This window comes from Narcine bancroftii, unplaced genomic scaffold (genome assembly GCF_036971445.1).
Source record: "Narcine bancroftii isolate sNarBan1 unplaced genomic scaffold, sNarBan1.hap1 Scaffold_115, whole genome shotgun sequence".
NCBI lineage: Eukaryota > Metazoa > Chordata > Chondrichthyes > Torpediniformes > Narcinidae > Narcine > Narcine bancroftii.
Window position 1 is genome coordinate 713,012 of NW_027211850.1, and position 72,089 is coordinate 785,100.

A 72,089-nucleotide genomic window follows, 5' to 3' on the forward strand; every position below is an offset into this window, starting at 1 on the left:
CTGATTCCCCGACTCTGATTCCCCGCCTCTGATTCCCCACCTCTGATTCCCCGACTCTGATTCCCTGACACTGATTCCCCGACTCAGATTCCCTGTTTCAGAGTCTCTGACTCTTTCCCCGCCTCCCTTTCGCCGCCTCTCTTTTCCCACATCTCTATTCCCCCCTCTGATTCCACGCATCTGATTCCCCGCCTCTCATTCCCCGCCCCTGATTCCCCGCCTCTCTTTCCCTGCCACTAATTTTGTGCCTCTTTCCCTGCCTCTCTTTCCCCACATCTCTTTTCCACCCTCTGATTCCCCGCTTCTGATTCCCCGCCTCCGTTTCTCCGACTCTGTTTCCCTGCCTCCGATTCCCTGCTTCAGAGTCCCTGGCTCTTTCCATGCCTCTCTTTCCCCACATTTCTTTTCCCCCTTCTGATTCTCCCCCTTTCAATCTCAGCCTCTGATTTCCCACCTCAGAATCCCCACCTCAAATTCCCCGCCTCTGATTCCCCGCCTCTGCTTCCCCGCCTCTGCTTCCCCGCCTCTGCTTCCCCGCCTCTGCTTCCCCGCCTCTGATTCCCCGCCTCTGATTCCCCGCCTCTGATTCCCCGCCTCTGATTCCCCGCCTCTGATTCCCCGCCTCTGATTCCCCGCCTCTGATTCCTCGCCTCTGATTCCCCGCCTCTGATTCCCTGCCTCTGATTCCCCGCCTCTGATTCCCTGCCTCTCTTTCCCTGCCACTATTTTCGTGCCTCCTTCTCTGCCTCTCTTTTCCCACATCTCTTTCCCCGCCTCTGATTCCCTGCCTCCGATTCCCCGCCTCAGATAATACGACTCTGATTCCCCGCCTCTGATTCCCCGCCTGTGATTCACCGCCTCTGATTTCCTGCCTCTCTTTCCGTGCCTCTTTCCCGGCCTCTCTTTCCCCACATCTCTTTTCCTGCCTCTGATGCCCCGCCTCGGATTCCACGCCTCTGATTCCCCGCCTCAGATTTTCCACCTCAGATTCCCCACATCTGATACCCCGCCTCTCTTTCCCTACGTCTATTTCCGCGCCTCTTTCCCTGCCTCTCTTTCCCCACATCTCTTTCCCCGCCTCTGATTCCCCGCCTCGGATTCCCCACATCTGATACCCCACCTCTCTTTCCCTGCGTCTATTTCCGCGCCTCTTTCCCCGCCTCTCTTTTCCCACATCTCTTTCCCCGCCTCTGATTCCCCGCCTCTGATTCCCCGCCTCTGATACCATGACTCTGATTCCCCGCCTCTGATTCCCCGCCTCTGATTCCCCGCCTCTGAAACCACGACTCTGATTCCCCGCCTCTGATTCCTCGCCTCTGATTTCCCGCCTCTCTTTCCGTGCCTCTTTCCCGGCCTCTCTTTCCCCACATCTCTTTTCCTGCCTCTGATTCCACGCCTCGGATTCCACGCCTCTGATTCCCCGCCTCAGATTCTCCACCTCAAATTCCCCGCTTCTGATACCACGACTCTGATTCCCCGCCTCTGATTCCCCGCCTCTCATTTCCCACCTCTCTTTCCGTGCCTCTTTCCCCGCCTCTCTTTCCTTGCCTCTTTCCCTGCCTCTCTTTCTCCACATCTCTTTCCCCACCTCTGATTCCCCGCCTCGGATCCCCCACATCTGATACCCTGCCTCTCTTTCCCTGCGTCTATTTCCACGCCTCTTTCTCTGCCTCTCTTTCCCCACATCTCTTTTCCGCCCTCTGATTCCCCGCCTCTGATTCCCCGCCTCTGATTCCCTGCCTCTGATTCCCCGCCTCTGATTCCCCACCTCTGATTTCCCGCCTCTCTTTCCGTGCCTCTTTCCCGGCCTCTCTTTCCCCACATCTCTTTTCCTGCCTCTGATTCCCCGCCTCGGATTCCCCGCATCTGATACCCCTCCTCGCTTTCACAGCGTCTATTTCCACGCCTCTTTCTCTGCCTCTCTTTTCCCACATCTCATTTCCGCCCACTGATTCCCCGCCTCTGATTCCCCGCCTCTGATTCCCCGCCTCTGATTCCCCGCCTCTGATTCCCCGCCTCTGATTCCCTGCCTCTGATTCCCCGCCTCTGATTCCCCGCCTCCATTTCTCCGACTCCGATTCCCTGCTTCAGAGTCTCTGACTCTTTCCCCGCCTCCCTTTCGCCGCCTCTCTTTTCCCACATCTCTATTCCCCCCTCCGATTCCCCGCCTCTGATTCCCCGCCTCTGATTCCCTGCCTATCTTTCCCTGCCACTATTTTCGTGCCTCATTCTCTGCCTCTCTTTTCCCACATCTCTTTCCCCGCCTCTGATTCCCCGCCTCAGATTCCCCACCTCAGATAATACGACTCTGATTCCCCGCCTCTCATTTCCCACCTCTCTTTCCGTGCCTCTTTCCCCGCCTCTCTTTCCTTGCCTCTTTCCCTGCCTCTCTTTCTCCACATCTCTTTCCCCACCTCTGATTCCCCGCCTCGGATCCCCCACATCTGATACCCCGCCTCTCTTTCCCTGCGTCTATTTCCACGCCTCTTTCTCTGCCTCTCTTTCCCCACATCTCTTTTCCGCCCTCTGATTCCCCGCCTCTGATTCCCCGCCTCTGATTCCCTGCCTCTGATTCCCTGCCTCTGATTCCCCGACTCTGATTCCCCGCCTCTGATTCCCCACCTCTGATTCCCCGACTCTGATTCCCTGACACTGATTCCCCGACTCTGATTCCCCGACTCTGATTCCCCGACTCAGATTCCCTGTTTCAGAGTCTCTGACTCTTTCCCCGCCTCCCTTTCGCCGCCTCTCTTTTCCCACATTTCTTTTCCCCCTTCTGATTCTCCCCCTTTCAATCTCAGCCTCTGATTTCCCACCTCAGAATCCCCACCTCAAATTCCCCGCCTCTGCTTCCCCGCGTCTGCTTCCCCGCCTCTGCTTCCCCGCCTCTGCTTCCCCGCCTCTGATTCCCCGCCTCTGATTCCCCGCCTCTGATTCCCCGCCTCTGATTCCCCGCCTCTGATTCCCCGCCTCTGATTCCCCGCCTCTGATTCCCCGCCTCTGATTCCCCGCCTCTGATTCCCTGCCTCTCTTTCCCTGCCACTATTTTCGTGCCTCCTTCTCTGCCTCTCTTTTCCCACATCTCTTTCCACGCCTCTGATTCCCCGCCTGTGATTCACCGCCTCTGATTTCCTGCCTCTCTTTCCGTGCCTCCTTCCCGGCCTCTCTTTCCCCACATCTCTTTTCCTGCCTCTGATGCCCCGCCTCGGATTCCACGCCTCTGATTCCCCGCCTCAGATTTTCCACCTCAGATTCCCCACATCTGATAACCCGCCTCTCTTTCCCTGCGTCTATTTCCGCGCCTCTTTCCCTGCCTCTCTTTCCCCACATCTCTTTCCCCGCCTCTGATTCCCCGCCTCGGATTCCCCACATCTGATACCCCGCCTCTCTTTCCCTGCGTCTATTTCCGCGCCTCTTTCCCCGCCTCTCTTTTCCCACATCTCTTTCCCCGCCTCTGATTCCCCGCCTCTTATTCCCCGCCTCTGATACCATGACTCTGATTCCCCGCCTCTGATTCCCCGCCTCTGAAACCACGACTCTGATTCCCCGCCTCTGATGCCTCGCCTCTGATTTCCCGCCTCTCTTTCCGTGCCTCTTTCCCGGCCTCTCTTTCCCCACATCTCTTTTCCTGCCTCTGATTCCCCGCCTCGGATACCACGACTCTGATTCCCCGCCTCTGATTCCCTGCCTCTCATTTCCCACCTCACTTTCCGTGCCTCTTTCCCCGCCTCTCTTTCCTTGCCTCTTTCCCTGCCTCTCTTTCTCCACATCTCTTTCCCCACCTCTGATTCCCCGCCTCGGATCCCCCACATCTGATACCCTGCCTCTCTTTCCCTGCGTCTATTTCCACGCCTCTTTCTCTGCCTCTCTTTCCCCACATCTCTTTTCCGCCCTCTGATTCCCCGCCTCTGATTCCCCGCCTCTGATTCCCCGCCTCTGATTCCCCGCCTCTGATTCCCCGCCTCTGATTCCCCACCTCTGATTTCCCGCCTCTCTTTCCGTGCCTCTTTCCCGGCCTCTCTTTCCCCACATCTCTTTTCCTGCCTCTGATTCCCCGCCTCGGATTCCCCGCATCTGATACCCCTCCTCGATTTCACTGCGTCTATTTCCACGCCTCTTTCTCTGCCTCTCTTTTCCCACATCTCTTTCCCCGCCTCTGATTCCCCGCTTCTGATTCTCCGCCTCTGATTCCCCGCCTCTGATTCCCCGCCTCTGATTCCCCGCCTCTGATTCCTCGCCTCTGATTCCCCGCCTCTGCTTCCCCGCCTCTGATTCCCCGCCTCTGATTCCCCGCCTCTGATTCCCCGCCTCTGATTCCCCGCCTCTGATTCCCCGCCTCTGATTCCCCGCCTCTGATTCCCCGCCTCTGATTCCCCGCCTCTGATTCCCCGCCTCTGATTCCCTGCCTCTCTTTCCCTGCCACTATTTTCGTGCCTCATTCTCTGCCTCTCTTTTCCCACATCTCTTTCCCCGCCTCTGATTCCCCGCCTCAGATTCCCCACCTCAGATAATACGACTCTGATTCCCCGCCTCTCATTTCCCACCTCTCTTTCCGTGCCTCTTTCCCCGCCTCTCTTTCCTTGCCTCTTTCCCTGCCTCTCTTTCCCCACCTCTGATTCCCCGCCTCGGTTCCCCCACATCTGATACCCCGCCTCTCTTTCACTGCGTCTATTTCCACGCCTCTTTCTCTGCCTCTCTTTCCCCACATCTCTTTTCTGCCCTCTGATTCCCCACCTCTGATTCCACGCCTCCGTTCCTCTTCCTCTGATTCCCCGCCTCTGCTTCCCCGCCTCTGATTCCCCGCCTCTGATTCCCCGCCTCTGATTCCCCGCCTCTGATTCCCCGCCTCTGATTCCCCGCCTCTGATTCCCCGCCTCTGATTCCCCTCCTCTGATTCCCCGACTCTGATTCCCCGCCTCCATTTCTCCGACTCTGATTCCCTTCCTCTGTTTTCCTGCCTCCGATTCCCTGCCTCCGATTCCCTGCTTCAGAGTCCCTGGCTCTTTCCCTGGCTCTTTCCCTGCCCTTCTTTCCCCACATCTCTTTTCCCCCCTCTGGTTCACCCTCTTTTAATTTCAGCCTCTGATTCCCCGCCTCTGGTTCCCCGCCTCTGATTCTCCGCCTCTGATTCCACGCCTCTGATTCCCCGACTCTGATTCCCCGACTCCGATTCCCTGCTTCAGAGTCTCTGACTCTTTCCCCGCCTCCCTTTCGCCGCCTCTCTTTTCCCACATCTCTATTCCCCCCTCTGATTCCACGCCTCTGATTCCCCGACAGACTCCCCACCTCAGATTCCCTGCCTCAGATTCCCTGCCTCTGAATCCCCACCTCTGATTCCCCGCCTCTATTTCCTTGCCTCTTTCCCTGCCTCTCTTTCCCCACATCTCTTTCCCCGCCTTGAATTCCCCACATCTGATACCCCGCCTCTCTTTCCCTGCGTCTATTTCCGCGCCTCTTTCCCTGCCTCTCTTTCCCCACATCTCTTTTCCGCCCTCTGATTCCCCGCTTCTGATTCCCCGCCTCCGTTCTCCGACTCTGTTTCCCTGCCTCCGATTCCCTGCTTCAGAGTCCCTGGCTCTTTCCATGCCTCTCTTTCCCTACATATCTTTTCCCCCTTCTGATTCTCTCCCTTTGAATCTCAGCCTCGGATTCCCCACCTCAGATTCCCTGCCTCAGAATCCCCACCTCAGATTCCCCGCCTCTGATTCCCCGCCTCCATTTCTCCCACTCTGATTCCCTTCCTCTGTTTCCCTGCCTCCGATTCCCTGCTTCAGAGTCCCTGGCTCTTTCCCTGGCTCTTTCCCTGCCCTTCTTTCCCCACATCTCTTTTCCCCCCTCTGATTCACCCCCTTTTAATTTCAGCCTCTGATTCCCCGCCTGTGGTTCCCCGCCTCTGATTCCCCGCCTCTCTTTCCCTGCCACTATTTTCGTGCCTCTTTCTCTGCCTCTCTTTTCCCACATCTCATTTCCGCCCACTGATTCCCCGCCTCTGATTCCCCGCCTCTGATTCTCCGCCTCTGATTCCCTGCCTCTGATTCCCCGACTCTGATTCCCCGCCTCTGATTCCCCACCTCTGATTCCCCGACTCTGATTCCCTGACACTGATTCCCCGACTCTGATTCCCCGACTCTGATTCCCCGACTCCGATTCCCTGTTTCAGAGTCTCTGACTCTTTCCCCGCCTCCCTTTCGCCGCCTCTCTTTTCCCACATCTCTATTCCCCCCTCTGATTCCACGCCTCTGATTCCCCGCCTCAGATTCCCCGCCTCAGATTCCCTGCCTCTGGATCTCCGCCTCTGATTCCCTGCCTCTGATTCCCCACCTCTATTTCCTTGCCTCTTTCCCTGCCTCTCTTTCCCCACATCTCTTTCCCCACATCTCTTTCCCCGCCTCTGATTCCCCGCCTTGAATTCCCCACATCTGATACTCCGCCTCTCTTTCCCTGCGTCTATTTCCGCGCCTCTTTCCCTGCCTCTCTTTCCCCACATCTCTTTTCCACCCTCTGATTCCCCGCTTCTGATTCCCCGCCTCCGTTTCTCCGACTCTGTTTCCCTGCCTCCGATTCCCTGCTTCAGAGTCCCTGGCTCTTTCCATGCCTCTCTTTCCCTACATTTCTTTTCCCCCTTCTGATTCTCCCCCTTTCAATCTCAGCCTCTGATTTCCCACCTCAGAATCCCCACCTCAAATTCCCCGCCTCTGATTCCCCGACTCTGATTCCCCGCCTCTGATTCCCTGCCACTATTTTTGTGCCTCCTTCTCTGCCTCTCTTTTCCCACATCTCTTTCCCCGCCTCTGTTTCCCTGCCTCCGATTCCCCGCCTCAGATAATACGACTCTGATTCCCCACATCTGATACCCCGCCTCTCTTTCCCTGCGTCTATTTCCGCGCCTCTTTCCCTGCCTCTCTTTCCCCACATCTCTTTCCCCGCCTCTGATTTCCCGCCTCGGATTCCCCACATCTGATACCCCGCCTCTCTTTCCCTGCGTCTATTTCCGCGCCTCTTTCCCTGCCTCTCTTTTCCCACATCTCTTTCCCCGCCTCTGATTCCCCGCCTCTGATTCCCCGCCTCTCATTCCCCGCCCCTGATTCCCCGCCTCTCTTTCCCTGCCACTATTTTTGTGCCTCTTTCCCTGCCTCTCTTTTCCCACATCTCTTTCCCCGCCTCTGATTCCCCGCCTCAGATTCCCCGCCTCTGATTCCCTGCCTCTGATTCCCCGCCTCTGATTCCCTGCCTCTGATTCCCCGACTCTGATTCCCCGACTCTGATTCCCCGACTCTGATTCCCCGACTCTGATTCCCCGACTCTGATTCCCCGACTCTGATTCCCCGACTCTGATTCCCCGACTCTGATTCCCCGACTCAGATTCTCTGTTTCAGAGTCTCTGACTCTTTTCCCGCCTCCCTTTCGCCGCCTCTCTTTTCCCACATCTCTATTCCCCCCTCTGATTCCACGCCTCTGATTCCCCGCCTCTGATTCTCCGCCTCTGATTCCCCGACTCTGATTCCCCGCCTCTGATTCCCCACCTCTGATTCCCCGACTCTGATTCCCCGACACTGATTCCCCGACTCTGATTCCCCGACTCTGATTCCCCGACTCCGATTCCCTGCTTCAGAGTCCCTGGCTCTTTCCATGCCTCTCTTTCCCCACATTTCTTTTCCCCCTTCTGATTCTCCCCCTTTCAATCTCAGCCTCTGATTTCCCACCTCAGAATCCCCACCTCAAATTCCCCGCCTCTGATTCCCCGCCTCTGCTTCCCCGCCTCTGCTTCCCCGCCTCTGCTTCCCCGCCTCTGCTTCCCCGCCTCTGGTTGCCCGCCTCTGATTTCCCGCCTCTGATTCCCCGCCTCTGATTCCCCGCCTCTGATTCCCCGCCTCTGATTCCCCGCCTCTGATTCCCTGCCTCTCTTTCCCTGCCACTATTTTCGTGCCTCCTTCTCTGCCTCTCTTTTCCCACATCTCTTTCCCCGCCTCTGATTCCCTGCCTCCGATTCCCCGCCTCAGATAATACGACTCTGATTCCCCGCCTCTGATTCCCCGCCTCTGATTCCCCGCCTGTGATTCACCGCCTCTGATTTCCTGCCTCTCTTTCCGTGCCTCTTTCCCGGCCTCTCTTTCCCCACATCTCTTTTCCTGCCTCTGATGCCCCGCCTCGGATTCCACGCCTCTGATTCCCCGCCTCAGATTTTCCACCTCAGATTCCCCACATCTGATACCCCGCCTCTCTTTCCCTGCGTCTATTTCCGCGCCTCTTTCCCTGCCTCTCTTACCCCACATCTCTTTCCCCGCCTCTGATTCCCCGCCTCGGATTCCCCACATCTGATACCCCGCCTCTCTTTCCCTGCGTCTATTTCCGCGCCTCTTTCCCTGCCTCTCTTTTCCCACATCTCTTTCCCCGCCTCTGATTCCCCGCCTCAGATTCCCCGCCTCTGATACCATGACTCTGATTCCCCGCCTCTGATTCCCCGCCTCTGATTCCACGCCTCTGATTCCCCGCCTCTCATTCCCCGCCCCTGATTCCCCGCCTCTCTTTCCCTGCCACTATTTTTGTGCCTCCTTCTCTGCCTCTCTTTTCCCACTTCTCTTTCCCCGCCTCTGTTTCCCTGCCTCCGATTCCCCGCCTCAGATAATACGACTCTGATTCCCCGCCTCTGATTCCCCGCCTCTGATTCACCGCCTCTGATTTCCTGCCTCTCTTTCCGTGCCTCTTTCCCGGCCTCTCTTTCCCCACATCTCTTTTCCTGCCTCTGATGCCCCGCCTCGGATTCCACGCCTCTGATTCCCCGCCTCAGATTTTCCACTTCAGATTCCCCACATCTGATACCCCGCCTCTCTTTCACTGCGTCTATTTCCGCGCCTCTTTCCCTGCCTCTCTTTCCCCACATCTCTTTTCCACCCTCTGATTCCCCGCTTCTGATTCCCCGCCTCCGTTTCTCCAACTCTGTTTCCCTGCCTCCGATTCCCTGCTTCAGAGTCCCTGGCTCTTTCCATGCCTCTCTTTCCCCACATTTCTTTTCCCCCTTCTGATTCTCCCCCTTTCAATCTCAGCCTCTGATTTCCCACCTCAGAATCCCCACCTCAAATTCCCCGCCTCTGCTTCCCCGCCTCTGCTTCCCCGCCTCTGATTCCCCGCCTCTGATTCCCCGCCTCTGATTTCCCGCCTCTGATTCCCCGCCTCTGATTCCCCGCCTCTGATTCCCCGCCTCTGATTCCCCGCCTCTGATTCCCTGCCTCTCTTTCCCTGCCACTATTTTCGTGCCTCCTTCTCTGCCTCTCTTTTCCCACATCTCTTTCCCCGCCTCTGATTCCCTGCCTCCGATTCCCCGCCTCAGATAATACGACTCTGATTCCCCGCCTCTGATTCCCCGCCTGTGATTCACCGCCTCTGATTTCCTGCCTCTCTTTCCGTGCCTCCTTCCCGGCCTCTCTTTCCCCACATCTCTTTTCCTGCCTCTGATGTCCCGCCTCGGATTCCACGCCTCTGATTCCCCGCCTCAGATTTTCCACCTCAGATTCCCCACATCTGATACCCCGCCTCTCTTTCCCTGCGTCTATTTCCGCGCCTCTTTCCCTGCCTCTCTTTCCCCACATCTCTTTCCCCGCCTCTGATTCCCCGCCTCGGATTCCCCACATCTGATACCCCGCCTCTCTTTCCCTGCGTCTATTTCCGCGCCTCTTTCCCCGCCTCTGATTCCCCGCCTCTGATACCATGACTCTGATTCCCCGCCTCTGATTCCCCGCCTCTGAAACCACGACTCTGATTCCCCGCCTCTGATTCCTCGCCTCTGATTTCCCGCCTCTCTTTCCGTGCCTCTTTCCCGGCCTCTCTTTCCCCACATCTCTTTTCCTGCTTCTGATTCCCCGCCTCGGATTCCACGCCTCTGATTCCCCGCCTCAGATTCTCCACCTCAAATTCCCCGCTTCTGATACCACGACTCTGATTCCCCGCCTCTGGTTCCCCGCCTCTCATTTCCCACCTCTCTTTCCGTGCCTCTTTCCCTGCCTCTCTTTCTCCACATCTCTTTCCCCACCTCTGATTCCCCGCCTCGGATCCCTCACATCTGATACCCTGCCTCTCTTTCCCTGCGTCTATTTCCACGCCCCTTTCTCTGCCTCTCTTTCCCCACATCTCTTTTCCGCCCTCTGATTCCCCGCCTCTGATTCCCCACCTCTGATTACCCGCCTCTCTTTCCGTGCCTCTTTCCCGGCCTCTCTTTCCCCACATCTCTTTTCCTGCCTCTGATTCCCCGCCTCGGATTCCCCGCATCTGATACCCCTCCTCGATTTCACTGCGTCTATTTCCACGCCTCTTTCTCTGCCTCTCTTTTCCCACATCTCTTTCCCCGCCTCTGATTCCCCGCCTCTGATTCTCCGCCTCTGATTCCCCGGCTCTGATTCCCCGCCTCTGATTCCCCGCCTCTGATTCCCCGCCTCTGATTCCCCGCCTCTGCTTCCCCGCCTCTGATTCCCCGCCTCTGATTCCCCGCCTCTGATTCCCTGCCTCTCTTTCCCTGCCACTATTTTCGTGCCTCATTCTCTGCCTCTCTTTTCCCACATCTCTTTCCCCGCCTCTGATTCCCCGCCTCAGATTCCCCACGTCAGATAATACGACTCTGATTCCCCGCCTCTCATTTCCCACCTCTCTTTCCGTGCCTCTTTCCCCGCCTCTCTTTCCTTGCCTCTTTCCCTGCCTCTCTTTCTCCACATCTCTTTCCCCACCTCTGATTCCCCGCCTCGGATCCCCCACATCTGATACCCCGCCTCTCTTTCACTGCGTCTATTTCCACGCCTCTTTCTCTGCCTCTCTTTCCCCACATCTCTTTTCTGGCCTCTGATTCCCCACCTCTGATTCCACGCCTCCGTTCCTCTTCCTCTGATACCCCGCCTCTTATACCCCGCCTCTGATACCCCGCCTCTGATTCCCCGCCTCTGATTCCCCGCCTCTGATTCCCCGCCTCTGATTCCCCGCCTCTGATTCCCCGCCTCTGATTCCCCTCCTCTGATTCCCCGACTCTGATTCCCCGCCTCTGATTCAACGACTCTGATTCCCCGACTCCGATTCCCCACCTTAGATTCCCCGCCTCTGATTCCACGCCTCTGATTCCTTGCCTCGGATTGCACACATCTGATAACCCGCCTCTCTTTCTCTGCCTCTCTTTCGCCACATCTCTTTTCCGTCCTCTGATTCCCCGCTTCTGATTCCCCGCTTCTGATTCCCCTCTTCTGATTCCCCGCCTCCATTTCTCCGACTCTGATTCCCTTCCTCTGTTTTCCTGCCTCCGATTCCCTGCCTCCGATTCCCTGCTTCAGAGTCCCTGGCTATTTCCCTGGCTCTTTCCCTGCCCTTCTTTCCCCACATCTCTTTTCCCCCCTCTGGTTCACCCTCTTTTAATTTCAGCCTCTGATTCCCCGCCTCTGGTTCCCCGCCTCTGATTCTCCGCCTCTGATTCCCTGCCTCTGATTCCCCGCCTCTGATTCCCCGACTCTGATTCCCCGACTCCGATTCCCTGCTTCAGAGTCTCTGACTCTTTCCCCGCCTCCCTTTCGCCGCCTCTCTTTTCCCACATCTCTATTCCCCCCTCTGATTCCACGCCTCTGATTCCCCGACAGACTCCCCACCTCAGATTCCCTGCCTCAGATTCCCTGCCTCTAATTCCCCTCATCTGAATCCCTGCCTCTGAATCCCCACCTCTGATTCCCCGCCTCTATTTCCTTGCCTCTTTCCCTGCCTCTCTTTCCCCACATCTCTTTCCCCGCCTTGAATTCCCCACATCTGATACCCCGCCTCTCTTTCCCTGCGTCTATTTCCGCGCCTCTTTCCCTGCCTCTCTTTCCCCACATCTCTTTTCCGCCCTCTGATTCCCCGCTTCTGATTCCCCGCCTCCGTTCTCCGACTCTGTTTCCCTTCCTCCGATTCCCTGCTTCAGAGTCCCTGGCTCTTTCCATGCCTCTCTTTCCCTACATATCTTTTCCCCCTTCTGATTCTCTCCCTTTGAATCTCATCCTCGGATTCCCCACCTCAGATTCCCCACCTCAGATTCCCCGCCTCTGATTCCCCGCCTCTGATTCCCCGCCTCTGCTTCCCCGCCTTAGATTCCCCGCCTCTGATTCCCCGCCTCCATTTCTCCCACTCTGATTCCCTTCCTCTGTTTCCCTGCCTCCGATTCCCTGCTTCAGAGTCCCTGGCTCTTTCCCTGGCTCTTTCCCTGCCCTTCTTTCCCCACATCTCTTTTCCCCCCTCTGATTCACCCCCTTTTAATTTCAGCCTCTGATTCCCCGCCTGTGGTTCCCCGCCTCTGATTCCCCGCCTCTCTTTCCCTGCCACTATTTTCGTGCCTCTTTCTCTGCCTCTCTTTTCCCACATCTCATTTCCGCCCACTGATTCCCCGCCTCTGATTCCCCGCCTCTGATTCTCCGCCTCTGATTCCCCGCCTCTGATTCCCCGCCTCTGATTCCCTGCCTCTGATTCCCTGCCTCTGATTCCCCGACTCTGATTCCCCGCCTCTGATTCCCCACCTCTGATTCCCCGACTCTGATTCCCTGACACTGATTCCCCGACTCTGATTCCCCGCCTCTGATTCCACGCCTCTGATTCCCCGCCTCAGATTCCCCGCCTCTGATTCCCCGCCTTGAATTCCCCACATCTGATACTCCGCCTCTCTTTCCCTGCGTCTATTTCCGCGCCTCTTTCCCTGCCTCTCTTTCCCCACATCTCTTTTCCACCCTCTGATTCCCCGCTTCTGATTCCCCGCCTCCGTTTCTCCGACTCTGTTTCCCTGCCTCCGATTCCCTGCTTCAGAGTCCCTGGCTCTTTCCATGCCTCTCTTTCCCCACATTTCTTTTCCCCCTTCTGATTCTCCCCCTTTCAATCTCAGCCTCTGATTTCCCACCTCAGAATCCCCACCTCAAATTCCCCGCCTCTGATTCCCCGACTCTGATTCCCCGCCTCTGCTTCCCCGCCTCTGATTCCCCGCCTCTGATTGCCCGCCTCTGATTTCCCGCCTCTGATTCCCCGCCTCTGATTCCCCGCCTCTGATTCCCCGCCTCTGATTCCCCGCCTCTGATTCCCCGCCTCTGATTCCCCGCCTCTGATTCCCCGCCTCTCTTTCCCTGCCACTATTTTCGTGCCTCCTTCTCTGCCTCTCTTTTCCCACATCTCTTTCCCCGCCTCTGTTTCCCTGCCTCTGATTCCCCGCCTCAGATAATACGACTCTGATTCCCCGCCTCTGATTCCCCGCCTGTGATTCACCGCCTCTGATTTCCTGCCTCTATTTCCGTGCCTCTTTCCCGGCCTCTCTTTCCCCACATCTCTTTTCCTGCCTCTGATTCCCCGCCTCAGATTTTCCACTTCAGATTCCCCACATCTGATACCCCGCCTCTCTTTCCCTGCGTCTATTTCCGCGCCTCTTTCCCTGCCTCTCTTTCCCCACATCTCTTTCCCCGCCTCTGATTCCCCGCCTCGGATTCCCCACATCTGATACCCCGCCTCTCTTTCCCTGCGTCTATTTCCGCGCCTCTTTCCCTGCCTCTCTTTTCCCACATCTCTTTCCCCGCCTCTCATTCCCCGCCTCAGATTCCCCGCCTCTGATACCATGACTCTGATTCCCCGCCTCTGATTCCCCGCCTCTGATTCCACGCCTCTGATTCCCCGCCTCTCATTCCCCGCCCCTGATTCCCCGCCTCTGATTCCACGCCTCTGATTCCCTGCCTCTGATTCCCCGACTCTGATTCCCCGCCTCTGATTCCCCGCCTCTGATTCCACGCCTCTGATTCCCTGCCTCTGATTCCCCGACTCTGATTCCCCGCCTCTGATTCCCCACCTCTGATTCCCCGACTCTGATTCCCTGACACTGATTCCCCGACTCAGATTCCCTGTTTCAGAGTCTCTGACTCTTTCCCCGCCTCCCTTTCGCCGCCTCTCTTTTCCCACATCTCTATTCCCCCCTCTGATTCCACGCATCTGATTCCCCGCCTCTCATTCCCCGCCCCTGATTCCCCGCCTCTCTTTCCCTGCCACTAATTTTGTGCCTCTTTCCCTGCCTCTCTTTCCCCACATCTCTTTTCCACCCTCTGATTCCCCGCTTCTGATTCCCCGCCTCCGTTTCTCCGACTCTGTTTCCCTGCCTCCGATTCCCTGCTTCAGAGTCCCTGGCTCTTTCCATGCCTCTCTTTCCCCACATTTCTTTTCCCCCTTCTGATTCTCCCCCTTTCAATCTCAGCCTCTGATTTCCCACCTCAGAATCCCCACCTCAAATTCCCCGCCTCTGATTCCCCGCCTCTGCTTCCCCGCCTCTGCTTCCCCGCCTCTGCTTCCCCGCCTCTGCTTCCCCGCCTCTGATTCCCCGCCTCTGATTCCCCGCCTCTGATTCCCCGCCTCTGATTCCCCGCCTCTGATTCCCCGCCTCTGATTCCCCGCCTCTGATTCCTCGCCTCTGATTCCCCGCCTCTGATTCCCTGCCTCTGATTCCCCGCCTCTGATTCCCTGCCTCTCTTTCCCTGCCACTATTTTCGTGCCTCCTTCTCTGCCTCTCTTTTCCCACATCTCTTTCCCCGCCTCTGATTCCCTGCCTCCGATTCCCCGCCTCAGATAATACGACTCTGATTCCCCGCCTCTGATTCCCCGCCTGAGATTCACCGCCTCTGATTTCCTGCCTCTCTTTCCGTGCCTCTTTCCCGGCCTCTCTTTCCCCACATCTCTTTTCCTGCCTCTGATGCCCCGCCTCGGATTCCACGCCTCTGATTCCCCGCCTCAGATTTTCCACCTCAGATTCCCCACATCTGATACCCCGCCTCTCTTTCCCTACGTCTATTTCCGCGCCTCTTTCCCTGCCTCTCTTTCCCCACATCTCTTTCCCCGCCTCTGATTCCCCGCCTCGGATTCCCCACATCTGATACCCCACCTCTCTTTCCCTGCGTCTATTTCCGCGCCTCTTTCCCCGCCTCTCTTTTCCCACATCTCTTTCCCCGCCTCTGATTCCCCGCCTCTGATTCCCCGCCTCTGATACCATGACTCTGATTCCCCGCCTCTGATTCCCCGCCTCTGATTCCCCGCCTCTGAAACCACGACTCTGATTCCCCGCCTCTGATTCCTCGCCTCTGATTTCCCGCCTCTCTTTCCGTGCCTCTTTCCCGGCCTCTCTTTCCCCACATCTCTTTTCCTGCCTCTGATTCCACGCCTCGGATTCCACGCCTCTGATTCCCCGCCTCAGATTCTCCACCTCAAATTCCCCGCTTCTGATACCACGACTCTGATTCCCCGCCTCTGATTCCCCGCCTCTCATTTCCCACCTCTCTTTCCGTGCCTCTTTCCCCGCCTCTCTTTCCTTGCCTCTTTCCCTGCCTCTCTTTCTCCACATCTCTTTCCCCACCTCTGATTCCCCGCCTCGGATCCCCCACATCTGATACCCTGCCTCTCTTTCCCTGCGTCTATTTCCACGCCTCTTTCTCTGCCTCTCTTTCCCCACATCTCTTTTCCGCCCTCTGATTCCCCGCCTCTGATTCCCCGCCTCTGATTCCCTGCCTCTGATTCCCCGCCTCTGATTCCCCACCTCTGATTTCCCGCCTCTCTTTCCGTGCCTCTTTCCCGGCCTCTCTTTCCCCACATCTCTTTTCCTGCCTCTGATTCCCCGCCTCGGATTCCCCGCATCTGATACCCCTCCTCGCTTTCACAGCGTCTATTTCCACGCCTCTTTCTCTGCCTCTCTTTTCCCACATCTCATTTCCGCCCACTGATTCCCCGCCTCTGATTCCCCGCCTCTGATTCCCCGCCTCTGATTCCCCGCCTCTGATTCCCCGCCTCTGATTCCCCGCCTCTGATTCCCCGCCTCTGATTCCCCGCCTCCATTTCTCCGACTCCGATTCCCTGCTTCAGAGTCTCTGACTCTTTCCCCGCCTCCCTTTCGCCGCCTCTCTTTTCCCACATCTCTATTCCCCCCTCTGATTCCCCGCCTCTGATTCCCCGCCTCTGATTCCCTGCCTATCTTTCCCTGCCACTATTTTCGTGCCTCATTCTCTGCCTCTCTTTTCCCACATCTCTTTCCCCGCCTCTGATTCCCCGCCTCAGATTCCCCACCTCAGATAATACGACTCTGATTCCCCGCCTCTCATTTCCCACCTCTCTTTCCGTGCCTCTTTCCCCGCCTCTCTTTCCTTGCCTCTTTCCCTGCCTCTCTTTCTCCACATCTCTTTCCCCACCTCTGATTCCCCGCCTCGGATCCCCCACATCTGATACCCCGCCTCTCTTTCCCTGCGTCTATTTCCACGCCTCTTTCTCTGCCTCTCTTTCCCCACATCTCTTTTCCGCCCTCTGATTCCCCGCCTCTGATTCCCCGCCTCTGATTCCCTGCCTCTGATTCCCTGCCTCTGATTCCCCGACTCTGATTCCCCGCCTCTGATTCCCCACCTCTGATTCCCCGACTCTGATTCCCTGACACTGATTCCCCGACTCTGATTCCCCGACTCTGATTCCCCGACTCAGATTCCCTGTTTCAGAGTCTCTGACTCTTTCCCCGCCTCCCTTTCGCCGCCTCTCTTTTCCCACATTTCTTTTCCCCCTTCTGATTCTCCCCCTTTCAATCTCAGCCTCTGATTTCCCACCTCAGAATCCCCACCTCAAATTCCCCGCCTCTGCTTCCCCGCGTCTGCTTCCCCGCCTCTGCTTCCCCGCCTCTGCTTCCCCGCCTCTGATTCCCCGCCTCTGATTCCCCGCCTCTGATTCCCCGCCTCTGATTCCCCGCCTCTGATTCCCCGCCTCTGATTCCCCGCCTCTGATTCCCCGCCTCTGATTCCCTGCCTCTCTTTCCCTGCCACTATTTTCGTGCCTCCTTCTCTGCCTCTCTTTTCCCACATCTCTTTCCACGCCTCTGATTCCCCGCCTGTGATTCACCGCCTCTGATTTCCTGCCTCTCTTTCCGTGCCTCCTTCCCGGCCTCTCTTTCCCCACATCTCTTTTCCTGCCTCTGATGCCCCGCCTCGGATTCCACGCCTCTGATTCCCCGCCTCAGATTTTCCACCTCAGATTCCCCACATCTGATAACCCGCCTCTCTTTCCCTGCGTCTATTTCCGCGCCTCTTTCCCTGCCTCTCTTTCCCCACATCTCTTTCCCCGCCTCTGATTCCCCGCCTCGGATTCCCCACATCTGATACCCCGCCTCTCTTTCCCTGCGTCTATTTCCGCGCCTCTTTCCCCGCCTCTCTTTTCCCACATCTCTTTCCCCGCCTCTGATTCCCCGCCTCTGATTCCCCGCCTCTGAAACCACGACTCTGATTCCCCGCCTCTGATGCCTCGCCTCTGATTTCCCGCCTCTCTTTCCGTGCCTCTTTCCCGGCCTCTCTTTCCCCACATCTCTTTTCCTGCCTCTGATTCCCCGCCTCGGATACCACGACTCTGATTCCCCGCCTCTGATTCCCTGCCTCTCATTTCCCACCTCACTTTCCGTGCCTCTTTCCCCGCCTCTCTTTCCTTGCCTCTTTCCCTGCCTCTCTTTCTCCACATCTCTTTCCCCACCTCTGATTCCCCGCCTCGGATCCCCCACATCTGATACCCTGCCTCTCTTTCCCTGCGTCTATTTCCACGCCTCTTTCTCTGCCTCTCTTTCCCCACATCTCTTTTCCGCCCTCTGATTCCCCGCCTCTGATTCCCCGCCTCTGATTCCCCGCCTCTGATTCCCCGCCTCTGATTCCCCGCCTCTGATTCCCCACCTCTGATTTCCCGCCTCTCTTTCCGTGCCTCTTTCCCGGCCTCTCTTTCCCCACATCTCTTTTCCTGCCTCTGATTCCCCGCCTCGGATTCCCCGCATCTGATACCCCTCCTCGATTTCACTGCGTCTATTTCCACGCCTCTTTCTCTGCCTCTCTTTTCCCACATCTCTTTCCCCGCCTCTGATTCCCCGCTTCTGATTCTCCGCCTCTGATTCCCCGCCTCTGATTCCCCGCCTCTGATTCCCCGCCTCTGATTCCCCGCCTCTGCTTCCCCGCCTCTGCTTCCCCGCCTCTGATTCCCCGCCTCTGATTCCCCGCCTCTGATTCCCCGCCTCTGATTCCCCGCCTCTGATTCCCCGCCTCTGATTCCCCGCCTCTGATTCCCCGCCTCTGATTCCCCGCCTCTGATTCCCCGCCTCTGATTCCCCGCCTCTGATTCCCTGCCTCTCTTTCCCTGCCACTATTTTCGTGCCTCATTCTCTGCCTCTCTTTTCCCACATCTCTTTCCCCGCCTCTGATTCCCCGCCTCAGATTCCCCACCTCAGATAATACGACTCTGATTCCCCGCCTCTCATTTCCCACCTCTCTTTCCGTGCCTCTTTCCCCGCCTCTCTTTCCTTGCCTCTTTCCCTGCCTCTCTTTCCCCACCTCTGATTCCCCGCCTCGGTTCCCCCACATCTGATACCCCGCCTCTCTTTCACTGCGTCTATTTCCACGCCTCTTTCTCTGCCTCTCTTTCCCCACATCTCTTTTCTGCCCTCTGATTCCCCACCTCTGATTCCACGCCTCCGTTCCTCTTCCTCTGATTCCCCGCCTCTGCTTCCCCGCCTCTGATTCCCCGCCTCTGATTCCCCGCCTCTGATTCCCCGCCTCTGATTCCCCGCCTCTGATTCCCCGCCTCTGATTCCCCGCCTCTGATTCCCCTCCTCTGATTCCCCGACTCTGATTCCCCGCCTCCATTTCTCCGACTCTGATTCCCTTCCTCTGTTTTCCTGCCTCCGATTCCCTGCCTCCGATTCCCTGCTTCAGAGTCCCTGGCTCTTTCCCTGGCTCTTTCCCTGCCCTTCTTTCCCCACATCTCTTTTCCCCCCTCTGGTTCACCCTCTTTTAATTTCAGCCTCTGATTCCCCGCCTCTGGTTCCCCGCCTCTGATTCTCCGCCTCTGATTCCACGCCTCTGATTCCCCGACTCTGATTCCCCGACTCCGATTCCCTGCTTCAGAGTCTCTGACTCTTTCCCCGCCTCCCTTTCGCCGCCTCTCTTTTCCCACATCTCTATTCCCCCCTCTGATTCCACGCCTCTGATTCCCCGACAGACTCCCCACCTCAGATTCCCTGCCTCAGATTCCCTGCCTCTGAATCCCCACCTCTGATTCCCCGCCTCTATTTCCTTGCCTCTTTCCCTGCCTCTCTTTCCCCACATCTCTTTCCCCGCCTTGAATTCCCCACATCTGATACCCCGCCTCTCTTTCCCTGCGTCTATTTCCGCGCCTCTTTCCCTGCCTCTCTTTCCCCACATCTCTTTTCCGCCCTCTGATTCCCCGCTTCTGATTCCCCGCCTCCGTTCTCCGACTCTGTTTCCCTGCCTCCGATTCCCTGCTTCAGAGTCCCTGGCTCTTTCCATGCCTCTCTTTCCCTACATATCTTTTCCCCCTTCTGATTCTCTCCCTTTGAATCTCAGCCTCGGATTCCCCACCTCAGATTCCCTGCCTCAGAATCCCCACCTCAGATTCCCCGCCTCTGATTCCCCGCCTCCATTTCTCCCACTCTGATTCCCTTCCTCTGTTTCCCTGCCTCCGATTCCCTGCTTCAGAGTCCCTGGCTCTTTCCCTGGCTCTTTCCCTGCCCTTCTTTCCCCACATCTCTTTTCCCCCCTCTGATTCACCCCCTTTTAATTTCAGCCTCTGATTCCCCGCCTGTGGTTCCCCGCCTCTGATTCCCCGCCTCTCTTTCCCTGCCACTATTTTCGTGCCTCTTTCTCTGCCTCTCTTTTCCCACATCTCATTTCCGCCCACTGATTCCCCGCCTCTGATTCCCCGCCTCTGATTCCCCGCCTCTGATTCTCTGCCTCTGATTCCCCGCCTCTGATTCCCCGCCTCTGATTCCCCGCCTCTGATTCCCCGCCTCTGATTCCCCGCCTCTCATTCCCCGCCCCTGATTCCCCGCCTCTCTTTCCCTGCCACTATTTTTGTGCCTCTTTCCCTGCCTCTCTTTTCCCACATCTCTTTCCCCGCCTCTGATTCCCCGCCTCAGATTCCCCGCCTCTGATTCCCTGCCTCTGATTCCCCGCCTCTGATTCCCTGCCTCTGATTCCCCGACTCTGATTCCCCGACTCTGATTCCCCGACTCTGATTCCCCGACTCTGATTCCCCGACTCTGATTCCCCGACTCTGATTCCCCCCCTCTGAATCCCCGCCTCTCTTTCCCTGCGTCTATTTCCACGCCTCTTTCTCTGCCTCTCTTTCCCCACATCTCTTTTCCGCCCTCTGATTCCCCGCCTCTGATTTCCCGCCTCTGATTCCCCGCCTCTGATTCCCTGCCCCTCTTTCCCTGCCACTATTTTCGTGCCTCCTTCTCTGCCACTCTTTTCCCACATCTCATTTCCGCCCTCTGATTCCCCACCTCTGATTCCACGCCGCCTTTTCTCCGCCTCTGATACACCTCCTCTGAGTCCAAGCCTCTGATTCCCCGCCTCTGATTCCCCGCCTCTGATTCCCCACCTCTGATTTCCCACCTCTCTTTCCGTGCCTCTTTCCCGGCCTCTCTTTCCCCACATCTCTTTTCCTGCCTCTGATTCCCCGCCTCGGATTCCCCGCATCTGATACCCCTCCTCTCTTTCACTGCGTCTATTTCCACGCCTCTTTCTCTGCCTCTCTTTCCCCACATCTCTTTTCTGCCCTCTGATTCCCCGCCTCTGATTCCCCGCCTCTGATTCCCCGCCTCTGATTCCCCGCCTCTGATTCCCCTCCTCTGATTCCCCTCCTCTGATTCCCCGCCTCTGATTCTCCTCCTCTGATTCTCCTCCTCTGATTCCCCGCCTCTGATTCCCCGCCTCGGATTCCCCGCATCTGATACCCCTCCTCTCTTTCACTGCGTCTATTTCCACGCCTCTTTCTCTGCCTCTCTTTCCCCACATCTCTTTTCCGTCCTCTGATTTCCCGCTTCTGATTCCCCGCTTCTGATTCCCCGCCTCCATTTCTCCGACTCTGATTCCCTTCCTCTGTTTCCCTGCCACCGATTCCCTGCCTCCGATTCCCTGCTTCAGAGTCCCTGGCTCTTTCCCTGGCTCTTTCCCTGCCCTTCTTTCCCCACATCTCTTTTCCCCCCTCTGATTCACCCTCTTTTAATTTCAGCCTCTGATTCCCCGCCTCTGGTTCCCCGCCTGTGATTCCCCGCCTGTGATTCCCCGCCTCTGATTCCCCGCCTCTGATTCCCCGCCTCTGATTCCCCGCCTCTGATTCCCTGCCTCTCTTTCCCTGCCACTATTTTCGTGCCTCCTTCTCTGCCTCTCTTTTCCCACATCTCATTTCCGCCCTCTGATTCCCCGCCTCGGATTCCCCGCATCTGATTCCCCGCCTCTGATTCCCCACCTCTGATTTCCCGCCTCTCTTTCCGTGCCTCTCTCCCGGACTCTCTTTCCCCACATCTCTTTTCCTGCCTCTGATTCCCCGCCTCGGATTCACCGCATCTGATACCCCTCCTCTCTTTCACTGCGTCTATTTCCACGCCTCTTTCTCTGCCTCTCTTTCCCCACATCTCTTTTCTGCCCTCTGATTCCCCACCTCTGATTCCACGCCTCCGTTCCTCTGCCTCTGATACCCCGCCTCTGATTCCCCGCCTCTGATACCCCGCCTCTGATACCCCGCCTCTGATTCCCCGCCTCTGATTCCCCGCCTCTGATTCCCCGCCTCTGATTCCCCGCCTCTGATTCCCCGCCTCTGATTCCCCGCCTCTGATTCCACGACTCTGATTCCCCGCCTCCATTTCTCCGACTCTGATTCCCTTCCTCTGTTTTCCTGCCTCCGATTCCCTGCTTCAGAGTCCCTGGCTCTTTTCCTGGCTCTTTCCCTGCCCTTCTTTCCCCACATCTCTTTTCCCCCCTCTGGTTCACCCTCTTTTAATTTCAGCCTCTGATTCCCCGCCTCTGATTCCCCGACTCTGATTCCCCGACTCCGATTCCCTGCTTCAGAGTCTCTGACTCTTTCCCCGCCTCCCTTTCGCCGCCTCTCTTTTCCCACATCTCTATTCCCCCCTCTGATTCCACGCCTCTGATTCCCCGACAGACTCCCCACCTCAGATTCCCTGCCTCAGATTCCCTGCCTCTGATTCCCCCCCTCTGATTCCCTGCCTCTGAATCCCCACCTCTGATTCCCCGCCTCTATTTCCTTGCCTCTTTCCCTGCCTCTCTTTCCCCACATCTCTTTCCCCGCCTTGAATTCCCCACATCTGATACCCCGCCTCTCTCTCCCTGCGTCTATTTCCGCGCCTCTTTCCCTGCCTCTCTTTCCCCACATCTCTTTTCCGCCCTCTGATTCCCCGCTTCTGATTCCCCGCCTCCGTTCTCCGACTCTGTTTCCCTGCCTCCGATTCCCTGCTTCAGAGTCCCTGGCTCTTTCCATGCCTCTCTTTCCCTACATATCTTTTCCCCCTTCTGATTCTCTCCCTTTGAATCTCAGCCTCGGATTCCCCACCTCAGATTCCCCACCTCAGATTCCCTGCCTCAGAATCCCCACCTCAGATTCCCCACCTCTGATTCCCCGCCTCTGATTCCCCGCCTCTGATTCTCCGCCTCTGATTCCCTGCCTCTGATTCCCCGACTCTGATTCCCCGCCTCTGATTCCCTGACACTGATTCCCCGACTCTGATTCCCCGACTCTGATTCCCCGACTCCGATTCCCTGTTTCAGAGTCTCTGACTCTTTCCCCGCCTCCCTTTCGCCGCCTCTCTTTTCCCACATCTCTATTCCCCCCTCTGATTCCACGCCTCTGATTCCCCGCCTCAGATTCCCCGCCTCAGATTCCCTGCCTCTGGATCTCCGCCTCTGATTCCCTGCCTCTGATTCCCCACCTCTATTTCCTTGCCTCTTTCCCTGCCTCTCTTTCCCCACATCTCTTTCCCCACATCTCTTTCCCCGCCTCTGATTCCCCGCCTTGAATTCCCCACATCTGATACTCCGCCTCTCTTTCCCTGCGTCTATTTCCGCGCCTCTTTCCCTGCCTCTCTTTCCCCACATCTCTTTTCCACCCTCTGATTCCACGCTTCTGATTCCCCGCCTCCGTTTCTCCGACTCTGTTTCCCTGCCTCCGATTCCCTGCTTCAGAGTCCCTGGCTCTTTCCATGCCTCTCTTTCCCCACATTTCTTTTCCCCCTTCTGATTCTCCCCCTTTCAATCTCAGCCTCTGATTTCCCACCTCAGAATCCCCACCTCAAATTCCCCGCCTCTGATTCCCCGCCTCTGCTTCCCCGCCTCTGCTTCCCCGCCTCTGCTTCCCCGCCTCTGCTTCCCCGCCTCTGCTTCCCCGCCTCTGATTGCCCGCCTCTGATTTCCCGCCTCTGATTCCCCGCCTCTGATTCCCCGCCTCTGATTCCCCGCCTCTGATTCCCCGCCTCTCTTTCCCTGCCACTATTTTCGTGCCTCCTTCTCTGCCTCTCTTTTCCCACATCTCTTTCCCCGCCTCTGATTCCCTGCCTCCGATTCCCCGCCTCAGATAATACGACTCTGATTCCCCGCCTCTGATTCCCCGCCTCGGATTCCACGCCTCTGATTCCCCGCCTCAGATTTTCCACCTCAGATTCCCCACATCTGATACCCCGCCTCTCTTTCCCTGCGTCTATTTCCGCGCATCTTTCCCTGCCTCTCTTACCCCACATCTCTTTCCCCGCCTCTGATTCCCCGCCTTGAATTCCCCACATCTGATACTCCGCCTCTCTTTCCCTGCGTCTATTTCCGCGCCTCTTTCCCTGCCTCTCTTTCCCCACATCTCTTTTCCACCCTCTGATTCCCCGCTTCTGATTCCCCGCCTCCGTTTCTCCGACTCTGTTTCCCTGCCTCCGATTCCCTGCTTCAGAGTCCCTGGCTCTTTCCATGCCTCTCTTTCCCCACATTTCTTTTCCCCCTTCTGATTCTCCCCCTTTCAATCTCAGCCTCTGATTTCCCACCTCAGAATCCCCACCTCAAATTCCCCGCCTCTGATTCCCCGCCTCTGCTTCCCCGCCTCTGCTTCCCCGCCTCTGCTTCCCCGCCTCTGCTTCCCCGCCTCTGATTCCCCGCCTCTGATTCCCCGCCTCTGATTCCCCGCCTCTGATTTCCCGCCTCTGATTCCCCGCCTCTGATTCCCCGCCTCTGATTCCCCGCCTCTGATTCCCCCCCTCTGAATCCCCGCCTCTCTTTCCCTGCGTCTATTTCCGCGCCTCTTTCCCTGCCTCTCTTTTCCCACATCTCTTTCCCCGCCTCTGATTCCCCGCCTCAGATTCCCCGCCTCTGATACTATCTCTGATTCCCCGCCTCTGATTCCCCGCCTCTGATTCCCCGCCCCTGATTCCCCGCCTCTCTTTCCCTGCCACTATTTTTGTGCCTCCTTCTCTGCCTCTCTTTTCCCACATGTCTTTCCCAGCCTCAGATTCCCCGCCTCAGATTCCCCGCCTCTGAAACCACGACTCTGATTCCCCGCCTCTGATTCCCCGCCTCTGATTCCCCGACTCTGATTCCCCACCTCTGATTCCCCGACTCTGATTCCCCGACTCTGATTCCCCGACTCTGATTCCCCGACTCCGATTCCCTGCTTCAGAGTCTCTGACTCTTTCCCCGCCTCCCTTTCGCCGCCTCTCTTTTCCCACATCTCTATTCCCCCCTCTGATTCCACGCCTCTGATTCCCCGACTCAGATTCCCCACCTCAGATTCCCTGCCTCAGATTCCCTGCCTCTGATTCCCCCCCTCTGATTCCCTGCCTCTGAATCCCCACCTCTGATTCCCCGCCTCTATTTCCTTGCCTCTTTCCCTGCCTCTCTTTCCCCACATCTCTTTCCCCGCCTTGAATTCCCCACATCTGATACCCCGCCTCTCTTTCCCTGCGTCTATTTCCGCGCCTCTTTCCCTGCCTCTCTTTCCCCACATCTATTTTCCGCCCTCTGATTCCCCGCTTCTGATTCCCCGCCTCCGTTCTCCGACGCTGTTTACCTGCCTCCGATTACCTGCTTCAGAGTCCCTGGCTCCTTCCATGCCTCTCTTTCCCTACATATCTTTTCCCCCTTCTGATTCTCCCCCTTTGAATCTCAGCCTCTGATTCCCCACCTCAGATTCCCTGCCTCAGAATCCCCACCTCAGATTCCCCGCCTCTGATTCCCCGCCTCTGCTTCCCCGCCTCTGCTTCCCCGCCTCTGCTTCCCCGCCTCTGATTTCCCGCCTCTGATTCCCCGCCTCTGATTCCCAGCCTATATTTCTCCGACTCTGATTCCCTTCCTCTGTTTCCCTGCCTCCGATTCCCTGCTTCAGAGTCCCTGGCTCTTTCCCTGGCTCTTTCCCTGCCCTTGTTTCCCCACATCTCTTTTCCCCCCTCTGATTCACCCCCTTTTAATTTCAGCCTCTGATTCCCCGCCTCTCTTTCCCTGCCACTATTTTCGTGCCTCTTTCTCTGCCTCTCTTTTCCCACATCTCATTTCCGCCCACTGATTCCCCGCCTCTGATTCCCCGCCTCTGATTCTCCGCCTCTGATTCCCCACCGCTGATTCCCCGACTCTAATTCCCTGACACTGATTCCCCGACTCTGATTCCCCGACTCTGATTCCCCGACTCCGATTCCCTGCTTCAGAGTCTCTGACACTTTCCCCGCCTCCCTTTCGCTGCCTCTCTTTTCCCACATCTCTATTCCCCCCTCTGATTCCACGCCTCTGATTCCCCGCCTCAGATTCCCTGCCTCTGATTCTCCGCCTCTGATTCCCTGCCTCCGATTCCCTGCTTCAGAGTCCCTGGCTCTTTCCATGCCTCTCTTTCCCCACATTTCTTTTCCCCCTTCTGATTCTCCCCCTTTCAATCTCAGCCTCTGATTTCCCACCTCAGAATCCCCACCTCAAATTCCCCGCCTCTGATTCCCTGCCTCTGATTCCCCGCCTCTGCTTCCCCGCCTCTGCTTCCCCGCCTCTGCTTCCCCGCCTCTGCTTCCCCGCCTCTGATTCCCCACCTCAAATTCCCTGCCTCTGATTCCACGCCTCTGAATCCCCGCCTCTGAATCACCGCCTCTGATTCCCCCTCTCTGAATCCCCGCCTATGATTCCCCCCCTCTGAATCCCCGCCTCTGATTCCCCGCCTCTGATTCCCCGCCTCTGATTCCCCACCTCTGATTCCACGCCTCCGTTCCTCTGCCTCTGATTCCCCGACTCCGATTCCCTGCTTCAGAGTCTCTGACTCTTTCCCCGCCTCCCTTTCGCCGCCTCTCTTTTCCCACATCTCTATTCCCCCCTCTGATTCCACGCCTCTGATTCTCCGCCTCTGATTCCCCGCCTCTGATTCCCCGCCTCTGATTCCCCGCCTCTGATTCCCCGCCTCTGATTCCCCGCCTCTGATTCCCCGCCTCTGATTCCCCACCTCTATTTCCTTGCCTCTTTCCCTGCCTCTCTTTCCCCACATCTCTTTCCCCGCCTCTGATTCCCCGCCTTGAATTCCCCACATCTGATACTCCGCCTCTCTTTCCCTGCGTCTATTTCCGCGCCTCTTTCCCTGCCTCTCTTTCCCCACATCTCTTTTCCGCCCTCTGATTCCCCGCTTCTGATTCCCCGCCTCCGTTTCTCCGACTCTGTTTCCCTGCCTCCGATTCCCTGCTTCAGAGTCCCTGGCTCTTTCCATGCCTCTCTTTCCCCACATTTCTTTTCCCCCTTCTGATTCTCCCCCTTTCAATCTCAGCCTCTGATTTCCCACCTCAGAATCCCTGCCTCAAATTCCCTGCCTCTGATTCCACGCCTCTGAATCCCCGCCTCTGATTCTCCGCCTCTGATTCCCCGCCTCTGATTCCCCGCCTCTGATTCCCCACCTCAAATTCCCTGCCTCTGATTCCACGCCTCTGAATCCCCGCCTCTGAATCACCGCCTCTGATTCCCCCTCTCTGAATCCCCGCCTCTGATTCCCCGCCTCTGATTCCCCGCCTCTGATTCCCCGCCTCTGATTCCCATCCTCTGATTCCCCGCCTCTGATTTGCCACCTCTCATTTCCCGCCTCTCTTTCCGTGCCTCTTTCCCCGCCTCTCTTTCCGTGCCTCTTTCCTGGCCTCTCTTTCCCCACATCTCTTTTCCGCCCTCTGATTCTCCACCTCCGTTTCTCCGCCTCTGATTCCCCGCCTCTGTGTCCCCGCCTCTGATTCCCCACCCCTGATTCACCGCCTCTTTCCCTGCCACTATTTTTGTGCCTCCTTCTCTGCCTCTCTTTTCCCACATCTCTTTTCCCGCCTCTGATTCCCCGCCTCAGATTCCCCGCCTCTGATACCATGACTCTGATTCCCCGCCTCTGATTCCCCGCCTCTGATTTCCCGCCTATGTTTTCCCGTGTCTGATTCCCCACCTCTGATTAACCACCTCTCTTTCCCTCCATCTATTTCCGTGCCTCTTTCTCTGCCTCTCTTTCCCCACATCTCTGTTCCCCCCTCTGATTCCCCGCCTCTAATTTCCTGCCTCTGATTCCCCACGTCTGATACCCTGCCTCTATTTCCCTGCGTTTTTTCCGCACCTCCTTCTCTGCCTCTCATTCCCCACATCTCTTTTCCGTCCTCTGATTCCCCACCTCTGATTCCCCGAATCTGATTCCCCGTCTTTGATTCCCTGCTTCAGAGTCCCTGGCTCTTTCCCCGCCTCTCTTTCCCCGCCTCTCTTTTCCCCCCTCTGAATCCCCGCCTCTGATTCCCCGTCTCTCATTCCCCGTCTCTCTTTCCCTACCTTGATTTCTCCACCACTCTTTCCTCTATTCTTATTCCAACCATCTGTTCCAACGCCTCTGTTTCCCTTCCTGTTTTGCCGCCTCCGTTTCCCCGCCTCTGTTTGTCTCCCTCCGTTTCACCCCCTCCGTTTCCACTTCGATATTTCCATCCCTCTGTTTCCCTACTTTGCTTTCTCCTCCTCTGTTTCCCCACCTGCTGTGGCAGATCTGCATCTGGACGCCTGGAGTGAATGGTGTATGCCTGGCTGTCTGATCTGCAGAGGAGATGTCCCGGTGACTGGAGTGAACCTGGCCTGGAGGTTCCCGAGTCTGTGCCATTGTTGGGACTTTTTTCTTCTCGTTATATAGGTGCATTTTAGTCTTGTGTAGTTTTGATCTTTTATCTGGAGTTGAAATGGCATCTTGTGTTGCCTGATGTGGAATCACAGTTTGCTGGTTAGCATTGTAGTTTCTGGAGGCTGTCATTTCATTTTTAAACTGTGTCCTGGTTTTAAATGACAATACAGGCTACTACTCTTCTTCTATCCATATCTTTTAAATATCCCCACTGTCTCAGTGGACACCCCCTCTGCAAATTCCTCCCTTTCTATAGCTGGGATACTATCCCTGACCAGTAACATTATTCGCCCCCCACCCCACTACCCCTCATTCTATTCCTTTTAAACCCAAACCCTAGGACCTGCATCAGCAAATCCTGCCCTTCCTCCAACCAAGACTCTGTAACAGTCACAACATCATAGTTGTACATACTGATCCATGCTCAAAGTTCATCCCCTTTATTCCTTGCATTGAAATAGACATTTCAAACCCTCTGACTGACTCCATCTGTTTTTTTCCTCTGCCTGTCTTTTTTTTTGACAAACTCAGAACATGTCCCCTCATGCTTTTGAACTTCTGCTCTCATATTGTGGTTCCCGTCCCCCTGCCAAACTGCCATCTGGTATCCAAGGAAAGCATCCTGACTGGTCCCCATCTGTTTCCAACAGGTGTCAATCACACCGGAGCCCAAGAAGAGTGTAATCACCTGCCTGAATGACTATCGACCAGTTGCACTTGCATTAACAGTGAAGAAGTGTTTGGAAAGGCTCCTGTCTGAGTGGTGATGTGGATCCATTCCAGTTCGCCTCTCATAATAACAGCAGATGTTGTCTTACTGGCCCTACACCAATCCCTGGAGCACCTGAACAGTAAAGATGCTCTTTATCAACTACAGCTCGGCATTTAACACCATCATCCCCTCCAAACTGACCAGCAAACTCCAAGACCTGGGAGTTAACACCTCCAGACCACAATCAGTGAAGGTTGGTAAGAATATCCCCTCCACGATCTCCATCAGTACCAGAGCACCACAGGGCTGTGTTCTTAGCCCCCACTCTACTCACTTTACACCCACGACTGTGTGGCTCGGTACATCAACAATATCCCCTCCAAATTTGCTGACGATACCACGGACGTGGGTTGTATAAAGGAAGGGGATGAGTCCACATGCAGGAGGGAGTTTGAAAACCGAGCTGAATGGTGCATCAACAACAACCTCGCACTCAATGTCACCAAAACCAAGGAGTTGATTGTTGAGTTCAGGAATGGAAAGCCAGAGGTTTAAAATCCAGTGATGATTGGGGGATCAGGGGTGGAGAGGGTGAGCGAATTTAGGTTCTTGGGAGTCACCATCTCAAAAATTCTTCCTGGACCCAACACCAATGTCCTCGTGAAGAAAGCATGTCAGCGCCTCTAATTCCTCAGGGGTTTGTGGAGGTTTGGGATGACACCAGAAACCCTGGCAAATTTTGACAGAGATGTGGTGGAAAGTGTGCTGACTGGCTGCATCATGGTCTGGTATGGGGACACCAATACCCCTGAGAATAAAGCCCTCCAAAAGGTCGTGGACACAGCCCAGGACATCACAGACAAAACTCTCCCCACTATTGAGTTTATCGACAGGGAATGGTGCTGTCAGAAAACATCAGCAATCACCAAAGATCCACACTCTCTCTTTCTCTTCTCACTGCTGCCATCAGGAAAGAATTCTCGGTGCCTCAAGACTCACACCCCCAGGTTCAGGAACAGCTGCTCTCCCTCCACCTTCAGACTCCTCAACAACAAACTCAATCAGGAACTCATTTCAGGACTCTTGCAGCACTTTATTGATTTTCTTTGTTTTCAATTCTTTTATCTTTCCAGGTTTCCACTGAACCGTTTATTTTTGCACGACCCATTCGTGGTAATTCGGCCGTGTCCACAGAAAAAAGGGAATCTCAGGGTTGGATGTGATGTCGAGTATGTTCTCTGCCAATCAATGGGAAATCTCCAAATCTTCAATCTTGGTGCAAACCAACCATTACTGTCCAAGCTGCAGATTGCAAGGGCTGTAAAGTGCTGCCACCGCCTGTTCACACTGAGTACTGCATGCATGAAGCAAGGGAGAGAGAGAGATCTAGGTATAATACCACCACCTGGTGTCCGGACTCGCGAACTACAGGGTACATGATTTTTATTTTTCATGGGAGTGTTGGAGAATGAGAGGAGACTTGATTAAGGTTAACAAAATAGAGCAAGATGGATAATATGGAGCTCCAATGCACAGGGAGGTCTCACCTGTGAAGGAGCAAGTGTGAGATCTCCCAGTTCATTCTTGCTCGGGCAGTGGTGGCCAATTGCAAGACAGCTCCAATTAGGGGAAGAGAATATGCTGTTTCAGGTCATGGGTTTGAAACGGTTTCCCCAGTTGTGCCATTCAGACTCAAGAGAGCAGATACTTGCAGACAGGTAGGAAACCTAGTTTTATTGTGGAGAATTGCTTGTTTTTTGGGGTGAAGGTTGTTTGTGGTCTGAGATTCTTAAATACTTTACAATGGAAGCAGCAATTTTCCTTGTGCCTGATTGCTACATAGCAGTTAAAATGTCTCAAATCTATCCCTCAGCCAGTACTTTTGGTCATTGATTTGGAGTGATGGCTTGGCAATATTTATAGCATGGTGAGTCCAAAGCTCTCAAAGTGACAATGTGGAAGGAGTTTGTCTGTTCTTTGTGTTTTCTGCCACCCTTGAGAACTTAAAAAGTGCCGTGAATTGTGGTATTGGTGAGACACAAGCTTGTTTTGCCCTCTTTTTGTTCTGTATGTCTATAAAGTTTCAGTTTAGGGATAAAATGTCCAGATACTGTTCTGTTCAAAAGTCTAGTAACCAAATCTGATTCTCCCGAGTTCTTGTCATGGATATGTATCATGAAGCCTGTTTTGCAGCAGTCGTGTTGCATTAGAGGTGCACATACAATTTTCAAAAATAATGAGTTTGAAACCAGAAAAAGATCAGGTCGTGCCCAAAGGTTCATCTGTGCTGTTGAATTGAATTGATGGCCCCAGGACCAGAATGTGCACTTCCACCCCATGGCCTTGAGCTTCCCAAATCGCCAATGAACTTACGGCCCCCTTGAGCTGTGGAGTGTGGGAGGAAATCCACACAGACACCGAGAGGATGTAGAAACTTCTTGCAGTCAGTGCTGATTTGATCCTGGGGTGACTCGTGCTGGAGAGGTGGGACTACTGTCCTGCCTTCACCTTGTGATGGCTGATTTTTGTCTGTTGGTGGATGGAGGTCTGACATGATATTCCCTTGGCCTTGAGGGAAAGAAGAGTAGAAATTGCAAGGGCTCTGACAGAAATATTTAAAACCTGTTTATCCACGGGTGAGGTGCCAGAGGAATGGATGTAATCTAATGTTCCTTTGTTTAAAAACGGCTTCAAAAGCCAACCAGGTGAGCCTGACAGTGATAGGTTAATTATTGGAGGGTAATCAGAGAGTACCTCGAAAAGTATCTGTTCAAATAGCAGGCCTTAATCAACCATAGCATAGAATACTGGAGTCGGGCAGTGAGGTTGAGACTAGACAAGGTATTGGTGAGGCCCTGTTGAGAGTACTGTGTGCAGTTCTGGTCACCAGATGAGAGGAAAGCTATCAACAAAGTCGAGAGGGTGCAGAGAAGATTTACGTCAATGTTACCTGGATATCAGCAACTAGATTACAAAGAAAGATTGAGCAAATGATGTCTTTATTCTTTGGATTGTAGATGGTTGAGAGGGGATTTGATTGAGGTCTTTAAAATTACTAGGAGGATAGAACGAATTGATGTGGAGAGACTTTTTTCATTGCGGGGAGCAGAGATTGAAACAGGAGGTATTGAGTTAAGAGGCAAAAGTTTGGAAGTAACATGAGGGGGATCTTCTTGACTCAGAGTGGTGGTTCAGTGGAGTGAGCTTCCGGGAGAAATAGTGGCGGCTGGGTCCATTTTGTCATTTCAGGGAAAATTGGAGGGGAGGGGAATGCAGAGAGGTGGTACGAGAGGAGAGTATTTAGTTCAGTGCAGACAAGAAGGGCCAAATGACCTGTTTCTGTGCTGTAATTGTTATAGGGGTAAAATGTGTGGCAGTAACTTGGAAGTCCGATGCGTATTTGGGAATGGGTCGATGGCCACACTGAAATAGCCCGTTGTATCCCACTTGAAATAATTACATCGAATTCACGGAACAAATTTGAATTTCTCTTTTGAAGATTTGGGATGTGTATTTACTAATTGTAGGAATTAAGTTTTAATCACCCAACACGAACTTTCTGACTCCTATTAACCAAGAAAAGCAAGATTTTATTTGAGAGTTTTGCTCAATTTTTATAAATACTATCTAGATGTTTTCTCTCTTTATTGTTTTCTATTGGGCAGCTGTGGGAGGGGTTACTTTTTAAATCACTATGCATTAATTTTATCTTATTTTCAAAGAAGAAATTTAAGTTTTTTAATGCATATGTTAAATTAAATGTAAAAATGTTACAAATAAGATAAATGAAGAATTGTTTCAGGAACTGGCAATCTTCCACGAGTGCCATTAACTCCAGGCAGCAGGAATATGTGAACGAAACACAAAACTGGCCAGAACAACTGAGGAAACACGGCTAAAAGTGCCCAAAAAGGTGCTGATGCCATCTTGATTTTAACGTAGGTGACACCGAGGAATGCGTTGGGGCAGAGATGGTCTATGGACAGCCAATACGGACGCCTTGGGGAACAAAGCCTGCACCATCAGTAGGGATGGACAATGGTGGGTAATGAATAAGCACATATTAGAGACACTGAGAGAGAGACACACACATACCCAGACAGACACACACACACAGACACAGAGAGACAGATACACACACACACGGACACACATGCACACAGAGAGACACACACAGAAACACACACAGACAGAGAGAGAGACACTGACAGCGAGACAGAGAGACAGACAGACACACACAGACAGAGACACACACAGACAGATAGACACACACAGACGGAGAGAGACACACACAGACGGAGAGAGAGACACTGACAGAGAGACAGACAGACACACACAGACAGAGACACAGACAGACAGATAGACACACATAGACGGAGAGAGACACACACAGACGGAGAGAGAGAGACACACAAACAGAGACAGAGAGACACACATAGAGACAGAGAGAGATACACACACGACAGAGAGACAGACACACACACAGACAGAGACAGACACACAGAGAGACAGAGACACACACAGACACAGAGACACGCAGATACAGAGACACACACAGATACACAGACAGAGAGAGAGACACACACACATACAGACACAGAGACACTCATTTAGACAGAGGGAGAGAGACACACAGACAGTGACACACACAGAGACACAGAGAGAGACACACACACAAACAGACAGAGAGACACCGAGAGAGACACACACATACCCAGACAGACAGACACACACACAGACACAGAGAGACAGATACACAGACACACACACACAGAAACACACACAGACAGAGAGAGAGACACTGACAGCGAGAGAGACAGAGAGACACACACAGACAGACACACACAGACAGACACACACAGACAGACACACACAGACAGACACACACAGACAGAGAGACACAGACAGAGAGAGACACAGAAAGAGAGAGAGACACAGACAGAGAGAGAGACACAGACAGAGAGAGACACACAGACAGAGAGACACACAGACAGAGAGACACACAGACAGAGAGACACACAGACAGAGAGAGTCACACACAGTCGTAGTGACACACACACACACACAGACAGAGAGAGAGAGAGACCCCTTGGTTGTGCCCTTCACCTTCGCACTTAACTCCCTCGTCTCTCCTGGCAGGATCTCATCACCTTTCCTACCCTTGGACCATGACATCTGTCTGCTCATCCTCCTTCCTGAGAATGGTGTGAACTCTACCTAGAAACACCACAGCAAAGAAAAGAGACCCTTCAGCCCTTCTCGTCCATGGTGAAATATCATTCTGCCAGTCTCGTCGACCTGCACCCAGTCCCTAACCCTCCTGACTCCCCACATCCATGGATCTCTGCAATTGATTCTTAAAACGTAAGAGTTTGAATGTTAAATGGTACACCATTGAGGAGTGTTGTCAAACAAAGGGATTGAGGAACTGTGGTACAGAACTGCCCGAAAGTGGAGTCCCATGTGGAGATGGGGGGGGGGGTGGTGGGGGGAGTGAAGAAAGCTTCTGGTATTTTGGCCTTCAGAAATGAGAGGATTGAGTGCAGGAGGTGGGAGGCCACGAGGAAGTTGGACGAGGCATGGGTGAGGCCAACTTGGGAACATTGTGTGCCGTTTGGGTGGCTGGAGGAGAGGAAGGATAGGAATGAGACAGCGCGTCGAGGAGAGGGACAAGAAGGTGTTCTGGCTTTCGGGGTTTGAGTTCCAGGGGAAGGTTGGACAGGCTGGGACTTTATTCCCTGGAGCGTAGAAGATTGAGGAAGATTTGAAAATTGTGAGGGGGGACGGATCGTGTCCATGGGGACAGGCTGTTTCCAAGGAGAGTGAGAGAGATTCAAAGAGGAGGACATGGATTGAGATTGAAGGGGGATTTTCTTCCCTCAGAGGGGGGTGGGAGCGTGGAATGAGTTTTGGGCCAAGGTGGTGGAGGTGGGATGGACTGGAATCTTGGGGGGGAATGTGGGGCAGGTCCTGGTGTGGAAATGTGCAGCCTGAAGGGGAGATGGACTGGAGGCCCGAGGCAGCTCTCGGCCCCTTCCCCAGTGGGACTGGGCTGGCAAGAGATCCCGTGGAGGGGTGGCTCAAGCTCTCGCGAGAGCGACCCCTGGGGGCCGCCATGTTGTTGATCTTTCCCGCCTTTGGAGCAGTTGGTCTCGAGCGGGAGAGGTTCGTGTCGGTGCTTCACGGGCGGGAATCGGGGCATTTTGGGAGCGAGACCAGGGAGGAGGGAGTTTCCACGGGTCGCCCTTTGGGTCCGGGGCGGCCGGAGCTCGGAGGGGAACTGGCGGGGAGATGGTTGTGAGGTGGGGCCGGGGAACCGTGAGGGAGTTTGTGGCGGGGTGACATTAGGGTGTGTGGTAGTCGGGGACCCGCGAGGCTGAGGGGGGTCGGGGCCCGAGAGGCTGAAGGGGGGCTCGGGGCCCGCGAGGTTGAGCGGGGTCGGGGTCCGTGAGGCTGAGGGGGGGGTCGGGGCCCGCGAGGCTGAGGGGGGGGTCGGGGCCCGCGAGGCTGAGGGGGGGGGTCGGGGCCCGCGAGGCTGAGGGGGGGGGTCGGGGCCCGCGAGGCTGAGAGGGGGGGGTCGGGTCCGCGAGGCTGAGGGGGGGAGGGGGACCCGCGAGACTGAGGGGGCCCGCGAGTCTGAGGGGAGTCGGGGCCCGCGAGGCTGAGGGGGGTCGGGGGACCCGCGAGGCTGAGGGGGGTCGGGGGACCCGCGAGGCTGAGGGGGGTCGGGGGACCCGCGAGTCTGAGGGGGGTCGGGGGACCCGCGAGGCTGAGGCGGGGTTCGGGGGACCTGCGAGGCTGAGGGGGGTCGGGGGACCCGCGAGGCTGAGGCGGGGGTCGGTGACCCGCGAGGTTGAGAGGGGGGGGTCGGGGACCCGCGAGGCTGAGGGGGGGTGTCGGGGACACGCGAGGCTGAGGGGTGGGTGTCGGGGACCCGCGAGGCTGAGGGGGGCGTCGGGGACCCGCGAGGCTGAGGGGGGCGTCGGGGACCCGCGAGGCTGAGGGGGGGTCAGGGAATCGCGAGGCTGAGGGGGGCAGGGGAATGGTGAGGCTGCTGGGAGAGGGGACAAGGACCCAGAAGGGTGAGGGGGTCCCGCCAGAGGGGTGAGGGTGATCAGGACCCAGAGGGGTGAGGGTGATCAGGACCCAGAAAGGTGAGGGTGATCAGGACCCAGAGGGGTGAGGTTGATCAGGACCCAGAGGGGTGAGGGTGATCAGGACCCAGAGGGGTGAGGGTGATCAGGACCCAGAAGGGTGAGGGTGATCAGGACCCAGAAGGCTGAGGGGGGACGGGGACCCAAAGGCTGAGGGGGGACGGGGACCCAGAAAGCTGAGGGGGGACGGGGACCCAGAAGGCTGAGGGGGGACGGGGACCCAGAAGGCTGAGGGGGGACGGGGACCCAGAAGGCTGAGGGGGGACGGGGACCCAGAAGGCTGAGGGGGTCGGGGACCCAGAAGGCTGAGGGGTGACGGGGACGGGGACCCAGAAGGCTGAGGGGGGACGGGGACGGGGTCCCAGAAGGCTGAGGGGGAACTGGGACGGGGACCCAGAAGGCTGAGGGGGAACTGGGACCCAGAAGGCTGAGGGAGGACGGAGACCCAGAAGGCTGAGCGAGGGCGTGGACCCAGAAGGCTGAGGGGGGACGGGGACCCAGAAGGCTGAGGGGGAACTGGGACCCAGAAGGCTGAGGGGGGACGGAGACCCAGAAGGCTGAGGGGAGAACGTGGACCCACAAGCCTGAGGGGGGACGGGGACCCACAAGCCTGAGTGGGGACGGGGACCCACAAGCCTGAGGGGGTACGGGGACCCACAAGCCTGAGGGGATACGGGGACCCACATGGCTGAGGCGGGACGGGGACCCACAAGGCTGAGGGGGGACGGGGACCCAGAAGGCTGAGGGGGGACGGGGACCCACAAGCCTGAGGGGGTACGGGGACCCACAAGCCTGAGGGGATACGGGGACCCACATGGCTGAGGCGGGACGGGGACCCACAAGGCTGAGGGGGGACGGGGACCCAGAAGGCTGAGGGGGGACGGGGACCCAGAAGGCTGAGGGGGGACGGGGACCCAGAAGGCTGAGGGGGGACGGGGACCCAGAAGGCTGAGGGGGGACGGGGACCCAGAAGGCTGAGGGGGGACGGGGACCCAGAAGGCTGAGGGGGGAGAGGGATCGGGATCCAAAAGGCTGAGGGGGGACGGGGACGGGGTTCCAGAGGGCTGAGGGGGGACGGGGTCCCAGAAGGCTGAGGGGGGATGGGGACCCAGAAGGCTGAGACCCAAAAGGCTGAGGGGGGATGGGGACGGGGATCCAGAGGGCTGAGGGGGGACAGGGACCCAGAAGGCTGTGGGGGGACGGGGACCTAGACGGCTGAGGGGGGACGGGGATCCAGAAAGCTGAGCGGGAGGGCGACCCAGAAGGTTGAGAGGGGACGGGGACCCGGAAGGCTGTGTGGGGACGGGGACCCAGAAGGCTGAGGGGGGACCGGGACCCAGAAGGCTGAGGGGGGACGGGTAGCCAGAAGGCTGAGGGGGGACGGGGATCCAGAGGGCTGAGGGGGGACGCAGACCCAGAAGATTGAGGGTGACTGGGACCCAGAAGGCTGAGGCGGGACGGGGACGGGGACGGGGACCCAGAAGGCTGAGTGGGACGGCGACCCAGAAGGCTGAGAGGGGACGGGGACCCAGAAGGCTGTGTGGGGACGGGGACCCAGAAGGATGAGGGGGGACCGGGACCCAGAAGGCTGAGGGGGGACGGGGACCTAGAAGGCTGAGGGGGGACGGGGACCTAGAAGGCTGAGGGGGGACGGGGACCTAGAAGGCTGAGGGGGGACGAGGACCCAGAAGGCTGAGGGGGGACGGGGACCCAGAAGGCTGAGGGGGGACGGGGACCCAGAAGGCTGAGGGGGGACGGGGACCCTGAAGGCTGAGGGGGGACGGGGACCCTGAAGGCTGAGGGGGGACGGGGACCCACAAGGCTGAGGGGGGACGGGGACCAAGAATGCTGAGGGTGGACGGAGACCCAGAAGGCTGAGGGGGGACGGGACCCAGAAGGCTGAGGGGGGAGAGGGACAGGGATCCAAAAGGCTGAGAGGGACGGGGATCCAAAAGGCTGAGGGGGGACGGGGACGGGGATCCAGAGGGCTGAGGGGGGACGGGGACCCAGAAGGCTGAGGGGGGACGGGGACCCAGAAGGCTGAGATCCAAAAAGCTGAGGGGGGACGGGGACGGGGATCCAGAGGGCTGAGGGGGGACGGGGACCCTGAAGGCTGTGGGGGGACGGGGACCCAGACGGCTGAGGGGGGACGGGGACCCAGAAGGCTGAGAGGGGACGGCGAGCCAGAAGGCTGTGTGGGGACGGGGACCCAGAAGGCTGAGGGGGGACCGGGACCCAGAAGGCTGAGGGGGACGGGGACCCAGAAGGCTGAGGGGGAACGGGGACCCAGAAGGCTGAGGGGGGACGTGGACCCAGAAGGCTGAGGGGGGACGGGGACCCAGAAGGCTGAGGAGGGACCGGTTCCCAGAAGGCTGAGGGGGGACCGGGACCCAGAAGGCTGAGGGGGGACGGGGACGGGGACCCAGAAGGCTGAGGGGGGACGGGGACCGAGAAGGCTGAGGGGGGACGGGGACCCAGAAGGCTGAGGGGGGACGGGGACCCAGAAGGCTGAGGGGCGACGGGGACCCAGAAGGCTGAGGTGGGACGTGGACCCAGAAGGCTGAGGGGGGACGGGGACCCAGAAGGCTGAGGAGGGACGGGGACCCAGAAGGCTGAGGGGGGACGGGGACCCAGAAGGCTGAGGGCGGATGGGGACGGTGACCTAGAAGTCTGAGGGGGAACGGGGACCCAGAAGGCTGAGGGGGGACGGGGACCCCAGAAGGCTGAGGGGGTACGGGGACGGGGACCCAGCAGGCTCAGGGGGGACGGGGACCCAGAAGGCTCAGGGGGGACGGGGACCCAGAAGGCTCGGGGCACGGGGACCCTGAAGGCTGAGGGGGGACGGGGACCCAAAAGGCTGAGGGAGGACGGGTCTGGGACCCAGAAGGCTGAGGGAGGACGGGTCTGGGACCCAGAAGGCTGAGGGGGGACGGGGACGGGGACCCAGAATGCTGAGGGGCGACGGGTACCCAGAAGGCTGACTGGGGACAGGGACCCACAAGGCTGCGGATGCCTGTAGCGCATGGCCGGGCAGGATAGTGGAGTCTGGAATAATAGGGACCTTTAACATTTAGACAGGCACATTGATGCGAGAAAAATAGTGTTTTACGGGTGTGAGGGGGGAAAGGTTCAGTTTGTAGAAGGCTTGAGGTATTGTCTTGGACACCGCCCTGGACATCTCAGGTAAAAACCCTCCACCATTGAGAACATTTGCAGGGAACGCTGCTGTCAGAGAGCAGCAGCAATCAAGGATCCACATCACCCGCTCTGTTCTCACTGCTCCCATCAGGAAAGAGGGAAAGCCATGTTCAGGAACAGCTGCTACCCCTTCACCACGAGACTCAACACACATTCAGGGACTCATTTAAAGACTCTCCCTTTTGCACTTTGAATTTTTTCTCTCTCTATTGCAGTTTGTTTTCATTTCCACATTTTCAGAGATTTCAAGTAGATGAGTCCAGTTGGGGAAACTTGGTTTTGGTCTATATAATGGTTACTTTTAACTCCTTTTATTGTTCATTTATATTAGTGTCTGGGCCCCTATTTGGTCCAGGTACAGCTGACAGACCTTTACCAAACGGTCACGTTTATGTGATTTTTTTTTTCCGTAGGTAACTGCAGTTCATTTCCACAGCCCAGCGTGCTATCGGACATCCAGTTGATCGTGATACATCTCTTCGCGAAGGCCAGTGCTATTTTTATAAATGAGATTCGATATTTGGTCAAGTTGTCGCTTGTTTCAGTGAAGAGATTGCTCCAGGTCTCACGTGGAGGTCACTGCTGTGATCGTGGTTAATTTTTCTGCGCTTTCTTGCCAAAATGGCCTCACTTTCACGCACGGCAACGTAGAAAAGTTTAATGAAGCTCATCATCCCATTGGCCTTCATAACTATCCTATCAACCTGAGCGGCAACCTTGAGGGATGTTTGGATTTGAACCCCAAAGTCCCTCTGTTTATCCTCACTCATGTAACCGACTGGGAACCTTGTACCCAGCCTTCTGGTTTGTCCTTCCAAAATGCATCACCTCACACTTACCTGGATTGAAATCCTTATCCTTCGACAACCTTCAGCTTCATCCACAACTCCTCCAACCTTCACATCATCTGCAGACATACTGACCCATCTTCTGCCTCTTCATCCAGGTCATTTATAAAAATCATCAAGAGCAGGGGTCCCAGAACAGATCCTTGTGGCACTCCACTCCTCTCTGCTTTCTTCCAACAAGACAATTTTTTATCCACAGCCAAAGTTACCCTGATCCTTTGCCAAATTGCTTTCTGATGAGTCTCGTCAAATTCTTGCTAAAATCCATGTAGACCACATCTACCACACGACCCTCATTCATTTCCTTTGTTACCCCACTCAAATAAAACTCATTTAGACTCATGAGGCATGACCTTCCCATCACAAAGCCATGCTGACTGTCATTGAGAAGTCTGTACTTCTGCAAATGCTCATAGATCCTATACTGGTCTATAATTCCCAAGATTCTCCCCATTACCTTTTCTAAACAAGGCGACTGCATTTGATGGTTTGCGCTGGATTTTGGGGGCAGGGGGCTGGGTGTTTGTGGGCAAGGGCTGGGTTTGTGGGCTGTAGGGGACTCAGGGAATTCTCTTTTCCTCTTAACTGCAAGGAACACTATGTCTAACTTCCTGCTGATGTGACTCTGTCTGCTTTATGACTGAATGAAGTGAATTTTGTGTAATATTGCACTTTATACCATGACAATCAATTGAATTTTGATCTTGGCATGTTTGGAAGAATGTTCTTCGTGACAGTAACCCAGTTTCAATCTGTCACCATGTAAGGGGTTTGAGTGTTTTTTTTTTCTCACCCTTGTTGAAGTCGATTTCCTGTCAAGGTACAAAAAGGTACAGTAACAAACCACAAACTCTAAAACACAGTCTTTATTGAGTCATGCCAGTAAGAATGAGGGGTACCAGTGGTGGGTGAACAGACTCACCTCACTATCAATGTTTGAACGGGAGTTAAAGAACACAGTCACATGGTAGAGCTTTTAAGACATTTTCCTGCCAACAAATTGGATAACATTTCTTGGAAGGTATTAGTACAGCTTCTGCTTTACATTTTGCACATCCTCTTCCTCAAGACATAGAAAGGATTTGTTGTTGGCAATTTAATCTCATGTGCCCATTATAATTAAGAACATTCTTCTGGTCTACAAAATTTCAACAGAAATCTGGAAGGGTTGCTCACAGTCCACATTGGTAATCATTCTCTGCCTGTCTGATTTCTGGTTTCCAATTTACACATGTAAATGTCTAATTTCATAGGAATTTTTAATTCTTGAAGTTGACAATGGTGGCTAACAGTTCAAAGCAGAAACTGCCATTCTGGGACTGAGTGGTGCTGAAGGCTTATTGCAGCCTTTGGATCAGGCCTGATGAGCCTCCTTCAGGTGGCCAGAATACCCCCGATGTAAAGTCACATATTCTACCTGAATGCGGCTGTAAGGAGGCCATGTGAAAGAGCCTGATGCGGCTCGGAAGAGTACTTACCAATCTTCCTTCGGGAGGTATGATCTCCGTGTCTGAGCAATTCCCTCGAGGAACCTGAATGCAGCCGCCTGATGATAATCAGTCAGGGACCCAAATCCCCGCGCCTGACAGCCCCCCTCCTCATGCCCGACAACCCACCCTTCCCACGTCCGACAGCCCCATTCACCTCACCCGAGAGCCCCCATCACCGCACCCGACACCACCCATCACTGCTGCCTGACAGCCTCCTCTGCCCCAACATCCTGTGCCAGCCGCACCTGCCCTGATGTCCTGCGCTGACAGGAACTGGAGTGCGCTCTGAGGCGCCTCTCCTGCAGCTGTCCCTTTCAGGCTGCCATCTGAAAGAACATTCCATAGGGCTGTTTCTGCTTCTGCAGACTGATTCTTGACGTAGAATGCAGCTGAAAGTGGCTCCAGCTGTAGTCAATTCGCACTATTGTTTTAGAGATGAGGCAGGCATTAGGATATGAGACTCAGTCGAGGAGTTGAGAATTTATTCCTGTCTGAAATGTCCTTGGTCACTCTCTCTCCTAGCTTCCTGGCAAAATCTGTGTGATGATGTCTTCATCGCAATTATCAGAACAAGATCCAGCTAATATTCGGCACCCTTCATCAAATTGGAAAGTGAATGGGGGGATTTTTGTGGTCAGGGCTTAATATGACACAGAATGATGCAGGTCTATGTGGATTCAGTTGAAATGAGAGGGCAGATAACCTCTAACTGATCCCCCAACAAACCCACGTCTTATTACCCTCAACCTTCAATACCTGACACTCCCCCAATACTAATCCCCCAAATGGCACAAGGTTGAACTGAGTCCTTTCAGGGTGAGAGGCAGAAGAGTGGCCTTTGTTCTGTACAAGGGCCAACAGATGCCAAGGACCGATCACCTCAAGGAGTGAACGAGGATTTAGAATAGGTTTTCCCCAACACAGAATAAAGTAGGAGCAGGAGGCTGTTTCTCCCTGTGAGCCCATTCTGCCTTTAGGTGAAGGACCACCAGAATGAGGAATAAAGAATGAAGCTGGAGGAACTCAGCTGGTTAGGCAGTGTCCATGGAGAGAGATGGTCAGTTAATGATTCAGGTCCGTACACAGACTGAAGCGAGAAGGGGAGCTGGCACAAAATTGGGAGGGCCTAGTGCCTCGGAAGCCACAGAGCATCACAAGACCACCCGACAGGCTGAACCTGTGATGGACACTATGAACTATGTATGTCATAAAGTACAGTATGTGCTCTGTGTCGCCCCATCACCTCGTTGGGTTTTATCTCAAAGAAGTGGTGAAAGGCTTTGATATAGATGTATGGACTGGCCAGTCCATATCTACCTGACCTTCTCCAACCTCTCCCTTAGCTCCACCCTGGATTTCCCGGACTTGCCCCCTCTTGCTTCTGTTCATGGAACCTGGCCCAGTCGTGTATCAGTAATGCTCAGGTTTTTGGTCATTGAAGGTGTTTAATCACTCCATCCTATTTGACGTGATTATTGTGTGCACCACAATGCTGATCCCAAAGGCTTTGGGCAATGTGTACACCTGGTGTAACTGTGCCCAAACTGTCTGGGCTGCACACGTAGATGAGGAATCGAACTCCCACTTTGAGTTGACTCAGAGAATTAATGAAGGACACAGAGTTTCACCAAACCACACACCAACTCTCTTTCGTTCTTATATGCAAGATTCTTTGCACAAAACAGAGAGAGAGTTATTGATCGTATTTACACCAGCTTGACTTCAAGTCACAAGATAGTCTCGCGAGCCATTTACTTGGATGATGGCTCGCGTGGCAGCACCCACTCCTGGCGTCTGTGGGTCACTCTGATTAGGGCGTCCGAGCAATGCCAGCATAAATGTTGCCAATATTTAGGAGAAATGTTGCCAAATTAAGGAATGGTTGTGGTGTTTTGGAGAATTTGTGTACAATGGTTGTTTTGGGAGAAGTGGAGGTTCTAATAAACAAAAACTGAAGGTTGTGTTTTGAAGGAAAGTATGGAGTGTTTTGCTAAAAAGGGACAAAAGTTGTATTTTTCAAACTATGTCCTGTTTTTGGGTCAAAACCGACATCTTTGCTGTGCAAAAATGTGTGCAATTTTCATTTCAAAAGCCAAAACTGATATTTACAAATTGGGGTTGAAAAAAACATCTGTGCTTTGTAAAATATGAGACAATAAGATACAGGAGCAGAAGTAGGCCATTTCGCCCATTGTGTCCATTCCATCATGAACTGATCCATTCTCCCACTCACCTTTAATACCTTGACTATTCAAATATGTCACGGAGTTGTGTTAACCTTTAATATTAATTTAATATTTCTCGTATATAAAAATGTCTTAGTAAATTAAATTACTGAGGTAAAATATTGTACCTGTATTCTTGATGAGTTAGCTTGGATGTTTCCAGGTGTACAGAACCCATACCACTTGGGAACATTAAAGCATAAACTGTGTCTGGGGCTCGAGAAAAATTTTTTCAATTGGTTTGTTTTGCCTCAAGAAATGAAATCAGATCAGGGAAAGAATTTTATGTCAGATGTATTTCAACCGTTAGTTTATAAACAAGGAGCTCAACAAATTGCATTGTCAGGATTTAAATATGGCGGTTCGGAAATTATGTAAAGATAAAATGCCCAGGGTTTCTTAGGAAAAATTGACTTGGAAATATGAGTTGGTGGGGGGGCGGGGTGTGGTTTGTGTCTTCCGCATTTTAAGAATTTTGAAAAGCAGCTCAATTAAGATTTATAAATATATTGTATAATTTAGATGATATTCCAGCTTGGGTTTCTGTTGAATTTAATGCAATAGGGAATACGGATCCCCAAGATTTTATTTACAAATGGAATCCTAAGCTTTATTTGGAAGTGGGGAATCATCTATTTTGAAACATTTGATTGAGTTGATAATGAAATTGGCATGAAAGGTTTAATATTGAAATAGGCATTTTCCTTCTTCAATAGACAACCAATCCTGGAAGATTTGGAGATGGAAGGGTATTAAGAAAATTAGTTTTGAGGATGTGAGATTGAAATCTTTGAAAGAATTATCTTGTTATTACCAAGTTAAAGCTTTTTTATCTGTAAAAATAGGTCTTACTTTGATGTTACCTAATCAAAGTGAATTAGAATTACTGATTTGTTATCCTACTGGAAATAAATTTATTTCAGTAATGTATAACTTGCTTCAATCTAAGGCCCCCAAAACTGGAGTGAATAAATCTAGATGAAGATGGGAAATAGATTTAAATTCTCAAATAAGCGAAAAGGATCGGATGGATTTGTGTAAATAATATGACTATGATATAGGTTGGTTCAATATAATTTTTTACATCAGTTCTATTTGACTCCACAAAAATCAAATAGATTAAATCCTGCCGTATCGGATTAATGTTTTCGATGTGCACCTGAGATTGGAAAATTTTTGCATTCAACTTGGCAATGTCCTAAAGTTAGACAATTTTGGATTGGGGTACGTAATTTTCACAGGCCTTCATGTTATTTTTACCGAGTAATATTAAGCTCACACCAAGACACAAGAGCAACTTGTCCGTGAACTACTCTTTGCAGACGATGCCGCTTTAGTTGCCCATTCAGAGCCAGCTCTTCAGCGCTTGACGTCCTGTTTTGCGGAAACTGCCAAAATGTTTGGCCTGGAAGTCAGCCTGAAGAAAACTGAGGTCCTCCATCAGCCAGCTCCCCACCATGACTACCAGCCCCCCACCATGACTACCAGCCCCCCCACATCTCCATCGGGCACACAAAACTCAAAATGGTCAACCAGTTTACCTATCTCGGCTGCACCATTTCATCGGATGCAAGGATCGACAACGAGATAGACAACAGACTCGCCAAGGCAAATAGCGCCTTTGGAAGACTACACAAAAGAGTTTGGAAAATCAACGAACTGAAAAACCTCACAAAGATTAGCGTATACAGAGCCGTTGTAATACCCACACTCCTGTTTGGCTCCGAATCATGGGTCCTCTACCGGCATCATGCTTCCACCAGCGTTGTCTCTGCTCCATCCTCAACATTCATTGGAGCGACTTCATCTCCAACATCGAAGTACTCGAGATGGCAGAGGCCGACGCTGCTGAAGATCCAACTGTGCTGGGTAGGTCACGTCTCCAGAATGGAGGACCATCGCCTTCCCAAGATGGTGTTATATGGCGAGCTCTCCACTGGCCACCGAGACAGAGGTGCACCAAAGAAGAGGTACAAGGACTGCCTAAAGAAATCTCTTGGTGCCTTCCACATTGACCACCGCCAGTGGGCCGATATCGCCTCAAACCGTGCATCTTGGCGCCTCTCAGTTTGGCCGGCAGCAACCTCCTTTGAAGAAGACCGCAGAGCCCACCTCACTGATAAAAGACAAAGGAGGAAAAACCCAACACCCAACCCCAACCCACCAATTTTCCCTTGCGACCGCTACAACCGTGTCTGCCTGGCCTGCATCGGACTTGTCAGCCACAAACGAGCCTGCAGCTGACGTGGACATTACCCCTCCATAAATCTTCGTCCGCGAAGCCAAGCCAAAGAAAGATTAAGGTTATGAGGCCAAAATTAAATTGAAATATTTATCACATTGAATTTGTGTCAATTGCTTCAGCAGTTGCTCGGAAATGTATAGCTGTAGCGGCACACATCGAGACGCAGTCGAATCGGCTCTGCACTGTTACGGCCGCAGCAGCAGTGTAGCCGTGTCAAGATGGTACTGCTGGGCGCATCTTCTCCCCAGCTCAAACGGGCCATGCAGATGCACTTGGCTGCGTCGTTACATCACCGCCCCTGTGTGGGCGGCACTTACGGGCCACCTGATAAGGTGCAGCATGGGAATTTTCCAATATAAACTGTTGGAAGTGCAAGCGACTAACAGAGTCATCTCCTTATTTCATTTCTCCTTGTAGCTACCGCTACAATTGGTGACCCCGACGAGTCCAGACGATTCTGGACTCCACACCATGGATGCTGCAGCAGTCAACGCAGTGGCTATGAAATTGCCAACCTCTGGACGCTTCGCCCACGCACTTGGTTCAGGCAAGCGGAAGCACGATTTCACCTCCGGCAGATCACGTCTGACTCGACAACGTTCTACCATGTCGTCAGTTCCCTGGACCAAGAGACCGCGGCCAGGGTGGACGACCTGATACACGATCCCCGGAGGAAGGAAATACCCAGCCCTCAACAAACTCCTCTTCTGTTCGCTAATAGTTTAGCTATTATCTTATAATCTGTGTTTAGCAGAGATATTGGTCTATATGACGCTGGTGAGAGTGGATCTTTCCCTTGTTTTAGTATCACTGTAATTATTGCTGTTTTACATGAATCTGGTAAGTTTTGTGTTTCATCAATCTGGTTGATTACATCCAGGAGGGGCGGTATTATTAGGTCTTTAAATGTTTTGTAGAATTCTATTGGGAGTCCATCCTCTCCTGGTGTCTTATTATTTGGTAAATTTTTTATTATCTCTTGTATTTCTACTGTTCCAAATGGTTCTGTTAATTTATTTTGTTCCTCTATTTGTAGTTTTGGTAGTTCAATTTTAGTCAAAAATTCATCTATTTTCCCTTCTTTCCCTTCGTTTTCGGTTCGGTATAATTGTTCATAGAATTCTCTGAAGTTTTCCTTAATTTCTTTTGGATTATATGTAATTTGTTTGTCTTTTTTCCTTGTTGCCAATACCATTTTCTTAGTTTGCTCTGTCTTAAGCTGCCATGCTAGGATTTTGTGTGTTTTTTCCCCTAGTTCATAATATTTCTGTTTTGTCTTCATTATATTCTTCTCCACCTTATATGTTTGTAATGTTTCATATTTTATTTTTTTATCCGCCAATTCTCTTCTTTTGGTTGTATCTTCCTTTATTGCTAATTTTTTTTCTATGTTTATTATTTCCCTTTCCAACTGCTCTGTTTCCTGATTATAGTCCTTCTTCATCTTGGTTGCATAACTTATTATTTGCCCTCTAATGAATGCTTTCATTGCGTCCCATAGTATAAACTTATCTTCCACTGATTCCGTATTTACTTCAAAGTACATTTTTAATTGTTTTTCAATAAATTCTCTAAAATCCTGTCTTTTAAATAGCATGGGGTTTAATCTCCATCTATACATTCTTGGAGGGATGTCTTCTAGCTCTATTGCCAATAACAGGGGTGAGTAGTCCGATAATAGTCTAGCTTTATATTCCGTTTTCCTAACTCTCCCTTGTATGTGGGCTGATATCAGGAATAGGTCTATCCTTGAGTATGTTTTATGTCTAGTCGAGTAGTATGAGTATTCCTTTTCTTTTGGGTTTTGTTTCCTCCATATGTCCACAAGTTTCATTTCTTGCGTTGATTTAATTATAAATTTGGTTACTTTGTTCTTCCTGTTAATTTTTTTCCCCGTTTTATCCATATTTGGATCCAAATTCAGATTGAAATCCCCTCCTATTAGTATGTTCCCTTGCGTATTAGCTACCTTCAAAAAGATATCTTGCATAAACTTTTGATTTTCTTCGTTAGGTGAATATATATTAAGTAGATTCCAAAGCTCTGAATATATCTGACATTTTATCATAACATATCTCCCTGCTGGATCTATTATTTCCTCTTCTATTTTAAATGGCACATTTTTGCTAATTAATATAGCCACTCCTCTTGCTTTTGAATTATACGATGCTGCTGTTACATGTCCTACCCAATCTCTCTTTAATTTCTTGTGCTCCAATTCAGTTAAGTGTGTTTCTTGGACAAATGCTATATCTATTTTTTCCTTTTTCAGTAAATTTAGTAGTTTCTTCCTTTTAATTTGGTTATGTATTCCATTAATATTTAGAGTCATATAGTTCAGCGTAGCCATTTTATATTTTGTTTATCTTCTCTTTCCGTTTTTCCATCATTACCTTTCCTCCTTTTCCATTTCTGTTTTCTTATTTTCAACTCTTTACCAGACAACATTCCTACAACATCCAACATTTTCCTTATTCCCCTATTTCTATCTTCTTTATCCCCAATCTCCCCTTCCCCTCCTGAGTTGCCCTTTATCCCTTGTCGGACAACCACATCTCCCCTCTCCATTTGGATTTGCGAATCCACTCGCAAGCGTCAACTGATTTTGCAGTGACCGCTCTTTTCCCCCACCCAGCCCCCCCCAGAAAAGATTTCGCTTTTTATATGTCACAAAGGTCACTCTTTTAGTTCCCTCCTTATTCTCTCTATTCCATTACCTTCCCTTATTAATTCTTGTCTATACTCTCTATGTTTTCCTCTAATTACAGATACTTTCACATATGCCCATTGTCTCTATTCACTCTTATACCTCTTTACCCGCATACATATCAATCGTGGTCATTTTTACCCTCCTTACCCGTCTTCATCCCTCAGTCTATTTTTGTCTTTACCCACATACATATCAATCGTGATAATTTTTGCTCTCATTACCCGTCTTCCTCCCTCAGTCTATTTTTGTAATTGTTCTGCAAATTTTCGTGCTTCTTCTGGATCCGAGAATAGTCTGTTTTGTTGTCCTGGAATAAATATTTTCAATACCGCAGGATGCTTCAGTGTAAATTTATATCCTTTCTTCCATAAAATCGCTTTTGCTGCATTGAACTCTTTTCTCTTCTTTAGGAGTTCAAAGCTTATATCTGGATAAATGAAGATTTTTTGCCCTTTATACTCCAGTGGTTTGTTGCCCTCTCTTACTTTTTCCATTGTCTTCTCCAGTACCTTTTCTCTTGTAGTATATCTTAGGAATTTTACTACAATAGATCTTGGTTTTTGTTGTGGTTGTGGTTTAGGGGCCAATGCTCTATGTGCCCTTTCTATTTCCATTTCTTGCTGTAGTTCTGGACATCCTAGGGCCTTAGGGATCCATTCTTTTATAAACTCCCTCATATTCTTGCCTTCTACATCTTCCTTAAGGCCCACTATCTTTATGTTATTTCTTCTGTTATAATTTTCCATTATATCTATTTTTTGGGCTAGTAATTCTTGTGTCTCTTTAGTTTTTTTATTAGATTACCGAAAATGGTAAATTTAGACCAAACTGGATTTATCAAAAAAAGACGCACAACAGACAATATTTGTAAATTTATTAACTTAATTCATGCAGTAGAAGGAAATAAAGCACCGGCAGTAGCAGTTGCTTTAGACGCAGAGAAGGCCTTCGACAGAGTAAAATGGAATTACTTGTTCAAAGTATTGCAAAAATTCAGTTTACCGGAGAAGTATATTAATTGGATTAAAGCATTATATAAGGGACCGTTAGCGAAAGTGACAGTAAATGGACATGTATCAAAGCAATTTAACTTAAGCAGGTCAACGCGGCAGGGATGCCCACTATCACCATTATTGTTTGCGCTAGCTATAGAACCACTAGCAGAATCGATAAGAAGAGATAATAATATAAAAGGAATAAAAATAAAAGACAGGGAATATAAAATCAGTCTGTTTGCGGATGATGTGATAGTGTACTTAACAGAACCAGAACTATCAATAAAAGAACTATATAAGAAATTGAAGGAATATGGAGAAGTGTCGGGATACAAGATAAACGTAAATAAAAGTGAAGCAATGCCTATGAATAACGCGGATTTCTCAAAATTTAAGGAGGAATCCCCATTCAGATGGCAAACGCAGGCAATAAGATACCTAGGTGTGCAAATAAACAAAAATCTAGGCCAATTATATAAACTCAATTACAATCCACTAATGAAAAAATTACAGGACGATTTAGAGCATTGGAAAGAGCTACCACTAACACTGATAGGAAGGATAAACTGTATTAAAATGAACATTTTTCCAAGGATACTATACTTATTTCAGGCATTGCCAATACAACTGACAGAAAAATTCTTCAAAGAGTTAAAGAAAATAATAAGGAGATTTTTATGGAGAGGGGGGAAACCGAGGATAGCACTAGACAAATTAACAGAATGGTATAAACAAGGAGGCTTACAACTGCCAAACTTCAAAAATTATTATAGAGCCGCACAATTAAGGTACCTATCAGATTTTTATCAAACAAGGGAAAAACCAGACTGGACGAGACTAGAATTAGATAAAATAGGGGAAAAGATACCTGAACACATATTATATAAATGGGACGAAAAATTGGTACAACATAGAACTTCTCCAGTATTACACCATCTCCTCAATATATGGAAGAAGATTCATGTAGAAAGAAATAAAATAAATTACCAAATACCAAAACTAATATTGACGCAAAATAAGCTACTCCCTTTTACAATAGACAACCTTGCCTTTAGAAAATGGGAAAAAAAAGGGATTAAAAGAATAGAAAATTGTTTTTCAGGAAGTAGATTCTTATCCCTTGAACAAATGAGAGATAAGTACAATATAACGGGAGATACAGCGCTGGCATATTACCAACTGAGATCCTACTTGAAAGATAAATTAGGAAGCAACTTGAGTTTACCAGAGGGAAGTAACCTTGAATATGTGATTACAGATACAATGTTAATCAAAAGATTTATAAAAAATATGTATATTAAACTGCAAGAAAAGGAAAATGAGGAAACAAATGGTAAAACTAAACAAAAATGGGAACAAGATTTAAATATAAAGATAAAAAAGGAAACATGGGAGAAGTTATGCTCTGGAACGATGAGAAATACAATAAATACGAGGCTGCGTATGATACAATATAATTGGTTACACAGACTATACATTACACCGCAAAAGTTAAATAAATGGGACCCAACAGTATCTGATAGATGTTTTCGATGTAAAAAAGAAAGGGGAACAACAATTCATGCAATCTGGACATGTGAGAGAGTAGAAAAATTTTGGGATGATCTCAATCAGATATTAAATAAAATAACAGAAAACAATATACCAAAGAATCCAGAGATCTTTCTCCTAAGTAACATAAAAAATAAAGAATTTGGAATTGACTTGGAGGATGCACAAAAAAGATTTGTTAAGATAGCCCTAGCCGTAGCAAAAAAATGTATTATGTCAACCTGGAAATTGGAAGATAATTTGAAAATACAACAATGGTATATAGAAATGAATAAATGTATTCCATTAGAAAAAATAACATATAGTTTAAGAAATAATATTGAAATATTCGAACAAGTATGGGAGCCTTACATTAAATACAATAGCGAAAACCTACCGGGAACAAACATTACCTAAGTTGATGGAAGGAGAAGAAAAGAAAAGAATGGACTCAGTAGAATTTCTGGTGTATTTTTGTTGAATGACAACATTGTCTAACTGAATTAATGCAACCTAGATTGTATAACTAAAATGGATGAGAGGGGGGGGGATGGGGGGGTGGCTTGGGAGGAGGGAGGGGGGAGGGAGAAAAAGTCACTGTAAATGTGTGGAAAAGAAAAAGTGTATATCATGGCTATTGTGATTTATGGTGTGGAAAAAAAAAATTAAAAAAAAAAAAAAACAAACTCCTCTTGAGGGCTTTCGGCCTGTTCAGACGACAGTGCGCTGCCAGGCTGATGCACCTGCACAGCTAAGGAGACAGAACACCATGTGCCCTGACGGATGAGATGGTCGCACGAGCAGAGGGCCACAAGTCATGCCGCATGTCTGAGTAGGCTTTCTTGGAACAGATGCCAGATGACATACAACTGCCGTTGACGGACGAAAATTTCTCAGACCCACGTAAGGTCACGGCCAGAGCTGATGCGCTGTGGCACATGAAACAGGAAAATGAGTCCGCCATGAACCAATTGACTCATCCTCATGTGGGGCAGCAGAACTGATCCCACCCGAACCGAGCACAACCGCCCCCCACCAAATTAGCAGAGGCACTGAACGTTAGCTGGTGTCTTTATCAGCAACACCGATGGGCTCGAGCGTGAAGATGCAGCCAGCCCTGCTCATTTTCAGAAAATGCCCAGGCCAGCCGCCGCTCATGGACAAGGTGGCTGACCTCACCAATAGCCTCTTGAACATTACTGACAAGGCTAGTGGCCGGCACGGGTGCTGAACTCAGTGTCATCCCACCAATCGCCCTGAAGAGACGAACATACCCACAAGGTCCCACCCTCTGGGCGACAAAAAAGACTGCCATCAAGACCTTTGACACGCACAATGTCCAAAAACAACTCGGCAGAGAAAATTTCTAGTGGAATTTCATTCGAGCCACTGTGGACACATCACTTCCCGGCGCAGACTTTCGACGAGCACACAGCCTGCCTTTGGACGTGAAGGCCAAACGCTTGGTCCATTCCCAGACATCCCAATAGATATTTCTCCAGGAATGCTTTATGTTCTTGGCATTCTCCAGTTTATTTCTTTTTTTAAGGAGTGGGGGGGATGTTGGGAAGGTGGGTTGAGGGGGATGGGAGGATAATACCACATGTTTAATTTTTAAAAATAATTTACAGTTGAATGTAATACAATTATTATTTTGGTGAAAAATTGAGAAATAAAGTATTAAAAAAACCAAATTGCATTGTCTGCAAATCACCCAGAATGTGTGATGTGTGGCGGCTCACCACCAGGCAGGCGAACCATCCCCGCTTGTAAGCCACGCGGTGGGACAGCCGGCCAAAATGGCGCCATTGGGTGTGTTCCCTTCCTCCCAGCACGGGGCTCAGAAGCCCCGAGCTGGGGGACCACGTGATGCCCAGGTGACGTCAGCGCCCTCCAGCATGGTTTTCAGCCAGGTCCAGGATGGGAGTATAAGTACAGCTTAGCAGCCTGCAATAAACTAGTCTGCTCACTGAGCTCAAACTGTCTGGTTGTGTGTGTTCTTTCAGGAACAGTATAGCTGATGCTACAATTGGTGACCCTGATTGGATCAAACGTCTTTGAACCCATCATGAGTGAGCCTGGGGTGATCAGCGATTAAGCCGCGAAACTCCATGAATTCTGGGTTCAGGAGCTGGAGACTTGCGTCAGCCACGTGGAGGCTCAGTTTCGCCTCTGCCAGATTTCGTCCGACACAACCAAATTCTATCATGTGGTCGCTGCCCTGGACCTGGCCATCGGCAGACACGTGCTGCACCTTGCTCAGCACCCACCCGCCGAAGACAAATACGAGACCGTCAAGCAAGTGCTTACTGGATCCTTCGGACGATCCAGAACACCAGCATGCCGCTCAGATGCTACACCTCGGTGCCCTGAGGGACAGGTCCCCAATGGAGCTGATGGACGAGATGCTCACGCTCATGGGTGAACACACCAACTCCCCACTCTTCGAGTGCATTTTCCTCGACCATATGCCCGGGGACGTCCAGCTGCTGCTGGTCCAGGAGAGCTTCACTGACCTGAGGAAGGTCCGTCAGAAGGCCCAGGAGCTATGGCTCGCACGATTCCCAGAGGGCTCAGTGGTCCAGTAGGTCACGAGGCACAGACATGACCACGCCAAGCCTGCCCCGAGCACTGCAGTAGAGCATTTGGCTCCTGCAGGGGTGCCCAAGAGCATAACCAAGGCCACAGCATCCGCTCCAGGCCTCTGCTTCTACCACCAGCGCTGGGGAGCCAAGGCTCGGAAGTGTCATCAGTCTGGCTCATTCCAGGGAAATGACCAGGCCGGCCAGGGTTAATGGCTGCGGGGGCTGGCCAAGAACACAGCCTCCTCTATCTGCGGGACTCAGTCAGCAGCTGGCAGTTCCTCGTTGACACTGGAGCCCAGATCAATGTCATCCTGGCCACGGCCGTCGAGTCCAGGAACTGGCCTTGTGGTCCTCCCCTCCGTGCAGCCAGATGTATGGAGACAAGACAGTCCACTTCCAGATCAGCCAACGAAATTTCACATGGAGGTTCACCGTCTTGTCCTTTCCAACTGCCATCCTGGGTGCAGACTTCCTCCTCGCACATGGGCTTCTGGTAGACATTCGAGGTAGGTGCCTGGTGGACGCCGTACCTTCCAGGCCGTTCGCCTCGACGCCTCCTGCTCGGAGCAACCACAGATGGCCACGATCAGCACACCCAGAGACTCGTTCCAGTGAATGCCGGAAGAGTTCACAACACTCATCAAGCCATAGTTCTCCGCTTCCTTACCGCACCGCGGGGTGTTCCACCACATCCCCACGCAGGGCCCACTGGTTCACGCCAAGGCTCGCCGGCTCCTGCCTGACAAGCTCAAGGAGGCGAAGGAGAAGTTTTGGCACCTGTTGGAACTCGGGATCATTCGGCGGTCTGAAAACCCATGGGCCTCGCCGCTCCACCTGGTCCTGAAAGCCTCCGGTGGCTGGCGTCCCTGCGGAGACTATCGACGACTCAATGAGGTAACAGTTCCTGACCGTTATCCCATCCCTCACATCCAAGACTTTGCGGCCAACCTGCATGGTGCGAGGGTTTTCTCCATGGTTGACCTGGTGCGTGGATATCACCAGATCCCGGTGCACCCTGAGGACATACCAAAGACAGCAATCATCTCCCCCTTTGGCTTGTTCGAATTCCTGTGCATGCCATTCGGGCTCGAGAATCCCGCTCAGACCTTCAAGCGCCTCATGGACTCTGTGGGCAGGGACTTGGATTTTGGCTTTATTTATTAGGACGACATTCTCGTCGCCAGCAAGGACCAGGCGCAACACAAGGCCCACCTTTGTGCCCTTTTCTACCGGCTGGCCGATTTCAGCCTTGCCATCAACCTGGCCAAGTGCTAGTTTGGGAAAGAGTCCATGCAGTTCCTGGGCCATACCATCACGGCCGAAGGAGCCACGCCCACCGCTGCAAAGGTCTCCGCTCTCAGGGAGTTACCATGTCCGGACAGCTTCAAGGAGCTGCAGGAGTTTGCGGGTATGGACTACTTTTACAACCGCTTCATCCCGGGATTTGATGGATGCAGCCGGTGCTGTATTAAAAATAAATATGTCTGATGATGTTAAAAATCCACTGGCTTATGTATCTCAGTCATTGAATAAACACTCAAAAGATTTATTCTGCTGCTGGAAAATAATTTTTGTCCCTTGTATTAGCTCTGCAACATGTAGAAGAATGTGTTTGTGCTGCTATGGGATTAAGTATTGATCATAATTTTTGAGTAAGATTAAAAATAAGAATAGATGATGATTCAACTGGAGTTTAATTTTGCAAGAATAGGACTGAAGTATAAGACACTATAATGATATTAAGGGCCAGTGTCATTGAGGATTGCTTATTTAGATGTTGGATTTAGAGGTTTCTGCTATATTTGTTTCTATTCTATTGATTATGGCTGTGAAATCTATTAAGAAGAAATCAGAGATTGCAGTTTAAAATTTTGACCTTTCAGAAGTCTAAAAATTTCTCCATGGGAAGGAGGTGTAATGGAATTGTGTTAACCTTTCAAATAAATCTTCAAAGGCTTAACTTCTATCACACCACCAGACAGACAAAAAAAAGTATTAATTTGAATCCCACAATGAAAACATAAATCTGAATGACTAAAGTTAAATACAACTGATGTCAAAAAAATTATAATTCACCCAATTATATCGCACATTCATCCAATTTAATCCACCATCTTCACACATAGTAAGTAGTCCGTTCTTCTTGGGTTAATTCTAAAGAAGAATCTCCCATTTAATCTAAAGTTGGTTTAGCCATTTTCTGTTGTCACAAACATTTCTGAAATAGATCCCTTTTTTTGCCCCATTTACAATTTTCAATTTTAGTTAACTTGGGTATCTTCAATTCCCGCCCAAATCCACCTGTGACAGCACTTGCATGGAATGACACCCGTTTACCATGTCCCTCTGTTCAACCTCACTCCTCAGTGCCCGACCGTTCACAGTGTCTATCTTTTCTTGGTTTGCCCTTCAAAATGTGACACCTCACACTTGTCTTCATTAAATTCCATCTGACCTTTCTCCTTCTGGTCCAGATCCTTCTGCAAGCTTTCCTGGCTGTCCACAACTCCACCGTTCTTGGTGTCACCTGCAAACTTGCTAATCCAATTTACCACATTATTGTTCCAGCACCAATCCCTGAGGCACCGCTCTTGTCACAAACCTCCACAGAGGACATATGGATGGATGTTAAAATTCTCAAAGGTACATTAGTTAAAATGGTGTCAAATCACAAGGAACAGAAGTTGGCCATTCAGCCCACTGTGTCTGCTATCCCCTGATCTAAACAGTTCTCGCCTCTCATTCCAAGTTCTGGCTTTTTCCCCTGATCCCTTGATACCCTGACTCATTAAACATCTATTAATTCTGCCCCCCCCCCCCCCCCCCCACTTAAACTCTCTCAACAATCCAGCAACAAATTCCATGACCTTCTGGTGAAATAAATTTCTCATCTGCTTTAAATAGGTACCTTCCAATTCTAAGACAATGTCTTTTTATCCAAGGGAAACATTATTCACATCTACTGTCCAATCCTTTCAGCATTGGAAAGGTTTCTGAAATCTCCTCTCCTTCTTCTATACTCCAATGAAGAGTGGAGTTATATCATCCTGGTAAATCTCTGCTCTCTCTCCAACATCAGCACATCCTTTTTAAGATAAACTTCGCAGTTCTCCAAATGAGGTCTCTCCCATGCCCCATCAACACCTCCCTACCCTAGAAACAAAAGCCAACATAGAATTTGCTTTCTTTTCCTGCCGATCCAACCTGGTGGTTACCCACTCACTATGTTTTCCTGAACGAGAACCCCCCAAGTCCCTTGACACTTGAAATAATTACATGTAATTTCTGTAACAAATTTGAAATTTTTGGAAAGATTTGGGAATCCTATTTATAAACTGTAGGAATTAAGTTGTAATCGCCCAACCTGAACCTTCTGACTCCTAAAATCAAGAAAATTTGTTAGATTTTATTTGATAGTTTTTTAGTAATTTTTCAATAAATACTTTCCAGATGTTATCTTTCTTTTCTATTGGGTTGTTGGGCAGGGGGAATTTAAAAAAAAATACTATGTATTAATTTTTCATTATCTTTGAATGAGAAATTTATGTACGCATTTAATGCATGTGAAATTAAAATTTTCAAAGAGAAGCTTAACATAACGTAATACATTTGGCTTATTTTCAAGAGTTGTGGAGAGTGAGGAGGGTTTTCATGGAGTACAAAAGGATTTGGACTGTTTGGAAAGATGGCAGATGGAGTTTAATGTAGGTAAGTGTGAGGGGCTTTATTTTGGTAAGAATAACCAAGACGTATGCAGTGAAGGGGAGGGCATTGAGGAACAGAGGGATCTTGGAAGAATGGTTCAATAGACAATAGGAGCAGGAGTAGGCCCTTCTGCCTGTCGAGCCTTCAGTGACCGCCATTTCACAGATCATGGCTGATCACTACTATCAGTACCCCTTTCCAGTCTTATCCCCATAACCCTGAACTCCTTTGCCACAAGAGTCTTATCTAACTCTCTTTTGAACATAATCAGCGAATCTGCCTCTACCACCCTCTGTGGCAGAGCATTCCACAGATTCACACTTCTCTGAGTAAAACAATGTTTTCTCATCTCCGTCCTAAAGGGCCTACCCTGTATTCTTAAACTATGCCCTCTAGTCCTCGTCTCCCCCATCACTGGGAACAAGTAATCCGACTTCACCCTGTCCATCCCCCTGATAATTTTGTATACCTCAATCATGTCCCCCCTCATCCTTCTAAACTCCAGCGGATACAAGTCTAGTTTTTCTAGCCTTTCAGCATATGTCAACCCCGCCATCGCTGGAACTAACCTTGTAAATCTGCGCTGCACATCCTCTATAGCTAGTATGTCCTTCCTCAAAATTGGAGACCTGTACTGGGTGCAATACTCCAGGTGGGGTCTCACCAGGGCCCTGTACAACTGCAGAAGGGCGTCTCTGTTCCTATACTCCAATCCCCTCTTTATGAAAGCCAACATGCCATTTGCCCATTTCACAGCTTTCTGAACGTGCATGTTAGCCTTCAGTGACCGGTGAACAAGTACACCCAGATCCATTTGCTCCTCCCCACTCCCTAGCTTGTCTCCATTTAAATAATACTCAGCTTTCCTATTATTGCCCCCGAAATGGATAACCTCACATTTGCTCACATTGAACGTCATCTTCCATTCAGCAGCCCACACCCCCAACCTGTTCAAGTCCCTCTGCATTTTCCTGACATCCTCCTCACACCCCACACCACCACCCCGTTTAGTGTCATCTGCAAATTTGCTCATGTTATTAATAATCCCCTCATCCAAATCATTTACATAAATTACAAACAACTGAGGCCCCAATACCGATTCCTACGGCAATCCACTCGTCACATCCTGCCATCCTGAAAAAGACCCGCTTACTCCAACCCTTTGTTTCCTATTTCTTAACCAATTTCCTATCCATGTCAGCACCTTACCTCCAATACCATGCTCCCTGATCTTACCCACTAGTCTCCCGTGCTGTACCTTATCAAAGGCCTTCTGGAAGTCCAAATACACCACATCCACTGGCCCTCCCAAGTCCACCCTCTTTGTCCCATCCTCGAAAAATTCCAGATGGTTAGTCAAGCATGACTTACCCTTAAGGAATCCATGCTGACTAGCCCTTATACTATTATTTCTGCCTAAGTGTTCTGCTATTACTCCTTTTATGATAGATTCCAGTATCTTCCCCACCACTGACATCAGGCTGACCGGTCTATAATTTCCCGTTTTCTCCCTCCCTCCCTTCTTAAAAATCGGCACCACATCAGCCACTCTCCAATCCTCAGGGACCTCCCCCGAATCTATGGAACTTTGGAAAATGTCGACCAGTGCCTCCACAATTTCCATAGCAACTTGTTTAAGCACCCTGGGATGCAGCCCATCAGGCCCTGGGGTTTTATCAGCCCTCAGTCCCAACAATTTTCTCACAACCTCCTGCTTCTAGATCCGGATATCCATTAGATCCCCTACTTCCCCAGGAAAGTTCCCCAAGTCTCTTGATACCGCATGACCACTACCCCCTAACTGACCATAACCTATATCCTCCTTGGTGAAGACCGATGCAAAGTATTTGTTAAATTCCTCAGCCATCTCCTTGTTTCCGGTAATAATTCCATCCTTTTCCATTCTTAATGGACCAATTTTAGACCGAACCAATTTCTTCCTCTTCACATATTTAAAAAAGCTTTTGCTATCCTCCATGATATTATTTGCTAATTTCCTCTCATACTTCATTTTCCCCTCTCTTATGACTTTCTTAGTTACCCTCTGATGCTCTTTGAAGGTTTCCCAATCCTCTAGCTTCCAACTCCACTTCTCTATCTTATACTTACTCCCTTTGGATTTGATATTGCACTTGATTTCATTAGTTAGCCACGACTGCCATTTGCATCTCCTAGAGCCTTTCCTCAACTTTGGAATAAATTTGTCCTGAATCCTGTGGAAAATGTCCAAAAATACCTGCCATTTTCCCCAGTTGTCCTCCCAGCTAGTGTATCTTTCCATTTTATTTTGGCTAGCTCCTCCCTCATAGCTGCATAATCCCCTTTATTTAACTGCAGTACAGATGCTTCCGACTTCCTTTCCTTTTCCCTTTCTAATTGCAGCTCAAAAGTAACCATACCATGGTCACTATTCCCTATGGCACCCCTACATCGAGGTCACTTATTAACTCTGCGACGCTGCACAGCACCAAGTCCAGAATCGACTTCCCCCTGGTATGTTCCTCCACTAGCTGCTCCAAGAATGTATCTCGTAGACATTCAATAAACTCACTCTCTTGTGTTCCTGCCCCCGTCTGATTATCCCAGTCCACCTTCATGTTGAAGTCCCCCATAACTACCGTATTGCTACCACTTTGACATGCCACCCTTAATTCCTGATTTATACTGCCACCGATATCTGAGCTACTTTTCGGAGGCCTGTAAATGACCCCCATTATGGTCCTCATGCCTTTACAATTTCTTAATTCTATCCAAACAGACTCTACCCACGTGTTTCAATGTCTTTCCTTTCAAACGCCTGAATTTCATTTCTTACCAACAGAGCTACCCCACCCCCCCTACCCAACTTTCTGTCTTTTCTATAGGACGTGTACCCGGGAACATTGATTTCCCAATCCATTCGTGGGAATTCGGTCGTGTCCACAGGAAAAAGGGAATCTCAGGGTTGGATGTGATGTCGTGTATGTTCTCTGCCAATCAATGGGAAATCTCCAAATCTTCAATCTTGGTGCAAGAGCCCACGAGGTACAAACCAACCATCTCCTGTCCAAGCTGCAGATTGCAAGGGCTGTAAAGTGCTGCCACCGCCTGTTCACACCGAGTACTGCATGCATGAAGCTAGGGAGAGAGAGAGAGAGAGAGAGAGAGAGAGAGAGGTATAATACCACCACCTGGTGTCCGGACTCGCGAACTACAGGATACATGATTTTTATTTTTCATGGGAGTGTTGGAGAATGAGAGGAGACTTGATTAAGGTTAACAAAATAGAGCAAGATGGATAATATGGAGCTCCAATGAACAGGGAGGTCTCACCTGTGAAGGAGCAAGTGTGAGATCTCCCAGTTCATTCTTGCTCGGGCAGTGGTGGCCAATTCAAGACAGCTCCAATTAGGGGAAGAGAATATGCTGTTTCAGGTCATGGGTTTGAAACGGTTTCCCCAGTTGTGCTATTCAGACTCAAGAGAGCAGATGCTTGCAGACAGGAAGGAAACCTAGTTTTATTGTGGAGAATTGCTTGTTTTTTGGGGTGAAGGTTGTTTGTGGTCTGAGATTCCTAAATATTTTACAATGGAAGCAGCACTTTTCCTTGTGCCTGATTGCTACATAGCGGGTAAAATGTCTCAAATCTATCATTCAGCCAGTACTTTTGGTCATTGATTTGGAGAGAGAGTGATGGCTTGGCAATATTTATAGCATGGTGAGTCCAAAGCTCTCAAAGTGACAGTGTGGAAGGAGTTTGTCTGTTCTTTGTGTTTCCTGCCACCCTTGAGAACTTAAAAAGTGTCCGTGAATTGTGGTATTGGTGAGACACAAGCTTGTTTTGCCCTCTTTTTGTTCTGTATGTCTATAAAGTTTCAGTTTAGGGATAAAATGTCCAGACACTGTTCTGTTCAAAAGTCTAGTAACCAAATCAGATTCTCCCGAGTTCTTGTCATGGATATGCATCAAGAAGCCTGTTTTGCATCAGTCGTGTTGCATTAGAGGGGCACATACAATTTTCAAAAATAATGAGTTTGAAACCAGAAAAAGATCAGGTCGTGCCCAAAGGTTCATCTGTGCTGTTCAATTGAATTGATGCCCCCAGGACCAGAATGTGCACTTCCACCCCATGGTTTTGAGCTTCCCAAATCGCCAATGAACTTACGGCCCCCTTGAGCTGTGGAGTGTGGGAGGAAATCCACACAGACACCGAGAGGATGTAGAAACTTCTTGCAGTCAGTGCTGACTTGATCCTGGGGTGACTCGTGCTGGAGAGGTGGGACTACTGTCCTGCCTTCACCTTGTGATGGCTGATTTTTGTCTGTTGGTGGATGGAGGTCTGACATGATATTCCCTTGGCCTTGAGGGAAAGAAGAGTAGAAATTGCAAGGGCTCTGACAGAAATATTTAAAACCTGTTTATCCACGGGTGAGGTGCCAGAGGAATGGATGTAATCTAATGTTCCTTTGTTGAAAAACGGCTTCAAAAGCCAACCAGGTGAGCCTGACAGTGATAGGTTAATTATTGGAGGGTAATCAGAGAGAACCTCGAAAAGAATCTGTTCAAATAGCTGGCCTTGATCAACCATAGCATAGAATACGGGAGTTGGGCAGTGAGGTTGAGACTAGACAAGATATTGGTGAGGCCCTGTTGAGATACTGTGCACACTTCTGGTCACCAAATGAGAGGAAAGCTATCAACAAAGTAGAGAGGGTGCAGAGAAGATTTACGTCAATGTTACCTGGATATCAGCAACTAGATTACAAAGAAAGATTGAGCAAATGAAGTCTTTATTCTTTGGATTGTAGATGGTTGAGAGGGATTTGATCGAGGTCTTTAAAATTACTAGGAGGATAGAACGAGTTGATGTGTATAGACTTTTTTCATTGCGGGAGCAGAGATTGAAACAGGAGGTAAAAGTTTGGAAGTAACATGAGGGGGAACTTCTTTACTCAGAGTGGTGGCTGAGTGGAGTGAGCTTCCGGGAGAAATAGTGGCGGCAGGGTCCATTTTGTCATTTCAGGGAAAATTGGAGGGGAGGGGAATGCAGAGAGGTGGTACGAGAGGAGAGTATTTAGTTCAGTGCAGACAAGAAGGGCCAAGTGACCTGTTTCTGTGCTGTAATTGTTATAGGGTTAAAATGTGTGGCAGTAACTTGGAAGTCCGATGCATATTTGGGAATGGGTCGATGGCCACACTGAAATAGGCCGTTGATTCCCACTTGAAATAATTACATCGAATTCACGGAACAAATTTGAATTTCTCTTTTGAAGATTTGGGATGTGTATTTACCAATTGTCGGAATTAAGTTTTAACCACCCAACACGAACTTTCTGACTCCTAAAACCAAGAAAACCAAGATTTTATTTGAGAGTTTTGGTCAATTTTTATAAATACTATCTAGATGTTTTCTCTCTTTATTGTTTTCTATTGGGTAGCTGTGGGAGGGGTTACTTTTGAAATCACTATGCATTAATTTTATCTTATTTTCAAATAAGAAATTTAAGTTTTTTAATGCATATGTTAAATTAAATGTAAAAATGTTACAAATAAGATGAATGAAGAATTGTTTCAGGAACTGGCGATCTTCCACGAGTGCCGTCAACCCCAGGAAGCAGGAATGTGTGAACGAAACACAAAACTGGCCAGAAGAACTGAGGAAACACAGCTAAAAGTGTCCAAAAAGGTGCTGATGCCATCTTGATTTTAATGCAGGTGACACCGAGGAATGCGTTGGGGCAGAGATGGTCTATGGGCAGCCAATACGGACGCCTTGGGGAACAAAGCCCGCACCACCAGTAGGGATGGATAATGGTTGGTAATGAATAAGCATATATTAGAGACACCGAGAGAGAGCGACACACACATACCCAGACAGACAGACATGCACACACAGACACAGAGAGACAGATACACACACACAGACACACACAGAGACACACACAGACACACACGTAATATTTGCTTAAGTTGTCGTTTGTTTCCATGAAATTATCTCAAAGATATTGCTGCGGGTCGACTGTGGAGGCCACTCCTGTGATCGCGGTTCGTTTTACTGCGCTTTTTTGGCCAAAATGGCCACACTTTCACGCACGACCACGCCGTACATGGAAAGATTAATGATGTCTGGCGTCCCATTGGCCTGAAATATTCTATTAAATTTTATTAAAATTTTCAAAAAAAAGCTTAACATAACGTAATACATTTTGCTTATTTTCAAGTTGTGGAGAGTGAGGAGGGTTTTCATGGACTACAAAAGGATTTGGACTGTTTGGAAAGATGGCAGATGGAGTTTAATGTAGGTAAGTGTGAGGTACTTTATTTTGGTAAGAATAACCAAGACGTATGCAGTGAAGGGGAGGGCATTGAGGAACAGAGGGATCTTGGAGGAATGGTTCAATAGACAATAGGAGCAGGAGTAGGCCCTTTGGCCTGTCGAGCCAGCACCACCATTTTACAGATCATGGCTGATCACTACTATCAGTACTCCTTTCCAGCCTTATCCCCATAACCCTTAACTCCTTTGCCCACTAGAGTCTTATCTAATCTCTTTTGAACATAATCAGCGAATCTGCCTCTACCACCCTCTGTGGCAGAGCATTCCACAGATTCACACTTCTCTGGGTAAAAAAATGTTTTCTCATCTCCGTCCTTAAGGGCCTACCCTGTATTCTTAAACTATGCCCTCTAGTCCTCGTCTCCCCCATCACTGGGAACAAGTAATCTGACTTCACCCAGTCCATCCTCCTGATAATTTTGTACACCTCAATCCTTCTAAACTCCATCGGATACAAGTCCAGTTTCTCTATCCTTTCAGCATATGTCAACCCCGCCATCCCTGGAACTAACCTTGTAAATCTGCGCTGCACACCCTCTATAGCTAGTATGTCCTTCCTCAAAACTGGAGACCAGTACTGGACGCATTACTCCAGGTGGGGTCTCACCATGGCCCTGTACAACTGCAGAAGGGCGTCTCTGTTCCTATACTCCAATCCCCTCTTTATGAAAGCCAACATGCCATTTGCCTTCTTCACAGCTTTCTGAACCTGCATGTTAGCCTTCAGTGACCGGTGAACAAGTACACCCAGATCCATTTGCTCCTCCCCACTCCCAAGCTTGTCTCCATTTAAATAATACTCAGCTTTCCTATTATTGCCCCCGAAATGGATAACCTCACATTTGCTCACATTGAACGTCATCTTCCATTCAGCAGCCCACACCCCCAACCTGTCCAAGTCCCTCTGCATTTTCCTGACATCCTCCTCACACCCCACACCGCCACCCAGTTTAGTGTCATCTGCAAATCTGCTCATGTTATTAATAATCCCCTCATCCAAATCATTTACATAAATTACAAACAACTGAGGACCCAATACCGATCCCTGCGTCACTCCACTCGTCACATCCTGCCATCCTGAAAAGGACCGGCTTACTCCAACCCTTTGTTTCCTATTTCTTTACCAATTTCCTATCCATGTCAGCACCTTACCTCCAATACCATGCTCCCTGATCTTGCCCACTAGTCTCCCGTGTGGTACCTTATCAAAGGCCTTCTGGAAGTCCAAATACACCACATCCACTGGCTCTCCCAAGTCCACCCTCTTTGTCACATCCTCGAAAAATTCTAGAAGGTTAGTCAAGCATCACTTACCCGTAAGGAATCCATGCTGACGAGCCCTTATACTATTATTTCTGCCTAAGTGTTCTGCTATTACTCCTTTTATGATAGATTCCAATATCTTCCCCACCACTGACGTCAGGCTGACCGGTCTATAATTTCCCGTTTTCTCCCTCCCTCCCTTCTTAAAAATCGGCACCACATCAGCCATTCTCCAATCCTCAGGGACCTCCCCCGAATCTATGGAACTTTGGAAAATGTCGACCAGTGCCTCCACAATTTCCATAGCAACTTCATTAAGCACCCTGGGATGCAGCCCATCAGGCCCTGGGGTTTTATCAGCCCTCAGTCCCAACAATTTACTCACAACTTCCTGCTTCTAGATCCGGATATCCATTAGATCCCCTACTTCCCCAGGAAAGTTCCAAAAGTCTCTTGATACCGCATGACCACTACCCCCTAACTGACCATAACCTATATCCTCCTTGGTGAAGACCGATGCAAAGTATTTGTTAAATTCCTCAGCCATCTCCTTGTTTCCGGTAATAATTCCAGCCTTTTCCATTCTTAATGGACCAATTTTAGTCCGAACCAATTTCTTCCTCTTCACATATTTAAAAAAGCTTTTGCTATCCTCCATGATATTATTTGCTAATTTCCTCTCATACTTCATTTTCCCCTCTCTTATGACTTTCTTAGTTACCCTCTGATGCTCTTTGAAGGTTTCCCAATCCTCTAGCTTCCAACTCCACTTCGCTATCTTATACTTACTCCCTTTGGATTTGATATTGCACTTGATTTCATTAGTTAGTCACGGCTGCCATTTGCATATCCTAGGGCATTTCCTCCACTTTGGAATAAATTTGTCCTGAATCCTGTGGAAAATGTCCAAAAGCACCTGCCATTTTTCCCGAGTTGTCCTCCCAGCTAGTGTATCTTTCCATTTTATTTTGGCTAGATCCTCCCTCATAGCTGCATAATCCCCTTTATTTAACTGCAGTACAGATGCTTCCGACTTCCTTTCTTTTTCCCTTTCTAATTGCAGCTCAAAAGTAACCATACCATGCTCACTATTCCCTAATGGCTCTCCTACATCGAGGTCACTTATTAACTCTGCGTTGCTGCCATGTACCAAGTCCTGAATCGACTTCCTCATGGTATGTTCCTCCACTAGCTGCTCCAAGAAAGTATCTCCTAGACATTCAATAAACTCACTCTTGTGTTCCTGCCCCCATCTGATTATCCCAGTCCACCTTCATGTTGAAGTCCCCCATAACTACTGTATTGCTACCACTTTGACATGCCACTCTTAATTCCTGATTTATACTTCTACCGATATCTGAGTCAATTTTCGGAGGCCTGTAAATCACCCCCATTATGGTCTCATGCCTTTACAATTTCTTAATTCTATCCAAACAGACTCTACCCACCTGTTTCAATGTCTTTCCTTTCAAACGCCTGAATTTCATTTCTTACCAACAGAGCTACCCCACCTCCTCTTCCTAACTTTCTGTCTTTTCTATAGGACTATCTTGGGTAAACTTGTACCTTTCACTTTGTTCGTTTTAGATTGGTCACAGTGTTTGAGCTACCGAAAGAAAATAGAGACACACACCGAGAGCAGTTCAGTCTACACAAATGTTTATTCCAAATATAAAGCAGGTTTCAAACTACAATATGCAAGCCTGCCTAATCATACTTAACAACGCCTGGACTGGTCCCAACTGCCGAAGCGAGGCAATGACGGCACACTTGTAGTAGGCTGCCGGGGCGCCGGTAGCAGCTCCTTCACCTCCCCCGACCGGGACGTTGCTCGGACTCTAGCTGTTCTTCCTTCTTGACAAAGGATGTTCCCATCCCTCGGAGAGTCTAAACTTCAGCAGCAGGACCACAGACTTTTATACCCCAAAAACAATTAATCATGCACCCACTCCCTCTAACATTTGTCAGTCAAAATCAAAGCTGAGCATACTATTCTACAATTTAGAAGATGAATTATTATGGAGAAGGATGCTATGATATCCTGGTTTATCTCGTAGATACAAAGACTTATTGAAACTTTTAAGGCTTTAGCAATACCGTGCCATCCTGTATTTCGGAAAGAACAATTAATCATGCACCCACTCCCTCTAACATTTGTCAGTCAAAATCAAAGCTGAGCATACTATTCTACAATTTAGAAGATTGATTATTATGGAACCAGGATGCTATGATTTCCTGGTTTATCTCGTAGATACAAGGACTCATTACAACTTCTTGAGCAAGACAGGTTGTGACCAAAACGTCAATTTCAGAGTGTCGTATTTGACAACTGCTTTCCCTGGGCCTCACGGTGGAATTCCATTTCAAAGTGTATCTTCAGATAAATCCCCATGGCTGAGTTTAATTACATCTGCTAATTCTGAAAGTAAGGTGACCTGAGTGTGGCCCCAGTGTTGTCAGTTTCACATAAGCAAGGAAGCATCTGAGCACATGGTTTTAACCCTCCATTACAAGGACGTGTACCCGGGAACATTGATTTCCCAATCCCGCCTTTCCCGCAGCCATGTCTCCGTAACTCCGACAACGTCATAACCTCCCATTGCCATTCGCGCCTCAAGCTCATCCCTTTTATTCCTTACACTCAGTGCATTCATACACAATACCTTGATACCATATCTCTTTTCTCCCTCCATCTTTGTTCTCGATGCACTTGCCCCTACTCTCCTATCACTTTTAGTTCCCTTTTTCCTTACTGTTTCACCGTCTAACAGAACCACTCCAATATTCACTCTCCTATCTGCTTCCCTATCAGTCCAGTTCACTTCCCCCTACCAAATTCGTTTTAAATTTGAAGGTGGATTCCAATGGAGATAGAAGGCTTTGGGTACGCTGGCCTTTATAAATCATAGCATGGAATATAGGATCTGGGGAGGTGATGTTCAGAGTGTTGGTGAGGCCAACTTTGGAGTATTGTATGCCATTCTGGTCTCCAAATTATAGGAAGGATATCAATAAGGTAGAGAGAGTGCAAAGAAGTTTGACGAAAATGTTGCCTGGATTGCAGTATTTTGAATACGTAGAAAGATTGAGTAGACTGGAACTTCATTCAGTGGAGCAGAGAGGGTTGAGCGGGGATTTGATAGAGGTATTTAAAATTATCAAGGGAATAGATAGAGTAGCTGTGAATAGGCTCTTTCCCCTAAGGGGAGCAGAGATTGGAACAAGGGGTCATAAGTTAAGGGGCAAAACTTGAGAAGTAATACAAGAGGATGCTTCACTCAGAGTGGTGGCTGAGTGGAATGATCTACTGGAAGAAGTTGCGCCAGGGTCAATTCTGTCATTTAAGATGAGGTTATATGAGTACATGAATGCGAGGGGGTGGGAGGGTTATGGGAAAGGGAAGTAGGTAGGTGGAACTCGTGGAGTTTCACGTAAATCGGTGCTTTAGGTGCCATGAGCAAGTTGGCTCTTTCTTGCACTCGACTTGATTACGTGAAACCTTTCTGGGTTAGAATCAAGGAACTTATTAAAATTTAAACTTTCACTTGATCCTAAGGTATTGTTATTGGGTTATATGAAGAAATTGAGTTTAGAATTAAAATTAGATGAGTCTCAAATTGCTCTTTGAGATTGGCTTTAGCTGGGGCTAGAAAATGATGAGTATTCAATGGTGGCATTCAGAAAGGAGGTCTTGTATTCCATTGGAAAAGATAACGTATAATACAAGCCTCGTCTACCAGTGGAAATATTAAACAGGCAGAATACTATTCATAGTCTGAAAATGAGAGGTTATCCGTATAAAAGAGATCAGGAAGAACTTCTTTAGCCAGAGGGTCGTGGATGTGTGGAACTCACTGCGGCATACAGCAGTGGAAGCCAGATCGCTGGGAGTATTTTAAAAAGAACGACAAATATCTCATTAGTGAGGGCATCAAGGGTTTATGGGGGAAAGGCCAAAAATGAGAACTAGTGTAGAGTAGCTTAGTGTAGATTTATGGAACAGACTCGATGGGCCTAGTGGCCTGGTTCTGTTCCTTTGTCTGTGATCACTAATGGAGTTACTTCAGAAATGTACAGATAAAAAGCTCCTAAATTAGAAATTCATAAATCAAGATTAAAATGGGAATCTGATTTGAAAGTTAAAATATGAAAATGATTAAGTACAACTAAAATTATTAATGTCAGGTCGAGACTGGTACAATATAATCTTTTTTACATCGATTATACTTGACACCCAATTAAAATAAATTTAATTTGACGTTATCAGATTTGTCTTGCATGTAATAAAGTAGGTTCTTTTTGTGTGGATAAATGTGAGGTGAACCACTTTGGAGGCAAGAACAGGAAAGAGGACTATTACCTCAACGGTATCTGTTCAGGAAATGCAGAGAGACTTGGGTGTTGCTGTGCATTAGTCGTTGAAAGTGGGTGTGCAGGTCCAACAGGCGGTGAGGAAGGCATTCATAGCAATAGGATTTGAGTACAGAGATCCTGCTGCAGCCGTACACGGCCTTGGTGAGACCACACCTGGAGTACTGCGTGCCATTTTGGCCTCTTTAATCCGAGGAAGCACATCCTCGCCGTGGAGTGGGTGCAGAGAAGATTCACTAGACTGATACCAGGGATGGAAGGACTTGCAGATGAAGAAAGGTTGGATAGACTAGGCTTGTATTCTCTGGAATTTAGGAAATTGAAGGGGGATCTTATAGAAACAAAATTCTAAAGGGTTTAGACAGACTAGATGCGGGTAGGTTGTTTGCAATGCTGGGAAATACAGAACCAGGGGTTACAGTTTAAGGATAACCATACTATAACCATATAACCATTTACGGAGCGGAAACAGGCCATGTTGGCCTTTCGAGTCCGCACCAGTTCACTGATTTTATGCGCCCTCTTCAGGCATTGGGGGAAGGTTTTCAGGACCGAGATGAGGAAAGATTTCCTCTCTTGGAGGATGATGGATCTATGGAATTCTTTGCTACAGAAAGTAGTTGAGGCTGGTTCCTTGTCAATGTTCAAGAGTAGGTTAGAATTGGCCCTTGTGGCTAAGGGGATCAGGAGGTATGGAGAGAAGGCAGGAACTGGGTACTGATCAGCCATGATCGTATTGAATGGCAGGGTAGGTTTGAAGGGCCAAATGGCCGAATCCTGCACCTATTTTACTATGTTTATATATTCTACTTGGGTTTGTCCAAAATATATACATTTTGGTCCAAAATTAAAATTTTGAACACTCCCAATGGATCCTAGAATATTTTTCCTGGAAGAGACTAAAAATATTTGGATTAAATGGGATTTTTACAGGTTGCTTTAGCTGTTTCATATTTGGAGGACCAAGTCACCAAATTGCAGAATCCATGTGATTGAAGAAGTGCAGAGATTGGTTAGGTTGTTGCTGGGACTTGAAGGTGAACATACCAGGGCCTACAGCTGGTCCTCAATGTTGTCGACACATTCTTGGAAAGTGTGACTTGAAGTGAAATGAAGGTTTTACCACGGGTTCAATGATCAAAAATAAGAGAAGTTCCTATTTTGGACACCAAATATCATCATTCAGGTGCCTTACCGTCCAGCGAGGGCGATCCTGTCTCTCAATCCACCACAATCTCTGAACCTCTGAATTGTAGTTGTGGCCTCCCCGTTCTTTTCTGAGCTGAGACCAATATTGACGTTTAGGTCATGGTTACAGATGGGCTGGAAATACTGAAGAAGTTTCCTCTTGCCTTACTCAGTTGCAGTGTCCATACTGGATGGGTAACCCTGGCCATTGATCAGCAGATCCAGAGAACACAGCACAGTACAGGCCCTTCAGGCCTTGATGTTGTTCTAGCCCATATATTCATTCCTTAAATATAACGTACTAAACCAATGGTTCTCAACCTTTTTCCTTGCACTCACATACCACTTTTAGTGGTAAGTGCGTGGAAAGAAAGTTCAAACCCTATTTTAAAATAATCATATGAACAATCTAGAACCGTCATCCTCAACCTTCCCTTCCCACTCACCTACCACATGAAGCAATCCCTAAATGTTCAGAGATTACTTAAGGTGGTAGGTGAGTGAGAAGATGAAGGTTGAGAACCTCTTTCTGCAGGCAAACTAATTCTGAATCCACACAGCCAAGGTTCCACAGATCCTTTGGCTCATGACAATCAGAATGAATCTACCCTGGGTAACCCTGTCAAAGGCCTCACTAAAATCCACACACCCCACATCCACTCCCCTGCCCTTCATTTGTTATTTCATTGTTTTCAAACACTTTCTTTCCCCCCCCATTCTTGAGTCATCCCTGACTAATCACGGAACCAACAGTCAAAGGACAAGGCCAGTGCCATTTTTATAAATGAGATTTGATATTTGCTTAAGTTGTCGTTTGTTTCTATGAAATTACCTCAAACATATTGCTGCGGGTCGCCTGTGGAGGCCACTCCTGTGATCGCGGTTCGTTTTACTGCGCTTTTTTGGCCAAAATGGCCACACTTTCACACACGACCACGCGGTACATAGAAAGATTAATGATGCCTAGCGTCCCATTGGCCTGAAATATTCTATTAAATTTTATTAAAATTTTCAAAGAAAAGCTTAACATAACGTAATACATTTTGCTTATTTTCAAGTTGTGGAGAGTGAGGAGGGTTTTCATGGATTACAAAAGGATTTGGACTGTTTGGAAAGATGGCAGATGGAGTTTAATGAAGGTAAGTGTGAGGTGCTTTATGTTGGGAAGAATAACCAAGACATATGCAGTGAAGGGGAGGGCATTGAGGAACAGAGGGATCTTGGATGAATGGTTCAATAGACAATAAGAGCTGGAGTAGGCCCTTCGGCCTGTCGAGCCAGCACCGCCATTTTACAGATCATGGCTGATCACTACTATCAGTACCCCTTTCCAGCCTTATCCCCATAACGCTTAACTCCTTTGCCCACTAGAGTCTTATCTAACTCTCTTTTGAACATAATCAGCGAATCTGCCTCTACCACCCTCTGTGGCAGAGCATTCCACAGATTCACACTTCTCTGTGTAAAAAAATGTTTTCCCATCTCCGTCCTAAAGGACCTACCCTGTATTCTTAAACTATGCCCTTTAGTCCTCGTCTCCCCCATCACTGGGAACAAGTAATCCGACTTCACCCTGTCTGTGCCCCTGATAATTTTGTATACA

The 72,089-nt window shown here is 50.4% G+C and overlaps 1 long non-coding RNA gene across 1 annotated transcript; it reads left to right on the plus strand.

The window, feature by feature from the left end:
- Window positions 1-28,362: 28,362 nt before the first annotated feature.
- On the plus strand, window positions 28,363-33,439 carry LOC138750313 (uncharacterized). Its single transcript, XR_011349252.1, has 3 exons — window positions 28,363-28,916; window positions 29,797-30,095; window positions 32,606-33,439. It is a non-coding gene; the product is annotated as an uncharacterized lncRNA (long non-coding RNA).
- Window positions 33,440-72,089: the final 38,650 nt, after the last annotated feature.